Source organism: Sarcophilus harrisii, chromosome 1, assembly GCF_902635505.1.
Source record: "Sarcophilus harrisii chromosome 1, mSarHar1.11, whole genome shotgun sequence".
Lineage (NCBI taxonomy): Eukaryota > Metazoa > Chordata > Mammalia > Dasyuromorphia > Dasyuridae > Sarcophilus > Sarcophilus harrisii.
Window position 1 is genome coordinate 199249716 of NC_045426.1, and position 72089 is coordinate 199321804.

Sequence of the window (72089 nt, forward strand, 5' to 3'; positions counted from 1 at the left end):
AAACGAAGGCTGCTCCCAGAGACCTCAAGAAAAACTCAACAGAGAACATTACATTTTAGAGAGAATATTACACCACCTACCATCCATGATTTGAGGTCTAGGTAGAGCGAAGTCAGGGTAAAAGAATAATAGCTCTTGAGTGTTCACCCCAACCTATAAAACATTTTGAATTTGTGAGAAAGTAGGGACTGGGAATAAAACTCCCAGAGAGTCCCAGAGGGGACAATGTAAATGCTTTAGGCTAATGGGCTTTATGAAGTTTTATATATCTATTTAAAAGTGAGAAAAAGACACAAAATGAAGAATTTTAGCTCTCTCCCACCTCAAGAAATTCATAAGTTAATAAAATAGCTAATTATGAAGACAAATACTAGGAAATATCAATAAAAATTAAAATGTGACACAAAAAGCAGACTGATTTGCACACTACAATTTTATTTCCCCCCCCTTTTTTTATTTGAACACTACAATTTCATTCTCCCTTTTTTCTTTTCATATCATTTGCCGCCTGTATCCCTGAGAAATAACAGTGCTTTGGTATTTGGAAAGAGGAGAATGTAAAGGCATATCAGCCATTTTTACATGGGGGGAAGTTTTCTTTAAAACAGTTTCTCGATCTTCCCCATGGCAAAGTCTCTCACTGTGTTCCAGAAACAGACTTTCTTCCAAAGGACCAGCGTGGATCCCACCCAGCTGTGCATGCTGAGGAAAGAAACAACAGGTTTATACAAACGACCACTTGCTTTGTATACCAAAGATTTCTAAAAACAGATTTAGAATTGAAAGAGACCTTAAGAGATCATCTAGTAGAATCTATACTGAAGTAGGAATGCCTACTTCCAACTGATTGAATTTTTATACTTATGGTAGCCTGTTCCACTTCTGGACAAATTTAATTATGAGTAAGTTTGCCTTTTATTAAAAAGAAATCTACTTTTCATGTATCCTAGTTTCGCCCTTTAAAATCAAGCAGAACAAGTCTAATCTTTCCTTCCATATGATGGTCTTCCAAATACTTGAATATTATAGTCTTCTCCCCAAGTCTTCTCTCCTTCAGACTAAATAATTTTTCTTTACCATTTTGATTCCCAGAAGTACAACTAGCTTTTTGATGCCTGGGACAAGCTTCAAAAAAAAAGTGTCCCAGCTAAGTAACATTAAAAAACAAATCTTAAACCAACTTTTAAAGATAGTTCTAGTAAAGAGAAGTTTGGAAAAACTTTAGGACACAAAAGTTAGTAGGGAAAATATGCCTCATGGGAAAGAGGTAAAGACTATAAAACTATTAATATACCACAGGTATAATTGGAGAGAAGATCAAAAGATAGACTGGAATATTATTCTTTTTTTTCATATCATTTGTCACTTGTATCCCTTAGAAATAACAGTGCAGGAATAGAGACTAGGGCGGTTAAGAAAACTCAGTAGACATAGAGGTCTGGTACCATTATCATACCCCTGCCTTCTTTCCAACCTGTAGCAAGGTTTCTCTTACCAGTAGCTAACCATCCTCACCTTCACCTCTTTCATCATTCCCCAGTCCAACTCTTAGGATAGGGGAGCAGCAAAGTAAGTTGGACATCATTGAATAAACAATTACTATTATGTAATGGATAAGACATTCCTGCATTGTTAGTCTGTGTTTTTGTGTTTTTGTGGGACAATTGTGATAAAATGACTTGCGTGGGGTCACACAACTAGTAAGTATTAATTGTCTAAGACCATATTTCAACTTCAGGGAATGTAGCTGCCCCAATGCATTGCTATTCTGAAAGAATATGATCAGTTTTCATTTTGATTGCTTCCTAAATTTACAACTCAACAATTTAATTTAGCAAAGCAGCCTTATAGAAAATTAACTTCTAGTAAGTTTGAGATATTTAAAATTATCCAACTATAGAAAATATATTATTTTAAAAGCACAAAACTTATCTGGGTATTCTAATAATTACAATAATTTAATCTCTTTTTATATATTTAAATTAATCAATAAGCATAATATTAAGCATCTGTACTATGTGCCAGTCACCAGGCTGGAAATACAAAGACAAGTGTTGCTATACCTCTATCTCTTCTCAGCATGAAAATCTGAGCTTTTTTTTCCCATAAAAGTTCAAGTTTCAGGTACATTTATATGTGCAATATAACAATATATTTTCCATTTGTCAGATAACAGATGTACAAAGATACAGAAATCTCTGCTTCTGGGTCTTTACAGTTTTTAAAATTGTTTTTATATTTTTTAATTAATGAAAAATCTGCCCCCTTCTCTTATGTAAGAAGAAAAAATAAAATCCCTATTACAGACACAAGTCAAGCAGAATAAGTTCCATATTGTGTTTTTGCTTTTTTAAAATCACCTTTGATTAAAAAATGAAATGATAAAAAAGAATTTGCAAAATTTTTGAATAGGTTGAATTGTCAAGTTTTGCCTTAAAATACACTAACATTTTCCATCGTACTGTAACAGTATGTTCAATACAAGTTTAAAAATGTAGGTTGTGCTCTTCAACACAATGAGTTTTACTTCCATTTCCAAAAATTACCATATGTGGAGGGCTTGATTTCTCAAAGTGGAGATAAAAATAGAAATAACTTTTGTGTCCCACCTTTGTTTATACTTTTCCATTAAACATATCAATGACATCTCAAACATTTTATGTTCAAAATTATCAAAGGATCAAAGATCTAGAGCTGCAAAGGATCTCAGATAGCAGCAAGGCCAGCCCATAACAGTAAATTGGAGCCCAGGGAGATTTGAGTCCAAAATCATATAAGTGATAATTATCAGAAATGAAATTTAAACCGAGTATTGTAACCCCAGAACTAATGCTCTTTTGTCTCTTATAAAATACTTTCTCAGATCTCTTCCCTCCCTCCCCACCCATCTTTCTAATTCTCCTACATTTTTCAAGGGTACCACTATACATCCAGTCACCTAGATTCATAAACTTGATGTCATTTCCTCTCTTTCTCAGGCTACATATCCAATCAGCTGCTAAATCTTGTTTATTCTGCTGTTGAGACACCTCTTGGTAGAGAAGGAACCAGCATACCTAGAAGCAGTGGGGCAGGAACACTATTGGCTGTGGACACTTGCAGGAGGGTAGAGCTTTTGGGTTGGAGTCCCATGTCAGAGGGGAGAGCTGAAGTGAAGGTAGAGGCAAGATCCTCTCCTTCCCCAGGGTTAGAGCTTACACTAGTAGTACTCATTAAAAAAAAATACAAACCCACAAACAAGCAATGAAGAAAGAACACAATCATAAGAACCTTACTATGAGAATAAAGAAGATAAGAGGTTCATCTTCAGAGGAGGATAGTGAAGTAAAGAAAACAACCTTCTACCCAAAAAAGTAACTTTGAATAGACACATGTCCATAAATAATTTATAGAAGAACTCAAACTTTAAAAATCAGAGAGATTGAAGAAAAACTTAAGAAAAAAAATCCAAAAAACCTAAGATTATGAAAAAGTCAACCAACTTGAGAATGAGAGTTTTAAATAAGAAAATTCTTTGAAAATTGGAATTGTGCAAGAAGCCATGAGAGACCAAGAAATAAAACAAAATATAAAGAATGAAAAAATAGAACGTAATGTGAAATATTTTATAAGAAAAACAACAGATTTCAAAAACAGATGAAGAGGAAATGTAAGAATAATGGGATTACCTGAAAGCTGTGACCAAAAAAAAAAAAAAAAAAAAAAAGAACCTTGACACAATTCAAGAAATAATCAATGGCTTGGAGTGATAGAACACTTGTATGTATGTATATACACCCTGAAAGTTATAGCATCCTCCAAAATCTATAGAAGGATGTATAGATTTATGGCACTGGGATAAGTTATATAGATTAATAAAGGGATAAATGGCTCAAATAAGGTGGGGTACAAAAAGGTGTTTAGATTAATATGAGTGGGATAAGTTTTGTTGAGACACAAAGACAGTAACAAGGATCAGGAGTAGAATGTAATAGAAATTTTAAAAAGGGGGGGCTAGTAATAGTTGATCTCAGTGTAATATTGGAGAAACTGAGCAACCAGAGGTTAGAGACCAATTTAATACTTTATTAAATGGAGAGATATACTGGATCCATGGTTGGTCCCAGGGCTGAAGAGACTATCTCAAAGAATCCAGCACTGAGTATTGAGACAGCAAGATTTTTATAGGATAACAATAATAATGACATAATGGGGGAGGTACCTGGATGGGGATAACCTAATGGGGGGTGGCACTTTGACACAATGGAGGGAGATACTGGAGAGGTTACTGATATTCTAATGATGTCTAAAATGGATTGACCTTTTATCCTGTCAAACATTAAGAAGGAATGATTATAACCTAAAGATATAAAATCTTTATCTCATCAACATTAAGAGGAAAAGGTCATTATCTGAGGTAGAGTAACTAAATAAGACAATGGAGAAACTGGGTCAGGACATTAAAAGGAAACTGTGGCATAACATCAGAAAAAGCCAAATTTAAAGATATAATTACAAGAGAAATCTGCATTATATGTCAGCCATATTATTGTTTTAGATGCATATTTACATATGGTCACATGTGTTTGAATATATGTATGTGTGTATATATACATGTAGGCATATGTTTACATGTATATAGATATATGCATTGGGGGACTGTGTGTGAAAAAATATGTATATATGAATACATCCATGTTTAACTGTAGTTTCCTGGGGGAGGTAGGGAAAAAAAAGAATAAAGTAAAAAGTGCACAGCAGAGAATAAAAGAATAACCTACAAGAAAGCAAAGAAAATATTGACAGTCATGAATATATCTTCTATTATTATTTATGTTTCTTGAAATTTATTGTTACATATTTTGAATACTCCCTAATGTTCTGCTGGGTACATGGCAATGTTGTAGTTTTAAAAAAATTTTCCTTTTCTGTCTTTTTCTATTTTGTTTTTTCTTATTTTATATTTAGTTTTAAAGACACACATGTATGTACATGAGTATGTCTGTGTGTGTGTGTATTGTGTGAAAGAGAGAAAGAGAGAGAGAGAGAGAGAAAGAGAGAGAGAATTTAGCCTTCTAGAAAAAGTATTTGGTAAACTATAACACCCAATCCTAATAAGAACTAGAGAATATAGGAATAAATGGAATTTTCCTTAAAATGATAAATAGCATCTGTCTAAAACCATCAACAAGCATTATATGTAAGGGGAATTAGAAGCATTCCCATTAAGATCAGGAGTGAAACAAGGATGCTCATTATCACCACTATCATTCAGTATTGTACTAGAAATGTTAGAAAGAAATTGAAGGAATTAGAGTAGGCAATTAAGAAACAAAACTATCACTCTTTGCAGATGATTATGATGGTATATTTAGTCAACCAAGTAAAAAATTACTAGAAACAACAACTTATGCAAAATTGCAAGATATAAAATAATATAAATCATTTGCATTTCTACATGTCACCAACAAATCTAATAGCAAGAGAAAAACCCCATTTAAAATAACTATAGGCAATATAAAATATGTGGGAGTCTACCTACCAAGACAAACCTAGGAACTATATGAACACAATTTCAAAGCACTTTTCACACAAATAAAGTTAGATCTAAACATTTGGAAAGATAGCATTTGCTCCTGAGTAGGCCAAATTAATATAATAAAAATGACAATTCTACCAAAATTAGTCTACATATTCAATGCCTTATCAATCAAACTGCCAAAAAATTTACTTTAAAGAGTTAGAAAAAATAATAACAAAATTAATCTGTAAGAACAAAAGAACAATATTAGGGGAATTAGTGGGGGGAAAAATGTAAAGGAAAGTGGTCTAGCTGTACTAAACCTAAAACTATGTTATAAAGTGGCAGTCATCAAAACCATTTGGGACTGGTTAAGAAATAGAGTAGTGGATCAATGGAATAGGTTACATACATAAGATATAATAGTCAATGACTATAATAATGTACTGATTGATTTAAAGACTCCAGTTTCTGTAATAAGAACTCCTTATTTGACCACAATTTCTGGGAATATTGAAAAATAGTATGGCAGAAAATGATTGACCACCACCTCACCAAGATGAGGTCTAGGAGCTCATTATGTTGAGAGAAAAGATGGTGATATAAGCAAATTAATAGAGGAAAGGATAGTCTATTTGTCAGTCTGTGGAGAAGAGAGGAATTTATGGCTAAAAAGAGAGCTAAAGAACATTATGAAATGCAAAATAGATAATTTTGATTACATTAATTTAAAACATTTTTCAACAAGGTCAATGCAGCCAAGATCAGAAGGGAAGCAAAAAGCTGGGAAACAATTTTTATAGCCAGTGTTTCTGATGAATACTTTATTTCTAAAATATATAGAGAACTGAGTCAAATTTATAAGAATGCAAATCATTCCCCAATTGCTAAATGGTCAAAAGATATGAATAGAAAATTTTCAGATGAAGAAATTAAAGCCATTTATAATCACACAAGAAAATGTGGGGTAGCTAGGTGGTGCAGTGAATAGAGTACCGGTCTTAGAATCAGGAGATCCTGAGTTCAAATCTGGCTTCTGACACTTAACACTTCCTAGCTGTATCATCCTGGGTAAGTCACTTAACCCCAATTGCCTTGCCAAAAAAAAAAAAAAAAAAAAAAAAAACAATGGTCCTAAACCATTACTGATTAAAGAAATGCAAATTAATACTACTCTGAAGTACCACTCCATACTACTCAAGATGGGCTAAGATGATAGCAAAAGATAAAGATAAATGTTGGAGGAGATGTGGGAAAACTGTATTGTTGATGTAGTTGTGAACTGCTCCAACTATTTTGGAGAGCAATTTGGAACTATGTCCAAAGGACTATAAAATTCCATTCCTTTTGATCCAGCAGTCTCACTACTGAATCTGTGTCCCAAAGAGATCATAAAAGAAGAAAAAGGATCCACATAGGCAAAGATATTTTTAGTAGCTCTTTTTGTATTGGAAAGGAATTGGAAAATGAGTGGATGCCCATTAATTGGTAATGGCTGAATAAGTTATAATATATGTATTAATGAAATATTGTTCTATAAGAAATGATGAGCAGGCTCATTTCTGAAAAGCTTGTAAAGAATTATATGAATTGATGATTAGTGAAGCAAGCAGAACCAAGAGAACATTGTACACAGTAACAAGATTATGTGATGATCAACTATGATGGAAAAGACTTTTCTCAGCAATGCAGTGATTCAAGACAGTTCCAATTAGACTTGGGAGGGAAAATGCCATCTACATTCAGAGATGAGTCTATGGAGACTGAATATGGATTGAAGTATAGTATTTTCATTTTTTTTCTTGTGTTTTTTTTCCCCTTTTTGTCTGATTTTTCTTGTATAACATGCCAAATATGGAAATTTATTTAAAAGGAGTATACATTTTTAACCTATATCAGATTGCTTGCTGTCTTGGGGAGGGGGAAGATAAGGCAAGGACAGAGAAAACTTTGGAGCATAAAGTCTTTCAAAAATAAATGCTGAAAACATTCTTTAAGTGCATTTGAAAAAGTAAAATACTATTGAGAAAAAGAATTTAGCCTGCTGCTAATAGTGTAATAAAATCTTTGCCTCTTGAATTGGAGGTCTAAATCTACAAATTCTCTTGAGATATGATACTGGCCTGGAAACCTGTTATTTGGGGGTTCATCTTCTAAACCCCCAAATTTGCACACTATCTGTAGTCCATGGCTGGAATACTCTATCTTATCACCTCCACCTCTTGAAACTTGTAGTTGTCTTCAAATTTCAGTTTAAATGCTAATAAAACTGGGGTTTGGATTTAATCTCTGACATTGAGCATCTATGTGATCTTGAGCAAGTCTCTTAATCCCCCCCTCCCCATCTCAGTTTCCTTAAATATAAAGATTAAAAAATTAGATTAGATGGCCTCTGAAGTCCCTTTTCAGTTCAGCTCTATGATCCATTCTATATAACACCTTTCCTCATCCCCAGCTTGTTTGTGATATCTGCTTCTCTCCCTGCCCCATCAGGAGCAAGAACTTATTTTTGTCTTTGTACACCCGGTGCCTAGCAGAGGGCCTTGGTATATAATAAGTACTTAATAAATACTGTTGAGTTGAATTAAATTATTGTTCGCTCTTCCATTTACTTATACAAATTAAAACTTTTAATATACTTAACTAGGATATGAAAATACATCTTAGATCATTATAAGAGCTCAAGTATTGAAATATGGTTAAATAATTCTATGTTTACACATTCCATTTGAATATATAAACCAGCTATATAATAATTATATAACAATTAAATATATGTATACATGTTTGTGTATATGTGTATACACAAACACACTCTTATATACAAACATATAGACATATATACACATACATATACATATGTGTGTATGTTGTGTATAAATACCTTTAGATGAACTTTTCTGAATTTCATGTCTTGTTTCCAGTTCATCACATAACGCCTGGGAATTAGCCCTTGTTTCAAGGAAAATCTTGGCAAGTGGATCCTGTTAGGCCTGGAGAAGAGTGATAGAGAAAAAAGGACATCTAGAGAATTAAATACACTGAAATATAATGTCCTAAGGTTCAGTGAAACTGATGGCAAATGTCTGATCTTTGTTATGCTGAAACAACCCAGTTTGGGGTGTTTGGGGGGGGGGGGAGTAAGACACTAAAAGAAAAGAAGCTGTTTTTAGATGGTACCTTGAAAAAAAAAGACCTAACTAAAATAGATTCAATGAAACAGTTACCTGCCGCACTCTATCGCAAGGTAGAGGAGAGTGAGCTGCTCCTGTAGGATATTATCTTTTCACCTTGAAAATTGCCTTTTTTAAATCAATGTTATTTGGGGCAAAATAATGGGGGAAAAGCAGTGAATTCAGAAGGAAGTGAATGTCATAATTCCTACACTCCACATCACAAATTTAATTCCTTTAAGATAAAGAATTTTAATTACCTAAATTTAATTCCTCTCTTTTCCCAAAGGAAGCCATAACTTGTTCCCACAAAAATCCTTAATCTAGTTTCTATATAATCCATAGAATTTGGGATAATTAATTCTTGGTATTCTTTGAATATTTTCTGTCACTACTTCAGAAGTAATGTCTTTTGCGTTAGATGCCCAGAGAGTCATCAAACTGTTCCCTAATTTCTGTTTTAGATATTCTCTCTGTTCTTTTCAGGGACAATCTCATTCTAACAGTTCCCTTATTTTCTCACCATTTCTCAAATTCATCCTTTTTATCACAGGAAATGAAAGGTGTAAAAGATTCTTTATCTTCTCCTGTCGAAGCAGCATCCATCACTAGATGTCCTAACAAGCAAAGTCCCAACAGCAACTGACTAAAAAGATCTTCGCTCACTGATACATTCTCTTTATGATGAAATTGGAGTTCCTGATGGAATAATGGGATTTCTGTTTCCATGGCAATTCTTATCCAGCCCAATAGCAACAGATTTGTAGAGTTTCAAGTTTTAAGACATCTTTTCTAGAGCAAGGATGGGATAGGATTTTATAGTATAGGATGAAAAAAATAAGACATTTATATGAATTATTCTAATACAAGTTCAAACATGATAAGTACTAAAATTTGGTTGAAAAACTGTCTTTTCCTTTTCTCAGACACTCAAATCATTCTAAGACATGGTAGGGAAGGGGAATGTGCTTGATAAGAAACAAAATATTGTTTAATTGGTAACTAACTAGTGACTTGTGTACAGTTATTTTTGCTCTCTTATTTGACCTTCAATTTTTCATTTATATTAATGAGTTTTTCCCCTTGTTTTGCTTTGATTTTGTTTGGGATTCTCTGGAGCAGTGGTAAGCTAGTCACTTCATAATGCTAAGATATATTTAAGTAGTAAAGCACTGGCTTTAGGTCTTTCTTCTGTTCTAGTAAAGTGTAGAAATGATTCATTTGTTTTTTTCTATTATTTTTAGATATGTAAATTAATATATATATTTATTTAAAACAATATTGACATAAACCAGTTAACTGCTGCATTCTGATACTGTTATATTGAGTCTATACTGTTGCATTATATGAGTAAGATAGCAAAAGTGTGAATTAAAATTTTTTAATAAAAAATATTAAAAGTGCATAGTGACTTGAGAAAAGAATGAAAAAATATGAAGAAGGAAGCTATCAGTTCTAGCTGGGGAAATCCAGGAATGACTTTGTAAGAGATCTAAACAAATAGAGAAATGGGAATAATACATTAGAAAACAAATTCCATCTTGATTAGAGGAAGGTATACACACAGACACACATGTTATTATTGTCCAGGTACTATGCTATATGCTTTGATAATTTTTTCAGATATTTTCCTTTTGTCTTTGTCTCTCTGTTTCTAGCATAATATAGTGTAAGAAATAGGCATTTAAATGCTTTAAAAATTGAATCTGTGTGTCTTAAATGATTAGTCCAAAGTCACACAGCTGGTAAATGGTTCCTTGCTACCAGAGAAGTCTTCTTAAAGCATAAAACTTTCAGTGATTCCCCATTGCTTATAAGATAAAATTCAAACTCCTTATCCTGGCATTCAAAGCTATCTGATTCTAATCAATCAACCTTTTCAGCTTTATTTCCCATGCCCTTTTTGGTGTAAATTAGAATTTCCAACAGAAGTAGCTGGTGGTATAGTGAGCTAGAAAGTCCTGAATTTATCATCTAACCTCTTCCTCAACTGTAAAATGGGGATAAAATTAGCATCTATTTCCCAGGGTTGTCATGGGAATCAAATGAGAAAAAAATTATTCACATTTTTGCTGTTATCTAAGAATAATATATATAAACAATTTGTCCATATTTAAACAGGTTGTCCATGTTTAAGTTCCTTAAAATTGACCTTTCATACTGACTCTTATATGTTAGTTCATTAAATGTTCATTTTTTTTCTCATTCAAAATTATAGATAATTTTGCTAGATATAATATTTTTGGTCATATGCCTAATTCTTTTGATTGTTGGTTGATATGATTCCAAGATCTGAAGTCTTTTATTACAGCTGTTGATAAGTCTTGTATAATTCTAATTGTAGCTCCAGCATATTTGAATTTTTTTTTCTTGTTTCTTGCAAAATTTTCTCTTTGATTTGGGGGTTTTGAAATTTGACAATAATATTCCTTTGTGTTTTCCATAAAGAATCTCTTTGAGAGATGTCTTTTTTTAAAAAGATGTTTCATATTCTATTCTATTTTCTTATTCTTTATAATCTTGTATTGTTGTTTCTTGGTCTCTCATAGCTTCACTGGCTTCCCCTTGCTCAATTCTAATTTTCTTTTTAAAAATTTTTTCATAAAATTTTTTTCCCAAAATTTTTATTTTCAAAACATATGCATGGATAATTTGACATTAACCCTTGCATAGCCCTGTGTTTCAGATTTTCTCCTCTTTCCCCCCAGCCTCTCCCCTAGATGGCAGGAAATCTAGTATATGATAAACATGTTAAAATATATGTTAAATCCAATATGTGTAAACATATTTATACAATTCTCTTGCTGCACAAGAAAAATGAGATAAAAAAAAGAAAGTAAATGAGTAAGAAACCAAAAATACAAGGAAACAACAACAAAAAGAATGAGAATGTTATGTTGTGACCCACATCCAGTTCCCACAGTCCTTTCTTTAGGTGTAGATGGCTCTCTTCATCACAAGATCATTGGAACTGGCCTGAATCCATCTCATTGTTGGAAAGAGTCATGTGCATCAAAATTGATCATCGTATAATAGTGATATTGCCATGTACAATGATTTCCCGGTTCTGCTCATTTCACTTAGTAGCAATTCATATAAGTCTCTCCAGGCCTCTTTAAAATCATCGTGTTGGTCATTTCTTATGGAACAATAATATTCCATAACATTCATATACCATAACCTATTCAGCCATTCTCCACCTGATAGGCATCCACTCAGTTTCTAGTTTCTTGCCACTATGAAGAGGACTGCCACAAACATTTTTGCACATGTGGGTCCCTTTTCCTCCTTTAAGATCTCTTTGGGATATAGGCCCAATAGAAACACTGCTGGATCAAAGAGTATGTACAGTTTGATAACTTTTTGAACATAGTTCCAAATTGCTCTCCAGAATGGCTGGAACCATTCGCAGTTCAACAATGTATTAGTGTCCCAGTTTTCCCACATTCCCTCCAATATTTGTCCTTGTCTTTTCCTGTCATCTTAGTCAATTTGAGAGGTGTATAGTGATATCTCAGAGTTGTCTTAATTTGCATTTCTCTGATGAATAGTGAATTAGAGCACCTTTTCATATGATTAGAAATAGTTTTAATTTCATCTGAAAATTGTCTGTTCATATCTTTTGACCATTTATCAATTGGAGAATGGCTTGTCAATTCTAATTTTCAAAGAATTATTTTCATCTTTGAGATTCTGTATCTCCTTTTCTAGTTGGTTAACTTTTTTTCTATAAGCTTCTTGTTTTTCTTGGATGGTTTTTATTTTATTTTATTTTTTTAGTTTTTCTTCTAAAATTTTAGTTTAGTATTTCTTTAGTTTCTTCTCATTTGATATTTAAATTCTTTTTTGAGTTCCTCTATAAATTCTCTCTGGGCAGGGAGTCAATTCATATTCATCATCGTCCCAGAATTCTTCCATTTCTAATTTTTTTTACTACCTTAAATAAACTTAAAGTTTTTGTCTAATTGTTTTGCTAAAAGAAATGTGCTTTTGCTTACAATCTTCATTCCATATAGTAAAAGATACTCCACTTCTTTTTTTTTTGTTGTTGTTCTGTTATGATGATTTAAAAAAAATTTTTTTATTATAGCTTTTTATTTACAAGTTATATGCATGGGTAATTTTACAGCATTGACAATTGCCAAACCTTTTGTTCCAATTTTTCTCCTCCTTCCCCCCATCTCCTCTCCCAGATGGCAGGTTGACCAATACATATTAAATATTTTAAAGAGATACCACTTCTAACACTATAACATTTCTGTGCCTTGTGGTTGATTGCAAATAACATGGAACTGATGTAACTTGGCTTTTTTCTTTTATTTCAACTGTCTTGTAACATTTCATATAATAGATTCAGGATCCTGATGCATCTTAGAGTTTCCACGGCCTCATTCACATCAATTATATCAAATTTTTATTTTAATATAGTAATAATCATCTTTTTTGTGAGTTGGCAATTTTTATACTTACCAGCTGTGTGACCCTGAGCAAGTCGTGCACCTCTATTTGCCTCAGTTTCTTCATCTGTAAAATAGGGATAATAATAGCACCTTACTTCTAGGGTTGTTGTGAGGATCAAATAAGATAACACTTGCAGAGCATTTAGCATAGTGCCTGGAACATAGTAGGAACTATATAAATGCTAGCTATTATTGTTAGTAATATTTTCATTTTTATCTTAAGTATTTTCCTTTTATCCATTTTGTTAAGGGTTCCTTTTAAAAAAAAATTGATACAACTGTTGGTAATAATATGGTATCCATCAGATGCACAGCACATCTACATTCAAGGAATGATAGGTAAGTGCAGACTGAAATCCTTGACCAGTCTTCCAGACTGCATTAAATGAATTTTGGCATGTCTTAAGTGAGAAATTGTATCATTTTATAATTTATACTGGGCTCTGGGGTAGCAGAGGAATGTTGTACCTCTTGGCACCAGCTAACTTGAAGTAATACATGTATTACATGTAATGCAAAGTAATAATGACTAGCAGAGAACAGGTATCCAGAACAAAGTAACAAATATTTTACATTGCAGATTCAGAATTGTACTATCTTCAAGGGTCCCAGAGGGACTTGAGTAAGACAGTCAGAGAAACTTGGTGTAGTTCTGTTATTAAAAAAAAAATTATAGAGGAAAGAAAAGGAAAGGGAAAAAAATATGCTCAGAGACAATAAGGACAAGTTGGAAGAACTTATTATTTCTAATTTGGGGTGAATGAGAAGAAAAAGTTAAAAGGGTTCACTTACTGAAATGAGCAAAATGAAGATAGCAGACAAATACAAATAGTCTGGTGTAGAAATATTAAACTTAACATAGAAAAAATGAGTACAAAGGAGTTTAAAAGGAAACCTTCTGATAAAGAGTAATGGACTCAGAATGCAGATGGAGACTTTTTTTTTTTTTTTTGATATGGCCAATGCAAAAATTTGTTTTGCTTGATCATACATATTTATTTATAACAGATTTTTCATTGATAGGGAAAGGAAAAGAGGATTTTCATGAAAATATTTTTTTAATCAAAAAGAGGAAATTTCTGGGGGTAGAGCCAAAATGGCTTTCTTAATATTACTTTCCAAACAATTTTAAAATAATGCTTCAAATCAAAATCAAAGTGTAGAGCCAACAAGAGTTCAAAATAAGACATTTTTCCAGCCTGATGGCATGGGAGGTCAGAAAGGTAGATTAATGACATGAAGGAGGAAATATCCTACATGGAAGAAACACCAGTGGTGGGACTAAGTGATGCTGATAGAAGCAGCAAAATCTCTGGGAGATTTAAGGCAGAGATAGGAAAGAGACTTGGCGATTGATCAGGAAGAAATTCCTGAGGCAGAACTAGATGAAGGAACAGACACTGTTTGGCAACTCCATTGTTTTTACCCATTTCTGGATCATAGTTCAATTAAGAGGGAGTGAATGAAAGCTCTGAGGGGTAGTAGTAGCACTTCAAGTTTTTGCTAGAGTAGTTACATGGAAGCTCAGCTGTCTACTTGCTATTCAGGAACTGATTTGGCCAGAAGTCCTCCTTGCAGTTGTTTATGTAGTTTCCATGCCCTGGCATAAAGCTCTAAGTAGATGAGAAATATGCACAGCTAATGACCAAAGATATAACTTTTCTGAAATTCTAATCAACTCTTTAGCTTCTTTCTGTTTATATTTTTCTTATATTTGTGTAGCTCTAATAGGAAACTCTTGAAGCCCTTAACAATGAAAAAGTTTTTTTTTCCTTTTTCCTTTTTTATTTTCCCTTTAACTACATTGAACTTTTCCTTTAAATATTTAGATGTAACACCATTCAATGTTACTGATGTTATTTCATTGTTTATACCTCTTTAAGCAAAATATAGTTTTCCAATCTTGTCCCTTTTGATCATGATCATTTTTACTATTATGTGAGATATTTGCTTTATAGAAGTTGCCAGAAGCATAGCAGAAAGGACTTCTTATCTACATGTGGCTTCTTTATTAAAAACTGACCTTGTTCTAGGGTATAAAAACCACACAAACAACTGTAGGGAGGACGTACTTCTGGCCAAGTCAGTTGCTTCAATGGGAAATAGACAGCTGAACTTCCACTCAACTATTCTAACAAAAACTTGAAATACTTACCAGACAAAATGATTTTTAAAATTCTGGTCAGAGACTGTAATGATTTCTTCAATTCTGCATAAGAGGCCAATTATAAGCCTGAGGACAATATAAAAATAGACTGCCAGCAAAATCAGCTCCAGCAGCTTTGCAACCAGTGTTAGACCAAAGTTATATACAGCCTCATGAATTTGAACAGACTTTGAGAGAAAGTGGAATATAGAACTTGTGCTATGGTCTATGGGGTCACAAAGAACCCAACACAAATGAATGACTGAAAAACAACAACATGGGGTTAGATCTTGAAGTCAAAATGTTGAGCTCTTTGAGAACAGACACTCTTTTCCCTTTCTTTTAGGGCCTGGCATATTGCAGATGTTCAATAAATATTTAATTAGCTATTGTTTATTTTTTGTTCAGTCTTTCAGCCTACTCTTTGTGACTCAATCAATTGTATTGTCTATGGGATTTTCTTGGCAAAAATGCTGGTTTGCCATTTCCTTCTCCAGTGGATTAAGGCAAAAATTAAGTGATCTACTCAGGGTCACAGAGCTAAGGACTTTCCAAATTGGGAGGGGGTGAGTGAACATGTATAATTCCCTGAATTCAGGAATAGAAGTGTCCCATTTCCCCCAAGTATCTAAACAATCAAAGAAGCATAGAAACAATAATTGCTTGGCACCAGTTATCAGGAAAGACATATGGATTGCTTGAGAATATAATTGTGAGAAAACTTGCATCAGTCTTTGGATCTGACTGGGTTTTTGATCAGCATAACCTAGGTCCTTAGTTAAGGGTCTCTAAAGAGTAGGCTGAGGTGGTCCACCTTCCCAGCCATACAGCACACAACAGTGCAATAAGGTTTTGTCCCAGTTTCCACAACTGAATAAAGTTTTTTCATAAGACAGAAGTAGGACAAGTTCCAAAATTAAATATAAAGGGAATTGAGTTAGCTCTAGAATTGAGTCATACAATGAAGTCAGTGTGGTTCACCTAATACCTACCACTATTTACTACTCCAATTCCCCCAGTTCCTTCACCTTTAATAACTGATTGGACACAGAGGAAAAAAAAGTTAAAAGTTCAACTTTTAAGAAACCTATTATGTACAAAAGATGTTTTCAATGTTATACTATTTTGTTATAGTTGTGATTTTTTTTAATTAGTGTTAACAAAGCAATAATTATACTACACTCCCAAATGGTAAATAGTGAAATTTGCTGTGTGAGATGAAGACCTTTGACTATAATTTTAACATGAGCTTAATTTATTTTCTGGTAAAGTGTTTTTATAATCCACTATAAAGGGGAAATGCTAACAACGGCCAACATGAAATGACAGAGATTACTAGGAAGATTGAGAGGAGGACTTTATGAAGGATATTCTCAACCCAGTTTTTCCATTTAAATGATTCTACTTAAAGAAAGGAAAGCCTTCCACCCATGAGATGTTGGACCCAGATCTTATATGTTGTGAGCAATATGAAAGTTAAGTGGAATTAACTATTACAAATTAAAGCTTTTATTTCAGCCCTTTAATTCTATGTGTATTTCTAGGGTTTGATTTTTATTTATTTATTTATTTTTAGTACTTCTTCCCTCCACAATTACATATAATTATAGTTTTCAACATTCATTTTAAAATTATATTTTGAATTTAAAAATTATCACCTTCCTTCTCTTCCATCTCCCTTCCTCCAAAAGACAAGTAATCTGATATAGGTTATATATATACAATCACCTCTTGGGAAAGAAGAAACAGAAAAGGGAAAAGCCCTTCCTCTCTTCTCCCCAACCCCCATACACACATGCAAAAATACTATACCTTTTCATCTCCATTCAGACTTCATCAGTTCTTTCTCTGGATATGTATTTTCCACCACTAGTCTTTTAGAATTGTCTTGGAACGCTGTCCTGTTGCTAGTTAAGTTAATTGTTGCTAGAAGTTAATTCCAGTTGATCATTACACAATGTTGCTATTACTATGTTCCGGTTTTGGTCACTTTACTCAGTATTAGTTCATGTAAGTCTGTCCAGGTTTTTCTAAAATCTGACTGCTTCATCATTTCTTATAGCACAATAGTATTCCATAACATTAATATACCACAACTTGTTCAACCATTCCCCACTTGATGGGCATTCCCTCAGTTTCAAATTCTTTGCCACTAAAAAAAGAGATATTATAAATATATTTACACATGTAGGTCTTTCCCCCAATTCATGATCTCTTTGGAATATAAACTTTAGTGGTATTGTTGGATCAAAAGATATGCACAATTTGATTGTTCTTTGGGCATAGTTCCAAATTGTTCTTCATAATGGCTGGATTAGTTCACCACTCCATCAACAAAGCATTAGTGTCCTAATTTTCCCATATATTTTTCATCATTTATCATTTTCCTTTTCTGTCATCTTAGCCAATCTGAGAGATATGAGGTGCCATCTCAGAGTTGTTTTAATGTGCATTTCTTCTTTAATCAATAGTGATTTAGATCAATTTTATATGACTATAGATAGCTTTGATTACTTCATCTGAGAGCTGTCTTTTCATATCCTTTGACCATTTATCAATAGGGAAATGATTTGTATTTTCAGAAATTTGATTCTCTATATATTTAAGAAATCAGTCTTTTATCAGAGACACTTACTGTTAAAATTGTTTCCTAGCTTTATGCTTTTCATTTAATCTTGGCGGTGTTGTTTTTGTTTATGCAAAATCTTTTTAATGAAATTTAAATTATCCACTTTGCATTTCATAATGTTCTAGTTCTTCTTTGGAAATAAATTCTTCCCTTCTCCCTAGATAGAATAGGTAACCTGTTCCTTGCTCTCCTAATTTGCTTATAGTATCATTCTTTATGACTAAAATGACATACCCATTATCTTGGTATATGATGTGAGATGTTGTTCTATACATAGTTTCTCCCACATTATTTTCCAGTTTTCCCAGTAGTTTTTGTCAGATGTGAGTTCATATCCCAGAAGTTGGAGTCTTTGAGTTTATTAAATAGATTATTATAGTCATTTACCACTCTGTTTTGTATACCTAATCTATTCCACTGATCCACTACTCTATTTATTACCAGCACCAAACAGTTTTGATGTTTGCTGCTTTATAATATAGTTTTAGATCTAGTATAGCTAGGCCACCTTCCTTTGAATTTTTTTCCATTGATTTCCTTACTGATCTTGGCTTTTTGTTCCTCCAGATGAATTTTGATATTATTTTGTTAGCTCTATAAAATAATTTTGACAGTGTGATTGGAATGATGCTGATACAGTAAATAGATTTAGGAGAATTGTCATTTTTATCACATTAATTTGACCTATCCATGACTCACTGATATTTTTCCAATTATTTATATCTAACTTTATTTGTGTGAAAAGCATTTTGTAATTATATTCATATAGTTCCTGGGTTTGTCTTGACAAATAGATTCCCAAATATTTTATATTGTCCAGTTATTTTAAAAGGAAATTCTCTTTCTATCTCTTCTTGCTTAGGCTTATTGGTAATATGTAGAAATGCTGATGATTTATATGAGTATTTTATATCTTGTAACTTTGCTAAAGTTGTTAATTATTTTAAGTCATGTTTAATTTGATTCTCTAGGATTCTCTCTATCATTATATCATGTACAAAAAAAAGATAGTTTTGTTTTTTCATTGCACAGTCTAATTCCTTCAATTTCTTTTTTTTCTCTTATTGCTAAATTTAACATTTCTAGCACAATAATAATAGTGGGGACAATGGGCATCTTTGTTTCACCCTTGATCTTATTGGGAATACTTCTAGTTTATCTCCATTACAGAAAATGCTTGCTGATGTTTTAGATAGATACTACTTATAATTTTAAAAATAATTTATTCCTATATTTTCTAGTGTTTTTTAATAGAAATGGGCACAGCTTTTTCTGTATCTGTTGAGATAATCATATGATTTCTATTGGTTTTTTCATTGATATGATCAATTATGCTCATAGTTTTAACTAGCCCTGAATTTCTGGTAGAAATCCCATCCAGTATATACTCAAGATAAATTGTGATAATCCCTTTACTAACATTTTATTTAAAATTTTTGCATCAATATTCATTAGGAATTTGATCTATAATTATCTCTCTCTGCCTTGGCACTTTCTGGTTTGGATATCGCCACCATATTTGTGTCATAAAAATTGTTTTGTAGAACTCTTTCTTCCAAATGATTTACATAGTATTAGAATTAATTGTTCTTTAAAGATTTTGTAGAATTAATTTGTAAATCCATCTGGTCCTAGAGTTTTTTTCTTAGGGACTACATTGATGGCTTATTCAATTTCTTTTTCTAAAATGGAATAAAATATTTTGTTTTTTCTTTTATTCTGGGTAATTTATACTTTAGAAAATATTCATTCATTTTACTTAGATTGTCAGATTTATTGGCATACAGTTGGGCAAAATAGCTCCTAATTATTGTTTTAACTTCTTTATTGGTGATGAATTCACCCTTTTCATTTTTGTATTGGTAATTCGATTTTTTCTTTCTCTTTTTAAATCAAATTAAATAAAGTTTTAAGTTTATTTATTCAATAGTTTTCTTATTTTCAATTTTATTAATCTTTCCTTTGATTTTCAGAATTTCTAATTTGCATTTAATTGAGGTTTTTTAATTTGTTCTGTTTCTAGCTTTTAAAATTGCATGCCCAATTCATTGATCTGCTCATTCTCTATTTTATTTATGTAAGCATTTAGAGATATAAAGTTTTCCCTAAATACTGCTTTTGTTTGATCCCATAAATTTTGGTATGTTGTCATACCATTGTCATATTCTTTGATGAAACTATTGATTGTTCCTATGATTTGTTATTTGGCCCACTCATTCTTTAGGATTAGATTTAGTTTCCAATTATTTTTTAATCTATCTTTCCATGGCCTTTTATTATATTTAAATTTTATTGTATCATTATCTGAAAAGAATGCAATTAATATTTCTGCTTTTCTGTACTTGATTGTGAGGTTTTTAATGCCAATTTTTAACTGACATGGCCAATTTTGGGGTAGTTGCCATGCACCACTGAGAAAAAGGCATATTCCTTTATATACCCAAGCAATTTTCTCCTGCTCCCTTTGTCTTACTTCTGTAATCACCATGAAGCTCTTGGGGAGTTTTGAATCACTGAACTGTTGGACCATCACTCCAGACAACCCTATGTTAGTAGCTCAGATGATTTATATAATGATATTGGAGTTCCCAGTTCCTTTCTATGTTATCAAACTGTATTTTCTTTTTGGGAAATTCTGGACTCATCAATTGTTGGTCAGTAAAATACTGAAAAAAATGTCAAGGGGAGCTGGGACATTCCAGGGTGAACCCCCTGAGTGGCTTAGCACCTCCGTGTTGTGTGATATAGCCCATGTGTTGGACATATGTAGGTCACCACATGACTATAAGTACTCCTTGAAAATATTAAAAGGCCTTGAGTACCTTCTGGTGGAAATATATTCTGTCAGGTTGAAGTACAGAGGTAAAACAGGTGGTGGCTGATTTAAGTCATTTCTTATGATGGTTAGGGAAACCACCAGAAGGTATTTTGACTTAGACAGAAAAAAAAACAAAGGATAACAGAGATGATGTAGTTGGAATGAGACATGCAGAAAACTACAGCCCTAGTAATTGTGGACTTGATGAACAAGACAGATAAGAAGAAAAAATTCTGGCTTATTGGTTAGTCTGGATGAAGGGATAAAACACGTAGTCAGGAAGGTGATAAGGTATGTGATTGTGAGAGAAGAATGAGATCCCCCAAACCTGGGCTCCCAAAGGAAGAGAAGGGTAGTGAGTAATAAGATGGAGAAGAAAAAGAGCCTTTCTCTCCTCTCCTTCTCTGACTGCAGCAGACTCAGTGGGGTGGGTGAATGGGATGGGGAAAGAGTGAAAGAGGAGGAGCAGGAGAAAGAGAGAGAGACAGAGACAGAGAGAGAAAGAGACAGACAGAAGAGAGACAGAGAAAGACAGAGAGAGACAAAGAGAGGTAGACAGAGAAAGACAGAGGTAGACATAGAGACAGAGAGAGACAAAGGGAGACAGAGACAGAGAGAGAAAAGAAACCAAGAGGTAGAGACAGAGACAGATAAAGAGACACAGAGAAAGAGAAAGACAGAGACAGAGAAAGACAAAGAAAGATGGAGACAGAGACAGAGACAGAGAGACAAAGAGAGAGGTGAAGATCAGTAAAAGCAAGTAGAAGAAAATAAGAAAAGTGTTAGATCAGAATAAAAAAGAAATAAGACATGCTGTTTTAAAGAGGCTTTAATCAGAGTCCACTAGAGGCATACATATATAGAAGCAAAAGTGACAGATTTTAAGCATGTAGAAGATGAGCATGGGCAGAAAGTCATAATCTTTTGGCACTGACTGTGAACATAGGATGTGAGAATCTGGAAACTTTTGAAAACAATAAAGTTTATTGTCACTTTAAAGCTCTAGCAGTGAACTACCTGTATTTGCATAATTATCAAGGGCAGATTTGGGTTTTATATCAATGAAAGTTTCAAGGTGAAGAAAAAGGCTTACATTTTGGTATTCCAAAATGGAAAAGGATGAGGGGGCAACTGGTAATTACTGTATGGGAAAAGTTACTGAAATAAAAAAAGACCTTTTATAGTTCTCACAATTTGTAAACTTGTCAGGTTTCTTGAAACCATCTTATGAGCAAGGTTATTAGATCTGAAAAGGAGCATATTATGGGTAATGAAATTTCCAAACAAGGAATGGGTTTATTGAGAATTTTCAAGTCTCTTTATTATATAGAAGTGATTTATAATGATTGATCTTTATATCAGGATGAGTTTAAACTAAAGAAGAAAAGAAAAACAAATGAAAAATGTTAAGTGAAATCTCTTATGTGTAATTCCTGGCAAATTTTTATTGTTTATTGCAAATCCTTGAGAGTAAAAATAACTATCTAACTATAAACTGTGATTAGTAAAAATCTCTTGGGATTATAACTGATATTGTTTTAAGTTTGGAATTCATTGTTTGATATAACTATTATCGTACTCACAGCTACTTGCTGTGCTACTGACCTGCTGATTCAGAACTGTAGGGCATTGGTTCCCTTGGGATCACTTATCATTTGCATGAGATAATTGCTCTTTTTTTTTTTTACCTTTATTTAATCAGTTTTATTGTTTTTTATTTTTATTTTTAATTTTTATCATTTAGAATCAATTATCTTACTCAACTCATCCCAAGCTTTTCTTTCAAACTACCCAATGATGACAGTTCTTTTGCTCTTCAAAATATGGTTCCAAGAACTAGTTTTTTGTTTTTTTTTTAAACATAGAAGCTATTAGGTTTTGTGTGATCCTGATTAAACTATAATAACTATAGTTTTGTGGTATTTAAATTGTTGTTGATGATGCTTAAAGTATTTGCTCCTTAACCTGAGAATTTTGAAGCTTGACTGTGATTTTCTTGTAAGTTTTCTTCTTGGAATCTCTTTCATGAAGTGGTCAATGCATTTTTCTCTATTTCTACTTTATCCTCTTGTTTGAAAACTTCAGGGCAATTTTCCTTCATAATTCTTTGTAATATTGTATCAAGATTCTTTTTTTTTTTTGGTTGTAACTTTCAGTTAGTTGAACATATTCTTATATTGTTTCTCCTTAAGCTGTTCTCCAGATCAGTTGTTTTTCTAATGATTTTTCACATTCTAGTTTTTCATTCTTTTTATTTTATTTCTTGGTGTTTTAATATGTCATTAGCTTTCCTTTGCCCAATTCTAGTTTTCAAAGAATTATTAAGTTTTTATATCTTCTTTTTCCAATTAGTAAACTTTCTTTTCATAATTTTCTTGGGATTACTCTTATTTTTTCCCCTAATTTTTCTTCAATCTCTGTCTGTGTGTCTTTGTCTCTCTTAACTTTTGAAGTCCTTTTTAAATACTTCCAAGAATTCTTTTTTGACTTGTGACCATTTGGTATTTTTCTTCAAAAACTGAATGGCTTTTTCACTATATTCCTCTGAATACAAATCCAAATTATCTGTGTCCATAAAGTAGCTGTTTATGGTTTGTTTTTCTCCTTTGCTTATTCATTTTAGTTGTATTTTAACTGTATTTTTTATTAAAGCTTTTTATTTTCAAAACATATGCATAGACAATTTTCCACATTCACCTTGAAAAATCTTTTGTTTCAAATTTTTTCCTTCTCTTCCTCCATCCCTTCCCCTAGACGGCAAGTAATCCAATAAATATTAAACATGTGCAATTCTTCTATACATATTTCCATAATTATCATGCTGCACAAGAAAAATCAGATTGAAAGGAAAAAAATGAGAAAGAAAATAAAATGTAAGCAAACAACAACAAAAAGAGTGAAAATGCTATGTTATGAACTACACTCAGTTCCCACAGTGGGTATAGATGACTTTCTCCATCACAAGATCATATGAACTGGCCTGAATTATCTCATTGTTGGAAAGAGCCAAGTCCATCAGAATTAATCATCATATAATCTTGCTGTTGCCATGTATGCCATCTCTCCAAGCCTCTGTGAAATCATCCTGATTGTTTCTTATAGAACGTTAGTTGTATTTTTAACAGATTAATATTGTAATTGGCTCTGGGTGTGGGGAATGATGTCCTAGAGCCCAGTTCTTCTTACTGTTATTTTCTGACATCTGCCTAGGGTCACAGGAAGGGGATCCCACTGTCTTCTCTCTACTCTCAAGTTGGGACTTACTGCTGGGACCCCAAGCCATACATACTGGGACCCACAAACTTCAGCTCTGCCCAGGAATAGAAACTAGGGACTCCTGTCTCCTGGAAGTGCCCACAGTCAGCAGGGACCCCTGCTACTGGGCTCACTGGGTATGTGTACACTACTCCTCCACTCTGCAGCCCAGACTGATTCTGGCTAGCATGGTTGGGACGGGTTTCTCTATGTAGTCAATGAAGAGTCATTCCCTTCTTCTCTAGTTCAATTGCAAGAGGTTTCTGAGTCCAACCCAGTTGTCTCTGGGGCTTGTTTTTTATTTCAGGGTATCTGCCTGGAGGTGTTTTTGAGTTCACAAGACAAAACTTCATCCCTAGAAGTCCCATCTTTCCTGAGGTCCTTGTAAGTTGTCTCAGGACAACTGCTTCACACTTTATTTCTGTCTCTCCAAGTTTACTTTGGGGTGGATGTTGTTAATAGGAGAAATTTGTAGGGCCTGGAATTTTTTGATCTACTCCACTATCTTCCTAGAATCCTTTTATTAACTTAAAAAAAATTTTTTTTTACAAATTTATTTTATTTAAAGAAACAGAATAAAAATAAGTAAAAAAAAAAACAGAAAAAGAATACAAAACAAAATGAAACAAAAGAGAATATTGTCATGGGTGAGGTGGTGACGGGTGGATTTTTCCTATTTCTACTTTCCCCTCATGTTCTATCACTCCAGGATAATTTTCTTGGGTTATTTCTTACATTATTGTGTCAAAGTCCTTTATTTTGGTCACAACTTTCAGACAGTGCAATAGTCTTACATTTTCTCTTCTTGATCTGTTCTCCAGATCTGTTGTTTTTCTTATGTTTCACATTCTGTTCTATTTTTTCATTTTTTATAATGTTTTGTTATTTCTTCTCTCTCATTGGCTTCCCCTTGCCCACTTCTAATTTTTTTTTTCTGTTTTGTTTTTTTTGTTTTTTAGTTACAGATGGTATTTTTTTTATTTATTTTTTTAAATTTTTATTAAATAACTTTTTATTGACAGAACCCATGCCAGGGTAATTTTTTACAACATTATCCCTTGCACTCACTTCTGTTCCAATTTTTCTGCTCCCTCCCTCCACCCTCTCCCCAAGATGGCAAGCAGTCCTATACATGTTAAATAGATTACAGTAGATCTTGGATACAATACATATGTGCAGAACCAAACAGTTTTCTTGTTGCTCAGGGAGAATTGGATTTAGAAGGTATAAATAACCTGGGAAGAAGAACAAAAATGCAAGCAGTTTACATTCATTTCCTAGTGTTTTTTCTTTGGGCGTAGTTTCGCTCAGCATCAGTTCATGTAAGTCTTGCCAATCCGCTCTGTATTCGTCCTCCTGGTCATTTCTTTCAGAACAATAATATTCCATAACATTCATATACCACAATTTACTCAACCATTCTCCAATTGATGGGCATCCATTCATTTTCCAGCTTCTGGCCACTACAAACAGGGCTGCCACAAACATTTTGGCACATACAGGTCCCTTTCCCTTTTTTAGTATCTCTTTGGGGTATAAGCCCAGTAGAGACACTGCTGGATCAAAGGGTATGCACAGTTTGATAACTTTTTGGGCATAGTTCCAAACTGCTCTCCAGAATGGCTGGATGTATTCACAATTCCACCAACAATGTATTAGTGTCCCTGTTTTCCCACATCCCCTCCAACATTCTGCATTATCTTTCCCTGTCATTCTGGCCAATCTGAGAGGCGTATAGTGGTATCTCAGAGTTAACTTAATTTGCATTTCTCTGATCAATAGTGATTTGGAACACTCTTTCATATGAGTAGTAATAGTTTTAATTTCATCATCTGAAAATTGTCTGTTCATATCCTTTGACCATTTATCAATTGGAGAATGGCTTGATTTCTTATAAATTAGAGTCAATTCTCTATATATTTTGGAAATGAGTCCTTTATCAGAACCTTTAACTGTAAAAATGTTTTCCCAGTTTATTGCTTCCCTTCTAATCTTGTCTGCATTAGTTTTGTTTGTACAAAAACTTTTCAGTTTGGTATAATCGAAATTTTCTATTTTGTGATCAGTAATGATCTCTAGTTCTGCTTTGGTCATAAAGACCTTCCCCTTCCACAGGTCTGAGAGGTAAACTATCCTATGTTCCTCTAATTTATTAATAATTTCATTCTTTATGCCTAGGTCATGAACCCATTTTGACCTTATCTTGGTGTACGGTGTTAAGTGTGGATCAATGCCTAGTTTCTGCCATATTAGTTTCCAATTTTCCCAGCAATTTTTATCAAACAGTAAGTTCTTATCCCAAAAGCTGGGATCTTTGGGTTTGTCAAAGACTAGGTTGCTATATTTGTTGACTGTTTTGTCCCTTGAACCTAATCTATTCCACTGATCAACTAATCTATTCCTTAGCCAATACCAAATAGTTTTGGTAACTGCTGCTCTATAATATAATTTTAGATCTGGTACAGCTAAGCCACCATCATTTGATTTTTTTTTCATTAATTCCCTTGAAATTCTTGACCTTTTGTTTTTCCATATGAACTTTGTTGTTATTTTTTCTAGGTCATTAAAATAGTTTTTTGGGAGTCTGATTGGTATAGCGCTAAATAAATAGATTAGTTTAGGTAATATTGTCATCTTTATTATATTTGCTCACCCAATCCAAGAGCATTTAATATTTTTCCAGTTGGTTAGATCAGACTTAATTTGTGTGGAAAGTGTTTTGTAGTTTTGCTCATAAAGTTTCTGATTTTCCCTTGGCAGATAGATTCCTAAATATTTTATACTATCAGTAGTTACTTTAAATGGGATTTCTCTTTGTAACTCTAACTGTTGGATTTTGTTAGTGATATATAAGAATGCTGATGACTTATGTGGGTTTATTTTATAACCAGCAACTTTGCTAAAATTGTGGATTATTTCTAATAACGTTTTAGTAGAATCTCTGGGGCTCTCTAAGTATACCATCATATCATCAGCAAAGAGTGATAATTTGGTTTCCTCATTGCCTATTCTTATTCCTTTCATCTCTTTCTCAGCTCTTATTGCCAAAGCTAGCATTTCTAATACAATATTAAATAGTAACAGTGATAGTGGTCAACCTTATTTTACTCCTGATCTTACTGGGAATGGTTGCAGTTTGTCCCCATTACATATGATGCTTACTGCTGCTTTTAAATAAATGCTACTGATTATTTTAAGGAAAAGTCCATTTATTCCTATACTCTCAAGTGTTTTTAATAGGAATGGATGTTGGATTTTATCAAATGCTTTTTCTGCATCTATTGAGATGATCATATGGCTTTTGTTAGTTTGGTTATTAATATGGCCAATTATGCTGATAGTTTTCCTAATATTGAACCAGCCCTGCATTCCTGGTATAAATCCTACTTGATCATGGTGAATTATCCTGGGGATGATTTTCTGTAGTCTTTTTGCTAATATTTTATTTAAAATTTTAGCATCGATATTCATTAGGGAGACTGGTCTATAGTTTTCTTTCGGTTTTCAACCTACTTGGTTTAGGTATCAGTACCATGTCTATGTCATAAAAGGAATTTGGTAGGACTCCTTCATTCCCTACTTTTTCAAATAGTTTATAAAGCATTGGGACTAATTGTTCTTTGAATGTTTGGTAGAATTCACATGTAAATCCATCTGGTCCTGGGGATTTTTTTTAGGGAGTTGATTAATAGCTTGTTCTATTTCTTTTTCTGAAATGGGACTATTTAAGCAATTTACTTCCTCCTCTGATAATCTGGGAAGCCTATATTTTTGGAGGTAGTCATTCATTTCGTTTAGGTTATCAAATTTATTGGCGTAAAGTTATTTTTGTCTTTGAGATTTTTTTATCTCATTTTCTAAATGGTTAACTTTTTTTTTTTCATGATTTTCTTGGATTTTCTTTCTTTCTTTTTTTTTAAGTTTTTCTTCAATGTCTCTTATTTGATTTTTAAATTCTTTTTTTGAGTTCCTCTATAAATTCTCTCTGGGCAGAGAGCCATTTTACATTACTCTTTGGGGTAGAAATTTTTTTTGTGTGTATTGGACTACCTGACATTGAATGGAGGGGAATGGAACGGAAGGTTTTGCAAGGGTCAAAACTACCCATGCATGTTTTGTAAATTAAAAAAAAAAAAAAAAAAAAGAGGTATAAGTGCCTCTAATCCTGGGGTGGAGGGGTTGGCGTCTCTGGCTTCACTTTATCTCCCCTCTGATCAGGAACCCCAAACCAAAAGCTTCACCCTCCAGTAAGTGCTCACTACCTATTCCTGTGTCTCTGCACTCCCCGATTTGCTGGTTCTTTCTCCTCCAGGGCAGAGCTGTTCCCCACAGAACAGCTGGACTTGGTGTTCCTAATCAGATGAGGTTCCCTCAATTTTTCCAGACTCAAACCCAGATTCTATAAACAGTTCTGGAGGTAAAAGTCTCTGTAGTTCCTACTGAGGCTCCAGTCACACCCAGCTAAACGCAGGGCTCCCCACTTGGTGTTTCTGCAGAGCTAGGCCAGAAGTGCTTGCATTTCAGATGGTCTTCTGATCTTCTCTGGGTTGTAGCTGGAGGACCTTGTTCTACCCCAATCTTGATTTTTCAGGAGACTACGTTTGCCCTGGGGTGCACATTTATTGTGTTTGTGGGGGAAATTGGGAGTTGAAATTTACCAACCTACTGTGCCATCTTCCCAGGATTCTTATTAATAATTGGGATGGATTGGTTTTCTTTGTAAGGAAACATATAATACAAGACTTTATAGGAACTTAGTCCATGTTTTGTATACCCTTGTATTATTAATAAAAGTAGCACCATCTTTCAAGAGCAAGTTCTAAAAATAATTGCAAGATTTTGCAATCTGAATAGCACTCATTGCTGATCCCAATCTTAGCTTGAAAGGGCAGTGGAATGCGAAAACATAATTCTTACAAATAATATAGCTATGATATGTACTTACTATTACTTCTCCTATCACTTTTACACACATTGAGAACATTTTTAACCCTTATGACTCATAACCCCCAAACAAACAGGTATCCAATTAAGATTGTGCTGTGGTCAGGTGATTAATGAAATTTATTAAACTGTTCATCAATCATTGTTGGAAGTTTGTTCTGGGTCACTTGGTAACACATCACAACTTCCAGAGAATTGGGTCCATTGGTACAAAAAACACCCTTTAACTCACTGAAGGAAATCTATTGCAAGTCCTATGGAATATCAAAATTACTGTACACCATCAGAGCCTCTGAAATGGATTCAATCCATACTATAAAAGACACCTGTAAAGGAATATGAGAATACTTTTCCTCTGACATCTTGGAAGATGTCAGAGGAAAAGTATTCTCATACACAAAAACATGTATTTAATAGTTTTAATAAAGGAACTAGAAATATGTCAATCATAAGGGGAATGGCTAAATAAATTATGGCTTATGAATGTGATGGATAGTTTTGAAAGTTTAAGGGATGCCAAAAGGGAATGATACAGAAAAACCTGAGGACTTATATAACCTAATATACATTGAAGTAAGCAGAAACAGAAGAAATTTTTTTACAATTGTAATCTTGATTGTTTAACACACCAGTTGATATTTCCCTCCTCTGGGCAGACAGCTGGAATATAAGTGTGGAATGAAACCAACTTTCAGATACATGTGTAGATTTATCTTGTTTACACATATTTAATACAAATGGCATGGTGGTGAAAAGGTTTTAGAAGGTCACTAGATAATGATAGTTGTATTACCCAAAAAGAAGTCTCTTCATGTGAAGAGATAATCATGTTGATGGATGATGGTCAAGTTAATAAAATTAATTTTTTAAAATGTACAAAATCATTTGAAGCTCAGAAAAAACTACCAGGAATCAAATTTTATTTTTGTCTTTACAAATCAAAAGGAAATGTGTGAAAATCCTATTCCCATTTAGCTCCAACTTTAAAACACTAAAATATTTCAAGAAATATTTTATAAAATGAAAAGTTGTATAGCATTTTCTCTTGCACATTTTTGTAGTTTTTATATTCTTAAATGGGATTTGCAAGTAAAAATCACAATTCCAGTTTACTTTGTTTTAGGGGTTTGAAATTCAGATTTAAAAATTTTTTGAATATGTCCTACAGGTATGGATTCAACTTAGTGATTACTATTTGACCCTATTTAGAATAAAGTGAGTAATGAAGTAACACAGTAAACCAAAACTTTATTGAAAAGTTTGTCTTCCTTTTCAGCCAATCAGTTTTAAAGAAGTTCTAAAAGTAGCTTATTGAATTTTTAAAAGAGAAAATTAAAAAAAAAGATATTCTTTTAAATTACTAGTCATGCTCAAGTTATCTGTGTATTTTTGTCTATAGTTTATCCCATGTAAATAGACTGATAAAAGAAATATGAGTTCAACACACTTAAGCTTTTTATTTAGCAAGACAAGACAGGTTTCTTAAAAACAATAGATAACACTTCTATTATGTTCATGTCTCACATACAGAATTCTTCAAAACAGAAACAAATGCTTTTTATTTAAAATCAGGTAACATGTGCAAAAGGAAACAAACGAAGTAGTCAAAGTGTAATAAAAAGGTTAATTTCAAAGTTTTTTTTTTTTTTTTTAGGAAAAATTTAATCTCCTAGATGTTTAAGACGTTATTAAAAGATCTCCACATCAAGAGAATGATCAATCTCAAAGGTTTCTTCTGAATCTAATTTTCTTTCTCCTTGTCCTTCCTGGGAATCATCCAGAGAAGCCAACGCCTCATTTGTGTCACTTGCAAAAGTTTCTCGAGATGCATCATCATATTCTTGAAGATTAAGACCTTTAATAGCCTGCTTCATCTTTTTCCCCAAGACCTGTATTCTCCTTTTCTTAGCAGCTTTTTTATTTTCATATTCCTTTTGGTTTTCAACAAAGAAAATTTCCTTTGAAAAAGACACATGAATTTATTAAAATACATTATTTCTTTGGTTGCAATAGATTTCTAACTAGAAAAATAAAAGGGGAAAGCAACATTGAATTTTAAAGACAACTAATCTTGAGGAAAAAGAGCTTATTTCAAGTATTATCAATCACCTGAAATGAAAGCATAGGGGCTATCTATAGGTTTGATTATTTAGAAATTCCTCCAATATATAACAGACACATAACAATGCCATTCTGAAATTTCATTTCAATTATGTAGAGGGCCTGAACTTTGGAGAAGTATACTTGAAACAAAGTGTTATCTCAGTGGAATTGATGAGATAATGGTTCTCTAGTTCATATATATCTAATATGATATGATATAATCACTCTAGATTAGCTTATACTCAGTATACTGTAATGATGTAATTGTAATAGGGTATTTAAACTGAAGGCAAAGTCAGACTCAGATTGGATCAGACTATGACAGACAGACTGCATAAGAGACAATAAAGACTTTGGATTCTATTCTTGTCCATTCTTGTGAAGTCTATCCTGTTGAGACCAAGGCCCTTCAGGAGGACCTCCAGAAAGCTGGCCCGAATGTTACACACAATTATATCTTGGATGAAATCTTTGGCAATGATCAATAATATAAATACTTATTATAGGGAAAAATTTCAGTGCTTTGGAAAATCATGAGAATATACCTGCATGAATATGGGAGATATGTATATATATGTGTGTGTGTACACACACACACATAGACACAAACACACATTCCAGTGAGAATTCAATGTAAAAAAAATTACTTGAAGTTATTACAAAAACATTAGAAACATAGAATGAACTGAAAACAACAAAAATACTCATTAAAACCTTTTAAGCTATGCTAAAGGTAAGAATAAGATCACAACTGAGAGCATCATTACTTTTTAATGTGCTTTCCCTTCCCCCTCATCTCTCATTCAGAGACTATTTTTAGAACTAGAAAGCTTATCTTCTAGTTGAAATACAAACTAAATGAGGAAGATAGAAAAAGAGCAACACAATGCCCCCAATTATTTTAAGTCACCAAACCCAGAACTAATCTAAGGTACTTAGAACTGGATGTATGAGAGCCACTGTGAATGATCACTGAAGATATATACTGTAAAATCTGGGATGTGTAAAAACATGGACAATGGAGTCCTCAAACTGGTAAGGATGACTTAAGACTCCTAGAAAATTTTTACAATGTATTATATTAAAGATATAGTGTGAACATTTAAAAAAGGAAATAAATAATCACTAAGAACTAAATGGTTTCATCAAGAACAAGCTATGCCTAACTTGCCTATTTTCCTTTTTTTGTGAGATGACAAATTAAGAATATAAAAATCCCATATGAAAATTACAGGTCAATTAAAAGCTAAAATTTAAAATGTATAAATGTGAAATCTTATATGTAGGTCTTAAAAAAATAAAAAAAGGCAATGAGAACTGTGTGTCTCTAAGTAAGTCACCTAACCTTTCAGTGTCCCAGTCAATTTCTTTGAGATTATAAAGTTGTAGAACCGGTACATTAGTAGAACTATCTTAACTTCAGAGCTCCCTGTATCAATGTCCAAAAAAGACATTACAGAAATAAACAATATAAAATGGGGAGACACCAATAGACAAGAATTTACATGAAAGACTGGGGATTCAGTAAGTTTCACAGTCAAAGAGTCAATAATGTGACACGGCAGCTAAACAAAGATAAAATAATCTGAGGTTTCATTAAGGATGACACCATTTTTTTTTTTTTTTTTTAAACAATAAGGGAGGCAATAGTTCCATTGTGTCCTAGCCTGGTCAGATCATATCTGGAGTATTGACAGTTTGGGGGCCACATTATAAGAAGATCATTAAGTATTCAGAGAATGATGTAGATGATAAGGGACCATACTATGTAAAGATCAGTTGCAGGAACTGAGGATGTTTAGTCTATAGAGGAGATTAGGAGCTATGTGTAAGAAAAATGCAAGGGGATAAATTTTGGCTCAGTGTAAAGAAAAAGTTCCAAACAGATTTGTCCAAAATGGGATTCCCTAAAGGTTGGTTCAATGAAGTCTTTCAAACAAAGCCAACTATCAGGGAGATTATTATTCAAAGAAAGGTTGGATTATCCGATGACTTCTGAAGACTTTTCAATTTCAAAATTTTCATAATGTACCTCAAAATATATAAGTTAAGAGGAGTTGAGTAGAAAAATGGGAAATATTGAAAGTTTAGCATGGATTTGAGAGAGTTGAACAATTACTTCAAACAATCCAGTGTAGTAAATAAAATCTACACTCTCAAGTCACCCAAAATAATAAAACTACTCTGATTCAGGAACAAAGAGAATTAAAAAAAAAAAAAAAATTCCCCCCACTATACTATCCTGTCTGGTCTAAAAAAAAAGGATGACTTTGGAAGTATATGAAAAAAGGAACGAGATCCCCTAACATCAATGATCAATTTGAAGAAACAAAACTAGCACTGAAGAAACAAGAAAATAATTCAGGATATTTCAGGATAAGATAAAATATTGAAGAAAGTTTTAGTCAGATGTGAGCTACACTTTAGAAGACTGCTAGACTGAAAGAGTCTTTTTTCCATAAGCGAGAAAAAACTAATGGCAGAAAAGAATAGATTTGAAGCAGTAGTGGGAATTAAATTTGGAAGGGGAAATAGGGCCAAGAAAACAGTAGAGAAACTTGAAATTCATACAGAAAATTATAATCTTTACCTTAATTTGTTCCTCAGTGATACTTGGTGTGTTTTTCAGAAGATTCAGATAAACTCCACCTGGTGTTCTTCTTCTGCTACCATTCTACAAAAAGGAATATGAAAAACGTAATGTACTATGTGGTGATCCAATGGATACAGCACTGGGTCAGGAAGACCCAGGTTTAGATCTGGTTTTAGATATTCCTGGATGTGTGACCATAGCCACTTAACCTGTTTCTTTAGCTATAAAATCGGAATAACAATATCATCTATGAGGAGTGGAAGTAATGAGATAGTAAGTGCTTATCACAGTGCCTGTCACAGGTTACTACATGAATGCTTATTCCTTTCCCCTGCTGCTGACAGAATATTTCTTCACTGTTAATTTGATCAACAGTAATTCCTAGTGGTCAATCAGACCTTAATCAGTAGATTAAGTATATACTATATGCCAGGAACTGTGCAAAAAGCTTGCTAAAAGCAATAAACTGGGAAAACATTTTTACAGTCAAAGGTTCTGATAAAGGCCTCATTTCCAAAATATATAGAGAATTGACTCTATAAGAAATCAAGCCATTTTCCAATTGACAAATGGTCAAAGGATATGAACAGACAATTCTCAGATGAAGAAATTGAAACTATTTCCAGTCATATGAAAAGATGCTCCAAGTCATTATTAATCAGAGAAATGCAAATTAAGACAACTCTGAGATAGCACTACACACCTGTCAGACTGGCTAGAATGACAGGGAAAGATAATGCGGAATGTTGGAAGGGGTGTGGGAAAACAGGGATCTAATATATTGTTGGTGGAATTGTGAATACATCCAACCATTCTGGAGAGTGATTTTGAACTATGCTCAAAAAGTTATCAAACTGCATATGCTCTGATCCAGTAGTGTTACTACTGGGCTTATATCCCAAAGAGATCTTAAAGAAAGGAAAGGGACCTGTATGTGTAGGAATGTTTGTGGCAGCCCTCTTTGTAGTGGCCAGAAACTGGAAACTGAGTAGATGCCCATCAATTGGAGAATGGCTGAATAAATTGTGGTATATGAATATTATGGAATATTATTGTTTGGTAGAAAATGACCAACAGGATGATTTCAGAAAGGCCTGGAGAGACTTACACGAACTGATGCAGAGTGAAACTGAGCAGGGCCAGGAGATCATTATATACTTCAACAGCAGGACTATATGATGATCAATTCTGATGGATGTGGCCATCTTCAGCAATGAGATGAACCAAATCAGTTCCAATAGAGCAGTAATGAACTGAACCAGCTACATACACCCAGCTAAAGAACTCTGGGAGATGACTAAGAACCATTACATTGAATTCCCAATCCCTATATTTTTGCCTGCCTGCATTTTTGATTTCCTTCACAGGCTAATTGTACAATAATTCAGAGTCCGATTCTTTTTGTACAGCAAAATAACGGTTTGGACATGTATACTTATTGTGTATTTAATTTATATTTCAACATATTTAACATGTATTGGTCATCCTGCCATCTAGGGAAGGGGGTGGGGGGAAGGAGGGAAAAAAACTGAAACAAAAGGTTTGGCAATTGTCAATTCTGTAAAAGTACCCATGCATATAATTTGTAAATAAAAAGCTATTAAAAATGAAAAAAAAAAAAAAGCTTGCTAATACAAAGAAAAATAAAAGACTACTGTCCCTGCTCACAAAGATCTCAGAAGTCTAACAATGAAGAACAATGAAGTCCAACAAACTACATAGAAACTAGATCTATAAAGATAAATTCAGAATAGTCACAGAGGAAAGATACTAAGATTAAAGATGAGAGGGAAAAGTTTCTTTTAGCACTTGAACTAATTTTATTTTTTATTTTTTGCTGAGGCAATTGGAGTTAAGTGATTTGCCCAAGGTCACACAGCTAGGACATATTAATTGAGATCAAATTTGAATTAAGGTCCTCCTGACTTTAGAGTTGGTGATCTATCCATTGAGTCACCTAGCTGCCCCACTTGAGCTAAAATTTGAGGGAAATCGGGGAAAGTAGGAGGCTAGCATTCTGGTAACTTAATTGCCAATCCAATGATGTTTTCTCAATTCTCAATCTTCTTGACCTCGGCAGCCCCAGATACTGCCAATTACCTTTTCTCTGATACTTTCTCTCTGGTTTTGGAGCACTTATCTCTCCTGGTTTACCTCTTATCTGTATGACCATCCTCTTCAGTCTCCCTAATATTATTAGATCATCATTCATGTCATGCCCTCAAACCATGGGAGTCCCTCAAAATCTTGTTTTTGTTTTTTCTACTGCTTTTATACTATTTCTAACTTCTCTATTAGAGTCTTAATATTTTCTTAACTTCTCTATCACTGTTGAAGGTACCACCTCCCAGTCAACCAGGGAGGCAATCTAGATGTTATTCTTGATTCCTCTTTCATTTTCCATAGCCAATCTGTTGCCAAGGTCTACTGATTTTAGCTTTGTAAATTCTTTCACATCTAATCTTTTCTCAGATGTGACCACTACCATAGTACAGGCCCTCATTCCCTCACAGCTAGATTATTGTAATTTTCTGCTGATTGGCTTACCTGCCATAAATTTCTTCTCTCAAAGACCTATTTTCTACTCAGTTGCCAAGGTGATTTTTCCTAAGTACAGGTCTGACTATCAAATCGCTGTTTGCTCTACCCCCAATTCAATAAACTCCAGTGACTCACCACTGTTTCTAAGATCTAATATAAAATCCTGTCTGGCATTCAAAGCCCATTATGACCTGCTTCCACCCCTGTACCTCCCAGTCTTCTAACATCTTATTTACTCACCACTTACTCCTCAAGCCAGTGATACTGGCCTTTTTCACAAGACATTCTTCTAACTCCAAACATTTGCTATCTTCCATGCCTAGAATTTTCTCTTTGTTTCCTCCTCATTTCTGTTTTCCTCAAGTGTTGGCTAAAATCCCACCTTCAAAGAAAACTTTGCCAATTCCCCTTAATTATGGTGATTTCCCTCTTTTATCTCCAATTTATCTTACATATTACTTGTTTGTAGAACTGTTTTCATGTTTTTTTTTTTTTTTTTACCCAATCAGATTTGAGTTCCTTGAGAGAGGATTGTCTTTCAACTTTCTTTATGCCCCCAGTGCTATACAGCGTTGGACACTAAGCAGGCACTTAATAAATTTTTATTGGCTGACAAGAGCAGCTTGAACCAAAAGCACACAAATCCAGTCCAGATATTCCCTTTAGAATGCAGAGCCCAGTCTTAACAAAACAAGAATGCACCCTACCATAAAGAGTAATAACGATAGGGCAACTAGGGGGTGCAGTGAATAGAGGACAAGTCCTGAAATTAGGAGGGCCTGAGTTCAAATTTGGCCTCAGACACTTAACACTTCCTAGCTGTTCGACCCTGCGTAAGTCACTTAGCCCCAATTGCCTCAGCCAAAAAAAAAAAAAAAAAAAAAAAAAAAGAGGAGTTAATGATGACAGATGCATAAGACATGCTGAAGACTCCAAATCACCTACAAGCAAAACCTCAAAGAAAAACATATCATGAGTTCAAGTTAAATTAAAACTCCTAGAACAGATGAAGGAAAAGTTTGGAAAAAATTAAAGATCTTATAAAGCAAATGAGCTATAGTAGAAAAAAAATTAGAAAAGAAATTAAAATAGGACTAGTATGAAGAGAAGTATAGATCAACTATGATAGACTTGGTTCTTTTCAGTAGTTCAGTGATCCAAGGCAGTCCCAATAAATTTTGGATAGAAGGCACCATTCTCATCCAGAAAGTGAACTATGGAGACTGACTGTAAATCAACACATGTTATGTTCACGTTTTTTCCCTGTTGTTCTGACTTTTCCCTTTCAACACGACTCATGAAAATATGCAAAAAGCGAATGTACATGGGTAACAAAAACCAAAAAAAGATGCTTTACATGTAAATGGGGAAAAAAAAAGGAAAAAAGTATAGACTAATACTAGCAGCACACTTCCTCCAGAAATAAAAACAAACCAAAAAACAAACCAAAACAAAAAACCCAACAACAATAAACCCCCACACACAACAGACTAAGGACTGATCCAGAAATTCAAGGGGAAAAAAAATCATAGTAAGTCATTTTTTTTCAGTCCAGGTTGGCTTAATGAGACAGGAGTCTTAATAAAAAAGTGGAGACAGAGTCTGGGGTAAAAATGGAACACTCTTGAGACAGAAACTGAAAGAGGAGATATCTCAGGGTATCATAGCCTTATACAGAGTATGGAACAAGTGCTGACTGATAACCTTTTCATTTAATACCTAGTTCTAGGTCACTGATCCAGGGCAGACTAGGGAGAACATCTGTGCCAAAGGGTAAGGACTGTTTTCAGATACTGGGTGATGTACTGAATGAGGAACATGTTTAGAAATAAGCAGTTACTATGTGGCTGACACCAGGAACAGTCTTAGTTACAGCCTCTAGCCCAGTTTGAAGCCTGCACTGGAATAATCAGGGCAGAAATCCCAGACTAAAAGAGAACTTATAGTTCTATAGCTCTGAATCTGAAAAGAAGATTTTAAGAATCACTTTACAACTGTAAAGCCATTACCACCCCCACCCGACCCCAAAGTAACAAAACAAAACAGACCCTCGGCATCCACTCCTCTCCCCCAACTCAAAACAAAACAAGATAGCAACAACAAGAAACCTTTTTGAACTCTACTATCCCTGATAGAAATAGTCCTTTCTTCTCTTCCAAACTTCCAGAAAAAGCCATCTATACTCATTGTCTCCACTACTTACTCATCTTTTCAACATCTTGATATGTGAATTCTTACTTCATACTCAATTGAAAACTGCCCTCTCAAAACTATGTGATCTTGTTTTTCAATCCATAAAAATGCAACCTTTTTCTCAATCCACAAATTCAATCTGCAACATCTGACACTTTGACCAGTTTTTAATTTCACATTTTTGTCTAAGTTGATCAATGCTTAACTAATCACCTAATACTAATTCTAAAATGAATTCCAAATCAATGGTAAATAAATAATTGGAGGCAAAGTTTGTCCAAACAACACAAAGACAAATAGAGCAAACTGTTTATCTTACCATTATTAAAAGTCCACCGTTTTGTTCAACTTCTGCAGTTTCCATCAGAAGTTCAATTGCTTTTTTGTTCCCAATTATTTTTACTACTCGGGTTATCAGATCTTTCTTTGGTTCCTGAAGCCTACAAAAGGAGCAAATAAAGTAATATTAGCCTATTTGTTTTATAATGGTTGAAAAAGAATTCTCCTATATGTGAATTAACAGAAAATTACCTTGCATATTATCTTTTAAATTGTTTTTTTTTTTCAATTATCAAGCATTTATTTTTTTTTCTCTCTCCCACACCACCCCCTTAACAGTGGAAAGAAAGAAAAAGTAACTTGTAACAAATAAGTCAAACAAAACACATCCTCATATTGGCCACGTCCAATAATGTATGTTTCATTTTGCATTTTAGTCCATCACCTATGTCAGGAGGTGGGTAGCATTCTTCATCAGCAGTTTTCTAGAATCATCTTGCATATTATCTTAAAAGTATTTAAAAATAAACACAAATATTAGCTTCTTTTCAAACAAAATGTGGAAAGAAACTGAAATATTTCTAAAATCTCAATAACAAAGCCTCTTGGGGTGGCTATAAAATGATGAAACAATAACATATAACCTTTATTTCTAAAATTTTATGTTCATCTACTATAAATTTCTTCCCAATATTCTAGTTTTTTTTTCCCTAATATTACCACTGAAAACTGACAAATGATTTTTTGAATAGAAGAAAAGCATTACTAAAGAGCAAAAATTAGAATTATGACAAATGAAAATATAACAGTTTCCATGGATATGTTTTGAAAATAAAATGCTTTAATTAAAAAAATAGATAAACATGCTTCTGGATAATTATTAATCAATCATGACTAGCAAATAATAAAATTAGGTTAGTGGTCTTTTCAGAAGTCAAAGACTAACCTTGGAGGCCACACTAAATGCTTAAATATTATTGGAGAAAGAGTTGCTCTTGATGGGTGATTAATAATGAGAGCATGAATTTTGTAACAAGGTAGGCTTATTTATTTGGGGGGCTAGGGACACAGAAGAAATGTGGTTTTTTTTGGCAGAAGAAAGCATACAAGTTGAGTCATAAAGCAAGTCAGGAAAAGTAGAAGGAAGAGATTTAGACATAATAGACAAATACAAAAGCCCAGAGAGAGTGTGAGGAGCAGCATGTAGATTAACATAACATGGAAGTACATGGAAAGAAGAAGAATAATGATGGTGAAAGTACAAAGTGGATAAATTATGAAAAATTTTATTAGATAGTTTAGATTCTGGAGGTAATGGAATCAATAATGACTATGAAGGTCTTATGGACAAACTTGTGCTTTAGAAAAATCACTTTGGCAGTTGAACAGACTTAGAAAGCTATTGAATTAGTTTTTTATTATATTATATTATCTTTAATATAGCTGTGTGAACAGGGCATGAAAGAGGGCAGTAGTTGTAAGTAGGGCACGTACACTAGAGATGTGGTGAAGGTAGAAATGACAAGATATATTAACAGAATGGCTATGTGAAATGTGAGTGAGTTAAGGATGACATGAAGTTTTTCAGCTGAGTGAATAGGATGGTGGTAACAACAATAATAAGGAAATTAATAAGAAATTAAAAAGTAACAAGGAAAGATGAGAGAAAAATTCCATTTTGGACCATATTAAATTTGAGATTCTTAGATTTTATCCAGTTCACAATGTCCAAAAGGCACCAAAAGCACTTTAATGAGACTAGTATGAAAGAAAGACTTGGGACTATATATATATGCTTGTGCACATTTATGTCTGTTCAGAGACGTGGCAAAAATCTATAAAGAGATGAAAATTGAACTGAAGGAGTGATGAGACAAGCAAATAAGATAGTATAGAAGGAAAAGAGAAGAGGTCTCAGGGTACAAGAGATAAAAACTTAAATCCAATTACCTTCATTAACCTTTTGTTGTACATTAGATCAGCAAATAAGTATATGACCAAATTCACTGAATTCATAAAATATCTGACAAATGTCTGTTCAAAATTTTTTCCTGCTATGCCTTCCCTTAACATCGAGTTAAAAAAAAATAATCACACAATCATGTTCTTAAAAGGAAAATAATCACAATTCGCTTATTTAACATAAAGTCCCTTAAAATTCTAGACCAAAAAGGTAATTATACACACATCTGAATAGCTGGATGGCACAGTGGACAGAATGTTAACCTTGAAGTCTGGCAGACCAGAGTTCAAATTGGATCTTTGTTACTTACTATCTAGATGACCTAGGTAAGTCTTAGAACTATTTGAATTTTCTCATCAGTAAAATAAGCTAGAGAAGGAAATGGAAAACTACTCTTGTATCTTTACAACCCCAAATAGAGTCCTAAAGAGTTTGGCATAATTGAACAATACATATGCTTCTATTAGGCACATTTTTCTAGAGAAAAAAATCTAGGGATGGGATGACTGATTAGACTAATGTGAAGGAGTGATAACTAGTTAAGGACTTACCTGAAAGAAATTTCATCTGCTACTTTTTCTTCAGTATCCTCTTCTGTAATCTCATATCGACCTTTATAATTCATTTCTACTCTGTTCCCTAGTCTGTCTTTGATGGGTCGTTTCCGTTTCATATGACCTTGTCCATTTTCTTCTTCTTTTGGACTAGCTTTTTTATCCTCATGCATATATTCATCTAACTCTTTGTCCAATTTTCCAGTTTGTGATTCCCTCATTAACTTCTTAGCCAGCAAGTAATTATAAGTCTCTGACTGTCTGCTTTTGTCAATGTTGCCCTCCATTCCCAGTATACAGAGTTCATTAGCCACCGCATCTTGACTCTGTTCTTGTAGAACCGCACCCCATATATTGTTGATCTTCCTCCCTCCCAGAATATGCTGTTTCTGATGGTTCTGCACAAACTGAAATGGCTCTGGTTTGGGAAGAGCATTAAAACATTTCTGTCTCTTTCGTTTCCAAAGACAGTTGTCATCGTCTGAATCAGAAAAGCTTTCCTCACTCGATTCTACACCCTTAATAGTTCGATAATGTGATACTGGAGAGACTGCAATGCTGCTCTGGAAAGGCCTGAATGAAATATTGCCATCTGGTACTTTCTGTTAATAAATAAAACACAATCAATTTCATAAAATGTTAAAAAAAAAACACCCAACCCCAAATATAAAACAATATTGCTAAAGCAACATGTTTCCTCCCTAAGAAAAACCACCACAGCCTAGAATTATAAGGTGGGCTTGTCAGCTCTAATGAGAATTCTTGGTATATATTTTTAAAAACTGATGATGGCCTATTTGAAAATGAAAGGCTAACCAACGGCCATATGAACTAACCTATCCCTTGGAAATCCTCTTTTGTGTTTAAAAATTCTTTTTAGGCTAGTCTGTGTTAGACGAAAAATACTAAGTGAGCAGCATTCCTGGCTTTATTATATTTAATGCTATGCATCCATGAGAGCATTATTAGCTTTAAAAAAAAAAAATCACTGGTTAAGCTTAAATTTCCTGACCCTCTTGTATTAACTTAAAAAACCCCCCAAACCAAACTAGACCCACATTAAAACTTTACTATTTTGTAAGCCATTTATATCCCAGCTGGCAAAATATCTGATAAGATAGTATTATGTTACTGATAAGTAACATAAAGAAATCATTTTTTAAATAATAGCTTCTAGTTTCTGAAATACATGCAAAAATAAGTTTTCAACATTACCCTGAAAACCTTGCGTTCCAAATTTTTCTCCCTACCTCCTCCCCTAGATACTAAGTAATCCAACCTAAAACACAATGTATTTAACAAGCAAAAGCGAGCGTACAGAATTTCTTCGGGCAAGTCATCTGCTTGAGTTGCAGAAGTACAAGCTTCTCTCCACTCTCAAGAACCTTAAAACATACTTAGTTCAGTTATTAAGACTTCAAACAGTACAAATTAAGGGCCGAAAAGTGCGGTGTAGAAAGAAAAAAATCGATCCTGCCAAACAAACTCCGTAAAGCCTAAGGAGCGGATCTGCTTTAGAGAACTACGCAGAAGTGAATCTGTTATTTCGACAACGGAGGTAACTCAAACAAGGGGAGTCACGGAATAGATGCAGTTTGGCATCTTTCCTGAAAGCAATCAGCCTAACGGTGGTCTATGGTCCTAGGAGGTTAAAGGGGCTTCCACCCAGCCCTGGAAATAACATCTTCCCGACTTGAAGACGCCACTCGTTATACATAACGCTGCTCGTCTCCTAGAACGTGCAGAATCAACGCTACTTGATTGACTGGCGCGCAGATTCTGCAGGGCCCGGCTCTCCCCTCCCCCGAGCCTGGCAGAGAGGCGGAGGTAACAAGGTGACGCACCCCCCTCCCTCTCATTCCTCACCAGCTGCGGGGGCTGCAAGGGCTGGTCGCCATTCGTTACCGTGTCCGTCATGTCAGAATCCGAGTCGGAGAGCTCTCCGTCTTCCATCCCCCGAACTTCAAGCGCCATTTTTCCCTCGTAAGAGAAACAGTATCAGCGAGCACTTCCGGAAGTCCGGCAGGAAGTAGTTCCGCCGCGTCCAGTTCCTTTTCCTCCTTTCTTACTGCGGGGGATGCGGAGCGAAGGGGCTGGGTTGGCGCCCATTCTTCGCTCCTCCCCTCTCCGCCCCGCCCCCGCCCCGCCCCCGTCCCGCCCCCGTCCCGCCCCGCCCCCGTCCCTTTCAGGCCACACCCCACGCTTTGGGTAACAGTTCTGGCTGCCCCGAGATGTTCCAGACTATCCTGTGAAATTTGTGATCTTTGTAGTAAAACGCGACGTGCGTTTCTTTTTTTCTTTTTTTTTTTGGAAGGACTCTTTATTTTTTAATAATTATTATTATTATTATAGTAACTTTTTATCGACAGAACCCATGCCAGGGTAATTTTTTACAACATTATCCCTTGCACTCACTTCTGTTCCGATTTTTCCCTCCCACCCTCCAGCCCCTTCCCTAGATGGCAAGCAGTCCTATATATGTTAAATAGATTACAGTAGATCCTGGCTACAATATATGTGTGTAGAACCGAACAGTTCTCTTGTTGCACAGGAAAAATTGGATTCAGAAGATAAAAATAACCCGGGAAGAAAAACAAAAATGCAAACAGTTTACATTCATTTCCCAGTGTTTTTTTCTTTGGGTGTAGCTGCTTCTGTCCATCATTGATCAATTGAAACTGAATTAGATCTCTTTATCAAAGAAATCCACTTCCATCAGATTACATCTTCATACAGTATCATTGCTGAAGTATATAATGATCTCCTGGTTCTGCTCATTTCACTTAGCATCAGTTCATGTAATTCTCTCCAAGCCTCTCTGTATTCATCCTGCTGGTCATTTCTTACAGAACAATAATATTCCATAACATTCATATACCACAATTTACCCAACCATTCTCCAATTGATGGGCATCCATTCATTTTCCAGTTTCAAGCCACTACAAACAGGGCTGCCACAAACATTTTGGCACATACAGGTCCCTTTCCCTTCTTTAGTATCTCCTTGGGGTATAAGCCCAGTAGAAAGAAACACTCATGCTTTTCTTTTTAAACAAAGCCCACCACGGCGTACTTTTTAGCAGAGCTGGCCAGTGCTAAATTCGCCTGATAATTCCCCGCCACCACGCACATTTTACTGCAGAGGAAAACTCTTCCTTAATGTTTGAGTAACTATTCCCAAAGACAGGTTAGTTAAGGAAAGTGCCAGGACCCAATTCTATATAAAAAATATGGACTAATAAATGATGAGTGAGCTAGATTTGTCATTGTATCATAGGGTGATAAGTTTTTGAGACCAAAATGAGACTTTGAAGTGCGTTCTCCCTTCCTGTCCTTTTGCAGATTATTTACTTGAAAGAGATGAGGTGAGATCTTTCAAGACAGTTGTGAAAATCGAGTAAGGCTTCCATCTATTTCAAAGTTTGAGTAGGCCTGAAGGACTTTAAACATCAAGTCAAGGGCATACTTAAGTTCCCTCCCTGCTATCCCCTAAGGGCATACTTAAATCCCCTTGTTATCCTCCTATGACATCAGTGTTAGGTCAAATATGGGCAACTATGTACTTATTGGTCAAGTTCAATTTCTTGGGTAGTTCCCGAGTTTAGAATGTAAGATCCTCAGCCAATAAGGATGAGGGTCAGTGGTGGGAGGGGGTATTTGCGTTAGGGATAAAAAGTGTTGACCCTGCCCCCTACAGTGCTTCCTCCCTTCAATTGTCTGCCCTATGGGTGGGACTCCCGATTCTCGAGAACGTATAATAAACTTGGCTTTGCTTCTAGATATCTCTCCAGCTTTTTTTTTTTACTAAATGCTGTACCACACATACTCAAGATCATCCAAGTAGTGTCTGTTTATGGACTTCTTATCTTACTTGGCTCTCTTTGTCTCGCCCATCCCCATGATTTTAGTTATTACTTTTGTGTAGATGAATTCGAAAATCTATATCCGCTACTCTAACCTCCCATTTCCAATTGCCTACTTTCATACATTGGATTTCACGCTGCCTAGCAACCAATTAATCATTCATTAAAACATTTTTTTTTAATGTGCCAAGAACTGTGTTAGGCACTGGGGATTCAAATAGAATAAATTAAATACTCCCTACTCGCAAAGGGGAATACAAAGATATGTGTGTGTGTGTGTGTGTGTGTGTGTGTGTGTGTGTGTGTGTATGTACAGATAACTAAATTGCAGATCCTGCAATTAGGAAATAATTTTTCTGTGCACAAATCTGACCTCAGATATCTTGGGCATGTCACTTAATCTAGTTTACTTCAGTTTTCTCAACTATAAAATGAACTGGAGAAGGAAATGGCAAGCCATTCCAGTATTTCTGTCAAGAAAACTCCAAATGCAGACATAATTCAACAACAAAGTGTGTACAGAATTAATACAAAGAAAATAAGTAAAAATTTTAAAAAGTAAATATAAGGTAGTAGAAGAAGCAGGGCACTAGAAATTGATGGAAGGCCTTTTTTCTTCTTCAGGATCTTCCTTTGAAGATGAACCTCTGTCTTACCTATTCCTATATTATCTTTTTATTATCTTTTTCCATCGCTGGCTCTTTTTTTTTTTTTTTTTTTTTTTTTTTTTTTTAGCAAATTGTTGGTGCAATGACCTCTAAGTGTGGGGGTGCCTCTGCCCTCAGGTCTTTCAGTTCTTCTCTCTGGCCAGGAACTGAAAAGTAATGCTTGAGTTTTGTTTTTGAAGGAAGAGATTGGTTCCCTTTCTTATATATTTGAATACTTATTCAATTTGAATACTTATACATTTGAATACTTATTCAAGGAGGGCATGGAGGGTAGCAAGAGCAAAAAGCAAAGAAGCTGAGAGATGGAAAGTTGTGTGAAAGGAACAAAGAAAAGATCAGTTTGGCCAAATAGAAGAGTGAGAAAAGAAAGCCATAAAGTGAACTCCTTTTTTCTCCTACATCTGTTTCTTTCTCAAAGTTCAGTACTTTCTCCCAGTCTCCTAATTATTTTTGATTCTGTTTTCTCTTATCCCATACATTTTTTCTGTAACAAGTCCTGCCATTTCTCTCTCTACAGTTTTTCTCACTTAATCCCAACCTATTTCCAGCTCTATTAGGTAGGGAAAAAAACAAAGGTCTGTTCCTCTTATTTCACTCCCTACCCCAAGTTCACTCCAAGTTAAAAGTGGCTAAAATTTCTTTATATTTTTTACATTTTAGTCAGATTTTTTGCCAATCCCATTATCAAGTGTGACTGAGAAATTCTTGGCTGGTTTAATTATTGACAGAGGTGGGTAGAAATTTGAGCAGAACTAGTGAACCTTTTAAATCAATGTTATCAAAGTCAAAGAGAAATGATTTTGACAGATTGCATGTTCACTTAGAAAACCTAAAATTATGGGCTTCCCAGAGTTTGACACTGTTTTAGATTGTAGAGGTTCCTAATCTTTTAGCTGTTGTGGACCTCTGGCGGTCTGATGAAGCCTTTAGTATCCTAAGAATATTTTAAAATACATAAAATAAAATACATAGTACTATAGAAGAAATCCATTACACTGAAATAAAAGTGATTTGTTGTTTTTTCACCATATAAGACATCCTGAAATTTATACATACAATCCTCTCAGGCAAAAATAAGTGCCCCCAAAATAAGAGAGCCTAAATGCACAGAGATAAATTTATGTATTCTCTAGCTTTAAAATAAATCCTTGAGGCAAATGCCAGTGGAGTACAGAAAGGATCAGGCTCTGTTGGGGTGCTCATACTCAACAGACCATTACAGTCACAAATAAAATTCTCATCAATCCATTAGATTTAGAAGCCAGATCTTTCACCCTCCCCCTACAATGTCCTCTACTCCATATCAACACTATAGGTGGATCTTCACCTCTATTTTTGCACAAGCAAAACCAGTATAGTTAAAATTAGAAGAGAAGCAGGTAAATGGGGAACTGGTAGAAGTCTCTTCTTAGATGGGGAATGATGAGGTTTAGATTTGGGAAACCCAAATGAAATTAGGGTTTCTGGTGGTCAGGGAGTTAAATGACGTCTAGTGGCAGATTTGGGGTTCAGGGAATCAAATAGAGCTCCCCTACAACTCCTTGGGATTCAGCACAAGGGTAGGGAGTTTTGGGAACTCCCTTCTGGTGGTGCAGAAGTTCTCTGTAAAGGAATTTACAGACCCGAAAACCTAGATTGATAAAAGAGGTTTATTATGGGGATTGGAAGCATAAAGTCTGGTTAGGGAAATAGGTGAGGATAAAGAGAGGATGGCACTGGAAAAGAATATTATTCCAGTGGGCAGATCTATGGAAAATGGAACTTTGCAGTGAGAATGCAGTTCTCATTGGAGAGAAAGTGGGCAGTAGTAGTAAAGGGAACTACCAAGGCCCATCTGTCAAGACCTTAATTGATGGAAGCTCATTATATTGCTTGTTGTGGTGGGGATTTGTTGGAATCTTTACTAAAGTGTTAAGACATTTCTTTACAAAGTGTTAAAGACATTGGAGTTAATTTAATCTTAGAGTTATTTTGGGTCAGAACTTGAAACAAGAAAGTGGAACTGATTGAACAATGCTTGTGTTCACACCTTTAGAGAGCTCATAAGTATCTAAGTACTCAGTGGAGTTCACACAAGAATTCAGGGCTGGCTTAGTCTGAATTCACATCTCCCTTAGAACCAGAGAGCACTCTGGGAGATAACCCAGAATCCCTCTCCCTCCAGAAAGCGGAGTTACCCTTTGGGAGATGATATATATGGAGGGAGCTCTTGGAGCTAGGAAGAATTTCTTTGGAACATCAACAGGGCTCTGAGACAGAACACTCTGGAAGAAAAGACTACTCGCCACAGACTGGAGATTGAGAAGGCAAGAGTTGGAGCTGGCTGGAGGCTGAAGAAAGCAGAGGAAGAAGCCAAGGAAAAAGCTGCAAGATCTCTTGGAGCCAGGCAGAGAGTAGGCCTCAACTAACCAGGGTAATTTGGAAGGAGAAATAAACGTTTGCATTTTTACCAGCTGGCTGCAATTTTGGAGTAATTATTTATTTCAACTGATACTAAGGCTGACTCCAGGAAAAAAGGCTGACTCCAGGAAAACCTCCGCAGGGATTGGGAAACCCGAGCAGATCATCAGATTGGGGGCTGGGACAGCTGGAGCAGAGCAGAAACGGTGGGCCTGGGAGAGCCTAAATTGGCTCAGATCCAGTGGGGGCTGGGACAATCCCAGATCTCCTATTGGAATTCAAAGGGGTGCTTTTGACCAGGATTTATGAATCAAAGGCCCTGGCTTCCTGAATTTATAAGGTATCAGCCAGGAGGGGTTGGGAATCTGAAAGGAATCACAAATCAATAGGAAATACACTTTCTTAAAGGGACCACAACCTACTTTAGGGAACTGATTCAAATGTATAAGAACCTTCAGAGGATTCTGAGAAGATGGCAGAGTAGGTCAGAAAATTCCAAGCTCTGGAGATTCCAATCCTCCCCCCTCCCAAATAAGACAATATTATACCTCAGAGTGAAAGTAGAATTGTAAAAACAGGTAAGAGTTGGGGCAAAAGAGTGGTGTTCTTAGAACAATAGGAGAAGATCTGTAGAAAGATACCAGGTTGGAGGTTTCCCTCCTTTACTCCCAAAGTATAAACACCTCCAGGCTAGTGCTTCTGAAAAGTAAGCATTGAGCCCTGAGTTTAGCTGAGTTGGGAAATAGCCTACGCTGCAGACATAGGAATTTCTTCCTCCCAAATAGTATGGTGAGTTGGGTGTCTAAGTAGGGAAATATTGAGGGAACCTCTGTTGATAAGGAATGCCAGGCCCAGCTGTACTGCTGAGACCTGGGTAAGAAGGAAGTAGCACAAACCCAGTGAGCACAGAAGCCTTGGGGCAGTCACTACTGGGTGTGGGTACTTAAGGAAGGGTAAAGTTTTTGTTTTCAGTTTCTGGACAGAGGGGAGAGCTGAAAGAAGACATGAAGCCACAGGCACCCCCATACCCCAGGACTAAAACTGATTACACCTACAATTTGCTACAAATAAAAAAAAGAGAGAGAAGGCAATGGAAAAAGAACTGAACCATAGAAACTTACTATAGGAAGAGGGAAAACAGGAGTTCATCTTTAGAGGAAGATACTAAAGAAGACAAAGCCTCTCTTATCCCAATGAGTAACATTAAATGGTCATCTGGTGAAAATGAATTCATAGGAGAACTCAAAAAATACTTTAAAAATCAAATGGGATTGAGAAAAAATAAAAAAAAACTAAGATTAATTTAAGAAAAACAAGATTATGGAAAGAAAGTCAGCTAAATAGAAAAGAAGCTCCAGAATCTTAAGGAAGAATATGACTCCTTGAAAACTAGAATTGGGCAAGAGAAAGCTAGCAAAATTATAAAAGAGCAAGAAATAATAAAACAAAATATAAAGAATAAAAAAAAGAAGAGAATGTGAGGTATTTCATAAGAAAAAAAAAAACACCTGGAGAACAGATCAAGAAGAAAAAAGACTAATTTAAAAATACTCAATAATGACAAACTGTCTATATTTTTATACGTGGAAAAGTAAACTATTACGTCCAAGATTCTCATTAGCAATTGTGTAATTTGAAGGAAAGACTGGGGTGGAGTTGAGAATGACGTGATCCTAAAAAGCAAAACAACACAGTAAAAGGTAAAAAAAAGTAATGATGTTATAGGAATGAGGTACAAGAGCAATAACTGACTCAGGAATTGAATGGGGGAAGGAAAGCTGATAGTTATGTAATCCTATTTATACTGGGAATAGATTAAAGAAAGAATAATATATATATATGCCTAGAAGGGTATCAATGTCTTCTAAATTTATAAAGAAACAAGAGAATAGGATAAAGGAATGGGTATAGAAGGATGTGTTGTTGATTAATGTGAAAAGGATAATAAGAGAGGGAAAGAATGGGGAGAGGATAAGGGAGGCATTCTTGAAGGGATTTAATAGCAATAGTAATAGTGAGGCTATATACTGGTAGTAGTAAAGGAGGGGAGTCATCAGGGATAGGACATGAATATAATAATGATCAAGAGTGGAATTTGTTAGGAAAAAAAAACAGGGATTTTTAAAAAGTTAAAACTAAAATAGATTTAATCAAAAGAGAAAAATAGGGAAACTACACTAAATTCTGATAGCAGTGTTATCAAAATTGTTTTAGATTAAAATAATTCGGTAGTATAAGGTTGGAATATTGCTGTGATGTAGGAAATGATGAGCTGGTAAATTTAAAAAAATGTGCAAAGATTTAGATTCATGAATGATGTTATTTACCTTCAGAGAAACAGAGGTGTACTAAGTTAAGTGCACAATAGGTAGAATGGTAGGACTAAAGTTTAAATATGGGCTTTATATGCTTACTAACTATGTGATGCTGGACAAGTCATTTAACCCTATGCATCTCTGTTTCATCTGTAAAATGAGCTGGAGAAGGAAAATGGCAAACTAATCCAGTATCTTTATCAAGAAAACCCCAATGTGTTCTAACAAAGAGTTGTATATGACTGAAAAAGCAATAATATCATTACAGGACTGCCAGAATAAAGTACATAAGAGTTTAAAGGTTATTAATATTAATTTACTTATTTTACATATTTTAAAAATATTCAATCCAAGCTTTTAATTGCTCACTATGTATAGGACATTGTGGTAAATGCTAGGAATTCAAAGGCAAAAACTGATTATCTCTGTCCTCAGCTTATTGGGGGAATGTAAAGGTTATACAAATAAATAAATAGAGGCATACCATGTTACATAAAATGGCTTTACGAGGGAGAAAAGACTGAGGAAGTAAATGGGGGATAAGGAAGATCTCCTATAGGATATGGAAATTAAGAAGCTCGAAATTCTAGAAGGTAAAGATGACAATCTGGTGGATACTATGAAAAGGTCCACAGAAGAGAGAGAGAATTCTGTTTATTGGGAACACCTACGATTTGGTGTGAGTAGAATGGAGAATGTCTGTAACTCTATACAGATCTTGGATAAATTTTCTCAATGACTACTATTAAACTAAAGAGGAATCTCTTAAGTATTATATTGGAAAAAGTCATGCCACTGGGTGTTTCAACGGTTATATTGAATTTCCATTTTCAAGTGTCTTGTTATGCAAGGACTATATGCAGAAGCTTGTGACTAGTACTGAGGCGAGAATGTTTTAGAAATACTTCATTTTATGGCTTGAAAATTTCTGATTCCCAATTTCTGGGAATGTCAAGACTGGGATACCTATTATCTACACCTCCTTCTGAACCTTTCTTCTTCATTATCTTCCTTCTGAAGCTCAAAGAAGTAGAGAAGGAATAGAGATATTGTGATTCGAGTTGAAAAGGAGAATCATTATGTGCTTAACCATAAATTGAGAGTAAAGGAATGATTCTTGTCTGTGTTAATGTTACAGTTAAATAAAATTTAAAAACAAAGTATTACAATCAAGAAAAAAAGAATCCAACCCTTTTGGAAACTACTAGTGGCTTCCTAGCTTTGACAAAATTCCACTTCATGTGAGCTATACTCTTGAAGTCTTGGTCATGGACTATTGCTGTATAGCTGTGGCCCACTCTTTGTGACCATAGATCAGAGTGGTTTGCCATTTCCTTCTCCATTTGTTAAGACAAACAGGATAAAGTGACTTGCCCAGAGACACACAGTAAGTATCTGAGGTTAAATTTGAATTCACGACTTCCTTACTCCAGACCCAGCACTCTATTTGCTTTCTGGTCATAGATACCTATGTAGAACTAAAAGACTACTACCAAAACACTACTACCCAGCAGCTACCATGAACTACTTGCTGCCATTACTATTCTTTATTTTAATTTTTGCTCTAATATGTCTGTAATGTGACTCAATTCATAGCCTTGATTTAGAAATGACTAATCAGTAATGACCATCTTATTTTCATTTTTGTGATATTCAGTGTGTGCCATGTATTCATGCAATAACTAATTTCTGTTCCCAAAGAACAGATGATAGATTTATTTAGAATTAAATTAGTCTAAGACTGTTATTTTACAGACCAGCATAGGTCTAATACTTCTTCCATGTGATAGCATTTTAAATATTTGAATGTAGCTATCATGTTCCCACTGAATTTTCTCTCCTGAAAATGAAATACTCTTAATTTCTAGATATGATAGAGATTCAAGAGCCTTTCTATTCTCACTGTTCTCTACCTTATCAATAATTTTTCTAAAAGACAGTATGGTATAGAGGGGCAGAGCCAAGATGGTGGAGAGGACATGGTTCTTTCTGACTTCTTCCCACAACTCCCAGACTAATTACCAAATCCAGCCTCTGAATTAGTTCTGGACTGGCAAATCCATGAATATTGAAAGTGCAACAAATTACTAGCAGAAGATAATTTCAAAGATCGCCAGAAAAGGTCTGTTTCAGTCAGGGAGGGAGGTAGCAGGCCAAGCACAGACACTAGTGCAGGTTGTGCAGACCCAGGGTGGTGGGAAGTCTGAGCTGTGGTTGGCAACCAGTTGCTCAGCAGAGAAGTTATAAAACATCCAAGACAAATACAGAAGGTCAGTAATGTACCCCTAAACACCAGAATCTCACAGGACCTGGCCACCTACCACCAGGAGTGAGGCAGCATGGACTTAATGCAGTTGCTGCCACTTGTTGAGGAAGCTTGAACAATCTCCCTTGCCATAAAAGCAGACCTAAACTTTTTTTTTAATGAGTAAAAAAGCAAAAAGAGTGCTGAACTTAGATAGTTTTTATGGTGAAAGAGAACAGATTTCAAACCCTGAGGAGACTAAAAGCAGACTGTCTCCAGATGAAGCCCCAAAAGATGATATAAATTGGTCTCCATCACACAAGGCTCTCCTAGAAGAAATTTAAAAATTCTTAAAAGAGAGTTAGAAGAAAAATGGGGAAAGGTAATGAGAACTTTATAAGAGGATTTGGAAAAAGCAACACAAATTATCTGAAGAAAGCTCACTACAAAATAGATTTAGTGAAATGGAAAAAGCATACAAAATCTTAAAAGATAGCTTTGACAAAATGGAAAAAGAAAACAACTCCCTGAAAAACAGAATTTGTGAAATGGAAAAACAATCCATAGAACAAAACAATTTATTTGGGAGTTCAATTGGACAAATGCAAAAATAAGTAAAAAAAAAAAAAAAAAGTAAATAAAATGGTTCACTGAGAATCAGAACTGAACAAATGGAAATGAATGACTTAATAAGACATCAAGAATCAGTCAAGCAAAAGAAAAAAAAAAATGAAAAAATAGGAAAAAATGTAAAATACCGACTTGGGAAAACAACTGATCTAGAAAACAGATCTAGGAGAGACAATCTAAGGATTGGTGGATTTCCTGAAACCATGATGAAAAAAAGAGCCTTGACACTATTTTTGAGGAAATCATCAAAGAGAACTGACCTGATATTTTAGAATCAGAAGATAAAATAACCATTGAAGGAATTCACCAAACACGTCCTGAAAGGGACCCCAAAATTAAAACTCCAAGGAATATCATGGCTAAATTTCAGAACTATCAGACCAAGGAAAAAATATTACAAGCAGCCAGAAAAAAAAACACATTCAAATATTGAGGAGTCAAAATAGGGATTGCCCAGGACCTAGCAGCTTACACCTTGAAGGACTGAAGGGCCTGAAGTCTGATGTTCCTAAAAGCAAAGTAATTTGGAATGCAGCCAAAAATAAACTACCCTGCTGGACTGAGCATTTTCTTTCGGGAAAGAAGATGGATGTCAAGGAAATAGGTGAATTCTATTTATTTCTGATGAAAAGACCAGAGCTAAACAAAAATTTTGACCTCCAAATATAGAACTCAAGAGCAGCATGGTAAATATTGGACCCTGAATCTCCAGATTCCATGACACCTGGCCACACCCACCCAGCACCTGAAGTGTGTCAGCACAGTTGCTGCTGATTGTCTAGAGAAAGCTTGGACAATCTCTCTTGCCCTAAAAGCAGACCTTAACTTTTAAAAAGAGTAAAAAAGCAAAAAGAACTCTGACCAAAGATAGTTTTTATAGTGAAAGAGAAGAACAGATTTCAAACCCTCAGGAGACCAAAAGCAGATCATTTCCAAATGAAACCCCAAAGGGTAATATAAATTGATCTCCATCACACAAGGCTCTCCTAGAAGAAATTATAAAAGATCTTTAAAGAGAGCTGGAAGAAAAATGGGGAAAGGGATCAAAAACTTTACAAGAGGGTTTGGAAAAGGAAACAAAAATTATCTGAAGAAAACTCATTTCAAAATACATTTAGTAAAATAGAAAAAAGCATATAATTCCTTAAAAAATAGAGCTGACAAAATGGAAAAAGAAAACAACTTCTTGAAAAACAGAATTTGTAAAATGGAAAAAAATTCATAGAACAAAACAACTCATGTAAAAATTCGATTGGACAAATACCAAAAAAACTAAAAAAGTAAATGAAGAAAACAATTCACTAAAATCAGAACTGAACAGATAGAAATGAATGACTCAATGAGACATCAAGAATCAGTCAAGCAAAACCAAAAAATGAAAAAATAGAAGAAAATGTACAATACCTACTTGGGAAAACAACTGATCTGGAAAATACATCTAGGAGAAACAATCTAAGGTTTATTGGATTTCCTGAAAACCATTATGAAAAAAAAGAGCCTAGACATTATTTTCAGGAAATCATCAAGAGAACTGCCCTGATGTGATAGAATCAGAAGGTAAAATAAATTCATGAACACCTCCTGAAATAGATCCCAAAATTAAAACTCCAAGGAATATCATGGCTAAATTTCAGAACTATCAGACCAAGGAAAAAATATTGTAAGCAGCTAGAAAACAACAACAACAACAACAACAACAAACAATTCAAATACCAAGAAGTCACAATAAATTCCAACTTAAAAGATCAAAGGCCTGAATTTTGACATTCCAAAAGGCAAAGGAACTTGGAATGCAGCCAAGAATAAACTATCCCACTAAACTGAGCTTTTTTTTTTTTTTCAGGGTAAAAGATGGATATTCAATGAATCTGGTGAATTCCATTTATTTCTGATGAAAAGACCAAAAAGCATTTGATAAAATGCAACATCTATTGCTATAAAAAGCACTAGAAAATATAGGAATAGATGGACTTTTCCTTAAAATAGTCAGTAGCACTATTTAAAACCATCAGCAAGCATCATATGTAATGAGGATAAACTGGAACCATTCCCAATAAGATCAAGGATGAAACAAGGTTGCCCACTATCACCATTACTATTCAACATTGTAGTAGAAATGTTAACTTTGGCAATAAGAGAAGAAAAAGAGATTAAAGGAATCAGAGTAAGTAATGAGGAAATCAAATTATCCTCTTTGCAAATGATATAATGATATCATTAGAGAACCCCAGAGAGTCTACTAAAAAGCAACTTTAGCAAAGTTGCAGGATACAAAATAAATCCATCTAAAACATCAGCATTTTTATACCTCATTAACAAAATCCAAAAGCAAGATATACAAAGAAAAAATCCATTTAAAATAACTGCCAATAGTATAAAATATTTGGGAATCTATCTGCCAAGGGAAAGTCAGAAACTATATGAGCAAAACTACAAAAAAATTTCCACACAAAGTCAAATCTAAACAATTGAAAAAAATATCAAGTACTCTTGGATAGGTCAAGTAAATATAATAAAGATGACAATACTACCTAAACTAACCTATTTAGTGCTATACCAAACTTCCAAGAAACTATTTTATTGATCTAGAAAAAATAACAAAATGCATCTGGAAGAACAAAAGGACAAGAATTTCAAGTGAATTAATGAAAAAAAAAAAAAAGCAAATGAAGGTGGCCTCGCTATACCAGATTTAAAGCTATATTACAAAGCAATGGTCATCAAAACCATTTGGTACTGGCTAAGAAATAGAGTAGTTGATTAGTGGAATAGGTTAGATTCACAGGACAAAATAGTCAATGAGTATAGTAATCCAGTGTTTGACAAACCAAAAGACCCCAGCTTTGGGGATAAGAACTCATTATTTGACAAAAACTGCTGGGAAAACTGGAAACTAGTATGGGAGAACTAGGCATTGACCCACACCTAACACCCTAATACCAAGATAAGATCGAAATGGGTTTATTATCTAGACATATAGAATGATATTATAAATAAATTAGAAGAACATAGGATAGTTTATTTCTCAGATCTGTGGAGAAGGAAGGAATTTGTGACAAAGAAGAACTGGAACTCATTATTGAACACTAAACAGGTAAATTTGATTATATTAAGTTAAAAAGTTTTTGTACAAACAAAACTAATGCAGACAAGAGTAGAAGGGAAACAATAAATTGGGAAAACATTTTTACATTTAAGGATTCTGATAAAGGCCTCATTTCTAAAATATATAGAGAATTTGCTCAAATATATAAGAATTCAAGTCATTCTCCACTTTATAAATGTCCAAAGCATATTAATAGATAATTTTCAGATGAAGAAATTAAAATCATTTCTAGGCAAATGAAAAGGTGCTCTAAATCACTATTGATCAGAGAAATGCAAATTAAGACAACTCTGAGATACCACTATACACCTCTCAGATTGACTAAGATGACAGAAAAATATAATGACAATTTTGGAAGGGATGTGGGAAAGCTAGGACACTGATACATTGATGGTGGAATTGTGAACAGATCCAACCATTCTGGAGTGCAATTTGGAACTATGCTCAAAAAGTTATCAAATTGTCCCTACCCTTTGATTTAGCAGTTTTTCTACTGCTTGAATAGATCTTAAAGGAGGGAAAGGGACCCACATGTGCAAAAATGTTTGTGGCAGCCTTTTCTGATGTGGCAAGAAACTGGAAACTGAGTAGATGCCCATCAGTTGGAAAGTGGCTGAATAAGTTATGGTATATAAATGTTATGGAATATTATTGTTCTATTAGAAACAATCAGCAAGATGATTTTAGAGGGGCCTGGAGAGACTTATATGAACTGATGCTAAATGAAATAAGCAGAACCAGGAGATCATTGTATATGGCAACAACAATATTATATTTTGATGGTCATGGCTCTCTTCAAAAATGAGATGATTCATACCAGTTCTAATTGTTCAGTGATGAAGAGAGCCATCTACATCCAGAGAAAGGACTGAGGGAACTGAGTGTGGACCACAACACAGCATTTTTAGTCTTTGTGGTGTTGTTTGTTTACATTTTGTTTTCTTTCTCAGTTTTTTTCCTTCTTGATCTGATTTTTCCTGTGCGCCAAGATAACTGTATAAATATTATACACATATGTTGGATTTCACATATATAAACATATTTAACATTTATTGAACTACCTGCCACCTAGGGGAGGGGGTGAGGGGAAGAAGGGGATAATTTGGAACAAAAATTGACCCTTTGCAAGGGTCAATGTTGAAAATTTACTCATGCATATGTTTTGTAAATAAAAAGCTTTAATAAATAAAAAAGACTATAGTGTAATGAAAAGATCACTGACTTGGTTCAATTCACACCTTTAATATTTATAACCTGCTTCACTTTAAGCAAGTCACTTACTCTTGCTAGATCTTAATTACTTCATCTACAAATTAATGATATTGTACTAGGTCCCCTCTGAAGTTCCTTCCAGCTCTAAATTTATGATTCTAAAAATATAATACTACAGCTTTGGTTTGACCAGAGCAAACTAGAATGACTACTGCTTCATTATTCCTGGAAGCTGGTTCTTTCTCATTGAAGCCATCAACATTTTTGGGGTTGTCACATCATTTTCCTAATTTACAATGAATTTGTACTTCACTAAAATCTCTAGATCATATTCTGACAAATTGATGTCTAATCATAACTCTTCTATTTTGTACTTAGAGAGTTGATTTTTTGAATTTAAGTATGATCAGTAGAGATTGGCACAGAAAGGGAGAAGGGGAGTAAGGGAGAGGAAAGGATGGAGATGTCATGAGTGAGATTGTCTAAATCAGTAGTGTCAGATTCAAATAGAAAAGAATCTTTGCTGGTTGCATTTTGACTTATAATACCACTAAATAACATTATGTATGTTGTTTTATATATTTATTTATTTTATTAAACATTTTCCACTTATATTTTAATATGGTTCATGCTTCACTGGTGTTTTTTGCCTGACTCATGTAGCCTGCTGTCTTGAATTTGACACCTCTGGAAAACCATCCTAGAGAATAATATAATATATATTACCACACACTTCTGTGGAATAGTATGTGTCAAGTTATCAAGAGATTCCTACCAATTTTTTGGAAATCAGAGCCAATGGCACCAAATATTTTGAGGTAAAATAAGAGAACAAATAGAATGAATATCTGAGTGGTGCTTCAGTGATAATTGTTGAATTTTGGTTGGAGGCAGATATACTTTAAAATGCAATGTGATTTATACATAAGTATATAAAATATATGGTTAGTTAAAGGGGGAAAGGACACCGATTCACTAAGAGTCCTTAGATCACAGAGATGGAGTTCATTCCTTTGAAAAGTCTGGCTCTAAAGATATGGGAACCATAATCTTTTTTTCCCCTTTATATTTTTTTTTCTCATTATGCCAAGACCCCTGAGTGTAGGAAAGTCTTGGGTCTCTCCAACCTATTTTTGAGTCTTATAAGTTTCTACCTTTACAACATCTCATATGTGTGTTCTTTTATAAACTCATAAGGCTACCACTCTAATACAAGCCCTCATCATTTCTTACCTGGACATTTCCCTTCCCCAAATCTCTCCTACTCAGTTTCTTTCTTGTTTTTTAAAGTAAAGCTTTTTGTTTTCAAAACATATGCATGGATAATTTTTCAACATTGACCCTTACAAAACCTTGTGTTCCAAATTTCCCCCTCTTTCCCCCCACTCTCTCCTTTAGATGGCAAGTAATCCAGCATAGGTTATATATATTAAAATGTATGTTAAATCCAATTTTTGTAAACATATTTATACAATTATCTTGTTGCACAAGAAAAATCAGACCAAAAAGGAAAGAAAATGAGTAAGAAAACAAAATGCAAGTGAACAACAAAAAGAATGAAAATGCTATGTTGTGATCCACATTCAGTTCCTGCAGTCTAACTCTGGGTGTAGATAGTTCTCTTCATCACAAGATCATTGGAACTGGTCTGAATCATCTCATTACTGGAAAGAGTCTCGTCCATCAGAATTGATAGTCTTACAATATTGCTGTTGCTGTGTACAATGATCTCCTGGTTCTGCTCATTTCACTTAGCATCAGTTCATGTAAGTCTCTCCAGGCCTCTCTAAAATCATCCTGTTTATTGTTTCTTATAGAACAATAATATTCCATAACATTCATATACCATAACTTATTTAGCTATTCTGTAGTGATGGGCATCCCATCAATTTCCAGTTTCTTGCCACTACAAAAAGGGTTGCCATAAACATTTTTGCACATGTCTCACTCAATATCTGAACTGATTTTCCTAAAACACAGGTCTATGTCATTACCCCAATCATAAATTCCATTGGCTCCCTATTACCTCCGGTGTCAAATATAAAATTCCATTTGACATTTCACAATTTGCCCCCTTCCTACTTTTTCTGTTTTCTTAGACTTTACTCCTGTTTGCCTACTCTAAGATCCAGCAACATAGTCCTATCTGCTTTTTCTTGAACATGACACTCCCCTGTCTGCTTCTGCAGTAATTTTGCTTCCTGCCTGGAATACTTTGCTTTTTCCAAGTCAGCCTCTTGGCCTCTTAGTTTCCTTCAGGATTCAGTTTAAATCTTACCTTCTGCAGGAGGTCCTTGGTCCTCACCCTCCCTCAGGCAGAGCCTGTTATCTTAGATTACTTTCCATTTACTTTGTATATATCTCGTATATTTCCAGTTACTCACATGTCTTCCCCATTACAAATGCCAATTCTTTGAGGGAAGGAGATGTTTTTGCCTTTCTTTGTATTCAAAGTTTAACACGGATACACAGTAGGCACTTAATAAATAAATGCTTGTTTATTGACAGCAAAAATTTAGTGGAGGGGAGTTAAAAATCGGTTTTGAAACATTTATTTTTTTTAAACAATAGAGGGCAGTAACGAATTTATTTATTTATTTATTTTTGGGTATCTCGCAGTTTTTCCCTCGGGGAGGAGCTCAGATCTCAGCAAGAACAATCTTTTAGCAAAGCTGGGTCAGAAAAAGCTTACTTGGCCAGATGTGCAAGGAAGGCGGGACTCTGAACTGACCAATCACAACCTTGGGGAACAGGGGTGGGTTTCTGTTTTAATAGCTTCCTTGGGTAAAAGACTCAAGTGTGCTCGTTATGCTTCCCTTAACCTTTTCTCTTTCTCGGCAAATCATTCTAGGAAGGAGGAAGATTTTAAGATACTGCCACAAACCTGCTGCCTTTATGTCTACTTTACTGATCAATCAGCCTCAGTATTCCTGGTTGAAAGATCTGGGACTCAAAGAAGAAAATGAAGGCGTGTATAATGGGACTTGGGGTGGAAGAGGAGAGGTAAGCATGGAGCTCATGGAAATCTGATCTTAGCTGGTCCGGAAGCCATAACTCTTCTCTGTTTTGCAAAAATCATTGCCCTTTTAGGTTGTAGTTGCATTATAAATAGCATTTTAATTTTTTAAACAATAATTAATTGCTTGATTTTAATGATTATACTTTTAAAACCCCTTTAAATGTTAGATTCTTGAATCCAGAGAAAGAAATGCAAATATTTATTTAAAGTTAGTGCAAACTCAAGTTACTTTGCAGTGGTATCTTGGGCAATACTTTTACTCGGGGAAATAACACTTTGCACTATAGAGAATTTTTATGTCTCCTTTCCTAAGTGCTTAACGCTAATTTCCCCCCAGTTTAGTGATTCTCAAATGTTAAAAAATAAATAAATAAATAAATAAATAAGACGGAAGTGAGGATAGTTAATCACCTTTTTAAAGGATTAGTTGTAAGGTTGCAAAATTTTCCTAAATTGTTGCAGCTGTTGTGAGCAGCTGGATTCAAAATTCTATTCTGTTGCTTAAAGGTTATTTTGGCCCTGGGCATGTTATGATTTACCAAGGACTTAAGTTTTCTTCTCTGTAAAATGATGAGGTTAGTCTAGATGATGCCTCTTGCATAATTAGGATTAAATATTAAAAGGGAAAGTAAGAGGCATGTTGAGAGCATGTGTATTTTAAAAGTGAACTTTTAAAAGCCAGCTACTGTGTTTGAAACCCATTAGAAAAAAATTATCAGATAATCAGTGCTTTCAATAAACAATGGCAGATAAGTTCGGGAAAATTTTGTTGTTCTCTCTCAAAGTCTTGGATTTGCCCTTTCTCTTCCCCCTTTTATAATATACTCTAAAAAGACTTTTTTTTTTTTTAAAAGGTTGTTACAAGCTACTGCCCAGCTAACAATGAGCCTATAGCAAGAGTCCGCCAGGTAAGTGTGCTATTATTTTATAGTTTTTGGGGTGTGTGTGTCTGACCTTATGCAGAGCATGTAGTAATTAATAATGAAAATGCCTAAAGTTGGGAATGATACTTTTTAAAATTTGGCATTTATTAAGAAGTATAAATTCTGTCTTTTATTGGGCAAAAAAGAGATACTAGATATTCCAAATGATGCAAACAAAGAATAAGTATTTTAATTAAACCCCAGAGAACATAAAAGTGAGAGAAAGGATTTATTATGAAACAAATATATTTGGAGAAGATTGGGGTGGAAAAAAGATTTGAACTCATCACAAGTGGTTCTTGCTTAATGTTGAAAAATGCAACAAAATGGAAAAAATTGAAGGAAAATTAATTTATCTCATACTTTTGTTTATGTTAAATTGAATAAGATGTGACTTGCTTTAATAGAAAGAAAATAAACATTATTAAGCATTACTCTTACAAATATTTTCTTATTCAGGTCTTACAACAATCCCAAGAGGTACAATTAATGAAACTGAGTTAACAAACTTTAAATTATATTTCTATATGTATAGAAGAATTGCATATGTTTAACATATATTGGATTATTTGCTATGTTGGGGAGGGGTTCGGGAAGGGAAGGGAGGGAGAAAAATTAGGAACACAAGGTTTTGCAAAGGTAAATGTTGAAAACTAGCTTTGCATAAAATTTGAAAATAAAACTAGTATTAAAAAATTATATTTCTAGAGTCACACAGCTAAGTGTGTGTCTAAGACCACATTTGCATATTCTGCTGCACTCCTTAGCTACCTTTAGGTAACTAAAAAAAATAAAACAGTTTTGTACATGTCAGCATAAATGATATTTTTGAAATATTGACAAATGTAAAAACTATATCCCAAATATGTAACAACTCTAAAAAATTTGTAAAGATAACTAAAATAGCTAAATGGTGAAAATATATGTGAATGTCAATTTTCAAATGGTAAAATGCAAATTAACAATAACTTTGAAAACTTGCCAACCTTATATTACTTTGTATTGATTAATGTAAATTAAGTAATTGAGGTATTCATTGGTAAAAAGAATTAAAATTGTAAAATCTTCTTGGAGAGCAATTCACAACACAGTAAAAGTTATAAAACTTATCTTACTCTTAGTAACCCAGTAATTCCATCATTGGAAATATTCACTAATAGTACTAAGAAAAATAGGACAGAGTTTTAAAAAAAATTTCTTAGTTGTAAGTGCAAAAAACTGAAATTAACTTAACTGGCACAAGAAGAGGGAGTGGTTAAATTATGGTAATGATAATAATAGTAATAATGATAATAAATAATAATAGCTAGCATTTATGCTTTAAGCATTTAGCTTTAAGATTTACAAAGTGCTTTACATACACTCACATACTCATACATGTATATATGTTATCTTATTTGATAGAATAATGTAACAGAATCTGAATCATTGCTTTGGATTCTGATCTTTTTGATCTTCGGTCCCCTTTATACTTTTTAAAATTACTGGGGGCCTCCCAAAGAACTTTTATTTCTGTTTACTGATAATTGCTCTAATAGAACTTTAAAAAGTACTTTTGACATTTATAACATCTCTCATATATACCCCCTTCACTCTAATACTATCATTAGCTTGGCACATGATCTCATCACTTCATACCCGGACTGTTAAAATAACATGCTAGTTGACTTCCTTGTCACAAATCTTTCCCTAGTCCATCTTCTACTCAGCTGTCAAAATGATCTTCCTAAGGCACAGATTTGATACTTATCTTCAATAAAATCCATTGGAGCCCCCCTTATCATTTCTAACATAAAATAAAATCCTCTTTTTGGTGTTCAAAACACTTTATAACCTGACCGTTCTTACCTTTTCAACCTTCTTGTGTCTCCTAGGTAATTCTATGTTCCTGTGACTCTGGGTTCCTTGTGATTTCTTGAACAAAATATTCCATCCCCAGCTTTGGGAATTTTCACTGAATGCTTCATCTCTGTTTTTCTTTCTTTCCTCATCCCTGCTGCCTGGCTTTCTTGGCCTCTTTCAGAACCCAGCTAAAATTTCATCTTCTTCTACAAGGAAGCCTTGTCCAATCTCCCTTAATTTTAATGCTTTCCATTTGTTGATTATTTCCAGTTTATCATGTATATAGGTTGTCTGTACATAATAATTGTTTGCAAATTCCTCCTCCCCTCCCTTTTGACTATGAGTTCCTTTAGAGCAGGAGGTATCTTTTGTCTTTTTTTTTTTTTTTTTTTTTTTTTTTTTTGCAACCTTTGTATCTATGAATTAGCACCATGGCTGAAACATAATAAGCATTAATATGATTGTTAGTCATTAAACCCCCTGAAAGCATCTGGGAGAACCATAGAGGGTCTCTGAAATGTATTTTTTTTTTTTGAAATGTGTTAAAGCAAGTAAGACCAACTATTGTGAGGAATATAAAGAAATGAGGAAATACTTAAAATTATTTTTAAAACTGGAAAAAAAGAGCAAAATTAAAGTACTTACCAAGTACAGCCTCATAAGAGAAAAAGTGAATAGGAATGGACAATTTTGAGAAATGACTCAAGAGTAATGAAATTTCATGTATTGGAATTCATTTATTTGATTGTAAATAATTGTAAAGCAAATTAGATAATAGTGATGTTTAGATTTGTAGTAAGTTAATAAAAAAAGAAAAGAAATAAATGGTTTTTTTTTTTGGCTGTAATCTGATATGAAGCCTTCCCTAATAGCCTTCCCATCTTCCAGCTAAAAATGAACTTTTCTATTCTTTTCTTTTTTTCTTTTTCTTTTTTGTTGAGACAGTTGGGATTAAGTGACTTGCCCAGGGTCCCACAGCGAGGTAGTGTTAAAGTGTCTTAGGCCAGATGTTAACTCGGGTCCTCCTGACTTCAGGGCTGGTGCTTAACTTTTTCTTTAAAATTAAATACTTTATGTGTCTGCTATGTATTTACCATGTGTATTGATATTTTTCATTTCATCTATATATTTTTTGGATATTTCCATGTGTATTGGTATTTTTCATTTCATCTATATATTTTTTGGATATTCCCTTTAATACTTTTAATATAGTAGACACCAAATAAATGTTTGTTAAATGAATTTTATTTAATAAATAGTAGGAGATAGCCTCTTCTTTTGATAGTCCATGTAAGAATTAGATATGTTAGTGAGTACTTGGTTATATTCTATGAATATAATTGTATAATACACATACACACACACATACATATATAACATATAATTGTGATTTGGTTTATTTTGGACAAGGAAAGTAGATTAAGACCACATATGGGGAAATGGAAGTTATTTTATTTAAAAAAAAAAAAAAACGACCATTTCAGTATATATCTTTGGGGTTTGTAAAATTGCTTGTTCTGCAGAGATGGGGAATATTACCTAAAACATCCTACATGAGAATACAGATGTATTTTACATATATGTATGCATACATGTAAACGTATACACATATAAATATGTATACAGATATACTCAAGCATGTAGAAAATATATGTATGTAAAATACATCCATATTGTCATCTTTTTAAGATTTTAGGTAGTGTTACACACAAACACACACACACAATACACATATTTATGTATATATATAAAAATATATCTGTATAGTCTGAGTGGTTATTAATAACCTTTTCTTTTGCTTTTCTTCCTGTTTTTCTCTTCCCCCATTATTCCTTCCATAAGGCTAACCTGGCAGACTATGAAGAAACATTAAAGAAAGCCAAAGAAGCTTGGAAAATATGGGCAGATGTAAGTAATTTTACTCAATTAACAATTCATTTGCTTCTATTTTTATTTTTGGAATGTATTGTGGGGGCAAAGGGGTTCACTAGTGTGAAATGTTCAAATAAATGAAATTAAGAATTTTGACAACCAGTGATTAAAAAGCCTCTATGTTGGTGTGATGCTATCTTAAATTAATTTCAGAGGAAATGAAATATACCTTTTTAGATAGGGAAGAATCACAGATTTACTTCTAAAGATATTGTGTTAAGCTGCCTAATCATATCTGCTCAGCCCTGGTGAATCATCTGACTAGAATGTGGCCCAAGGCAAGTATTTATTAATGTTCTCGATAGTATTTGGAGGCTGTTTTGCTGGCCCAGACAAATCAACTTGACTTTTTCAAAGGGAGATGTTGCATAATATGGTAGAAGAAGCACTGTCTATAAGTAGCTGAAGATTTGGGTTCACATTCTGCCTTTGGTGTTTACTATCTTTGTGATCTTTGCTAAGTCACAATCTTCCTGGGTTTTAGTTTCCTCATCTTTAAAATAGTTTGGATGGCTTCTCTTAGACTCCTTCCAGTACTAGACTTGATGCCATGATATTATGGCATAAGAAAGATTAAAAAAAAAAGAGACTCTGAAATAATTGATATTTTGCATATCTTTTGTTTTCTGCTCCCAAGAAATAGTTTGGATCCCCTTTATCAGACTAGAGAATCTTGTAAGAGAAGGTGTCATGGTGGAAGATTGTTCAGATGCTGGAGAGATTCTACTGTTAATAAAAAAATAAGATGCAAGAACAGTTATAATGTATGAAAATTTTGTACTGAAATTTTTTTTTTTTTTTTTTTTTGCTTATGTAAAGCTTTACTTAGGGTACATGTGTAGACCAGAAAAAAGAATACTACTTTATTTGATAAGGTATTTGGCCTTAAATTTGCATGCCCTCTCCTCCAAAAATTACCTATGGAATCATTGCTAAATTGTAAATATTTAGCCTAGAGATCAAGAAACTTATGGAGACACACTTGGTAGTTCTGTTTATATATTTCTAGATTTTTTTTATGTGGAAGAGGGACTATTTTTTCTGTGAAGACAGATTGAAGAACAGTATGTTGAAATTACAAAGATGAAAATTTGGGATCATTTTCAGGATAATGTTTTCCTAAAGTGTTATAGGCTCCCTTCATTGTAAGGTGGGTGATATTATATAGCAAATGTCCCCTCACAAAAGGTGTTCAGAAAAAAGCTGAATATCGGGTGTATTTTAGAAAAAATACTCATTCAGAAATAGTTGAATTAAAGGTCATCGGGTTTAGGATCTTTCTGGGCTTAGGGCTAAAAGGATCTTAAAGTCTAGTAAAATTCTTTCATTTTATAGACCAGGAAACTGACCCAGTCTGTTGACTTTCCTTAAGGTTACACAGACAGTAAGTAGAATTTGAATCTAGGTATTCTTTCCTTATCACTACTGGGGTCCTTTCAGAATCTTTGGTTTCTGCTTCTCTTCTAAGAATAATGACTGATAGCTAAAGTTATATTTTCACCATCTTGCTTCATTGTGTTGCTACCATTACCAATTCTTTTAACTCTCTTAAATAGATGGGAAATGGTAGTTGGAAAATGTGGCAATTTGGAAAAGGAAGTAGGCAAAACGCAAAAGTAAAGTAATTCTTTAGTAGCTTGAATATTATGATAAAAATTAAATTTTCATTTTCAATATGTTGATTCTGCCTAGCCAAGGATAATGAATATTTTTCTTTCAACTTAGATCTGCCTATATTTCCATAAAGTGTTTTGTGGATTGACTTTTTTTTTTTTTTTTTTTTTTTTTTTTTTTTTACTCTAAACAAGATGTATATTTGCCATTATGTAAATAAGGCTTCAAAAGTATTTTAAGTTGATGAATATTTTGATGGCACAATTCTTAATTACTTGTAAAACAGTACTGGAACTCTACACAGATTGTGATCAGGTCATATAAATACTTTCTTTTGCCTGACAGTGGGGGTAGGGAATGGTTAGCATTCCTTTGAAAAGCTTTCAGATCAGTGATGCTTTGGATTTTACTGTCATAACAGCAACTTCATCTTGAAAATACATAAGGAACAGATTAAAATTAATGAATGAATGAATACATAAATGGTCAAGGAATATGATCAGGAAATTTTCATAGACATCCAAACTAAAGCCATGTGAAAAATGTTGCAAATCACTAACTAAAATTATGTTGCTCAATTCTAAGTGCTTTTATCTTTAAAACTGATCAATGGAGTTTCATTCTTTACTTAGATTCCAGCCCCTAAACGAGGAGAAATAGTAAGACAAATTGGTGAAGCCTTGCGACAGAAGATCCAGATATTAGGAAACTTGGTAAGATATTTTAAAAGTAAATGTGCCTTTAAAAAAATCCAACAATTAACCTACAAGTGCTCTGTGTTCTTATTTTATGGAAGATTGATTTTGAAAATTGATTTTACAGAAATAAAACTTGATTTTTTACGTACTTATACACTCTATAAATAAGAAAAAGGGCATTTAAATTGGAACATTCTAGAACTTTTTGTAGTACTTATTAGCTATAACACAAGATGTTATAACAAAGGCCTGTTTTGAATTTCATTAAAGATAATTTTAAAAAACTGAAAAACTGCATCTACCTCATTAAAGGACTTTGTTATTTTAAAACAATTCAGTAGCATGAATCTAGAAGAAATCAGAAGTTCATTTAATTTTTTTTTTTGCCTTTCAGACTTCTCGTCTTATATGTTGCACTTCTATATTTATTATCTGTATTATTTTATCTTATAGTTATCTTTATATATATATATATATATATATATATATATATATATATATATATATATATATATATATATCTTCTCCTTACTAGATTGTGTGGCCCATGAGAGTAGAAATTAGACCCTGACATTTATTTATAAGTAGTAGACCTTAACATGTATATATCCCTAATCCCTAATGCTATACTTTCCACATAATAGGTGCATAATAATTGTTTGGTAAGCTTTCCTTAGTCTTGTTCTTCAAATCTTTGATTGAGTCTTGCAATAATGTTTCTTAATCTTAGCTTTCTTGTTCTTCTTTTTCTACTTCATAATGTCTTTGCCCAATATGTGAATTCTTTTTTCTAGGTGCTTTTTTTTTTTTCATGTTTACTTAAGAAGTTTGAAAGATTCATTCATGTTTAAATGTTTTTTAAATTAGTATATAATTTTTTTTTTATTTTCAGGTATCTTTAGAGATGGGAAAAATCTTCGTGGAAGGTGTTGGAGAAGTTCAGGAGTATGTGGATATCTGTGATTATGCTGTTGGCTTATCGCGAATGATTGGAGGACCCATTTTGCCTTCAGAAAGTAAGCAAGTAAAAAATTTGTGATGAAATCTGCTAATTACAATTATACATCTTTCTAGTAAAATCTGCAGGTTACCAAATAAATTGAAGGAAGAAACAGAGTAACCAAAAAATTTCTAGATACATCATATTTGAATTTTTAATTAATCTGCTTTTTGAAAAGGATGGAGAAAACTCATCATCTGTAGTTGGTATATGCTTGACCATGTCAGCTGGATTTTGTTACTTAATAGTTAATTAATTTTCTTCTTTTAAGAACATATTTATTTAAAAGTTTTGATCTGGAAAATTAGAAAGTACATCTTCTGTTGATATGATGTCCCACCAAAAAGCAAATAATTTAGATTATTACCTCTAGAATTTTAAGAAAATACCTGGTTAGCAGAAAGGTTTTTATTTTTTTCAGTCAAAAAATGTTGACTTTGTGTTAGGCAGAAGGGATACAATGCTGAAACAATTTTTGCTTTCAATAAGGTTACATTTATTGGGAAGACATGTACATATTATGTATATATAATAAATACAATGTAGTATTAAATTTTTTTTAATACTTTTATTTTTCATTTTAAACATCTGAGAAACATATAAGTATTGTTTCTCTTGGAATGAGAAATGCTAATTTGCTCATGTTTTAACATGGCATCTGACACAACACATTTTTGAAACCACGTTTATTTGAATCTTTAATAGACTATAATTCATATTTTTGTATAAAATAGTTAAGATTAGTAAATTTTTATCTACAAGACAGTAATCATTAAAATCTTTCATCCCCCTAAAGTAACTCTTTTTTTGACCATTCCCTTCAAAATCTCTCCCTTAACTGGCTGTGTGCCTTTCTCAGGGTTATCAAAGAGACTTCCTCTCACTTATCAGTACTTTAATCCTTTAGGAAAAGGGGAAAGAGTGTACTATTTTCAGATGGATTATTACTCTGATGCTTTCAGAGGAAAGCAATGATCTAAAGTAAAGAGAAGATATTTCTTGGTCCATGTCTGATTACCACTTGTTATTTTACTTAGACGTTAGCTTTTCTTCCAGAACTTTTGTAACTTTCCTAAAAGAAAGAAATTAGATCTAAGAAAAAAGGATGGGGACATTGCTTCCTGAGTTTAAGTACTCATAAGATTTCCTTCATTATTTAGAATGGAGAAATATTTCTTTTTTTTTTTTTAAGTTTGCTAAGTCTTTTAAAAATATTTTAATGTTTTTATTTTCTTTAATTACATGTAAAACAATTTTTAATAATACTTGTTTTTCAAATTTGAATTCCAAATTCTCTCCCTTCCTTCTCATACCCTCTCCCCCGATTGAGAAGGCCCATGTGAAGTTGTGCAAAATAAGAAATATTTATTAATATTTCACTTAATCTAAAAAAATAGTATTATGCTTCCACAATAGTTGGGGAGGTTATTAGAGGGAATATTGCAAAGTTTTTTTTTTTTTTTTTTTTTTTTTTTTAAAGAACAGTGGTTTTCAATTTGGGGCCAATCAACATTATTTAAAGTTTTTTAATAATATATCCAGTTGCCATTAATGCCCTCCAATCTTTTTTTCTTAGGAAAGTTACAAAAGGACTGGAAAGAAAACTAAAGTTCTAAGAAAATGAATTACAGGTGGTAACCAGTAACCTTTCTTATGGATTTTATTTTGTGCCTCTAAAAAGACCTCTAAAAAGAGGTCTGAAGACTTCACTATATTTCCAAAGGAGGCAATGACACAGAAAAGTTAAAAGCCTCTGCATTCAAAGGTCTTTAACTGAGTCTTGAAAGTAAGGTATTCTATGAGGTTAGAAATGAGGAGGGAATTCCGGGCATAAGGGTGGTCTCTGTATTCAGAGGTGATGAATTCTGACCATGTTAAGCATATTTAATGATGAGAAATAAAAATTAAGACATTTGTAGCAATAATCAGTATTAAAGGGTCCTGTTGTTTGACTATAGCTATCTACTTCTTTTTCTTAGAATGCAAAATGACTTCTCATAAAATGAGAAGCTTTGTCTCTGAATGATCTGCCAAATTGGCTTGTCAGCTTATTGGCATTCCACATCAATGCCCCATAATAATTGCTTTATATTTATTTGCTGATTGCTTTTTTTATCACTGCCAATCCAACTCTTACTAATCCCATCCAAAAACGTCTAAAGGAATCTCTTTTTCTCTTTCTTTCCCCCCATGTGTATGTATATGTTTCTGTATGTGTGAAGCTTAATGAATCAAACAAAGATAATGTAAATTCTATTTCTTCTCATTCAGGACCTGGTCATGCCCTTATTGAACAGTGGAATCCTTTGGGCTTAGTTGGAATCATCACTGCATTCAATTTCCCAGTGGCTGTGTATGGTTGGAATAATGCTATTGCTCTGATTTGTGGGAATGTCTGCCTTTGGTAAGACTCAGTTTCTTTTTCCTTTTTTTTTTTTTTTAAACTATTTCAAATATGCAAGTTATAACATTGCTTTTCATACACATTTGTGCTTCACTTTGTTTATATTTATAAATTTAAACATTTTAGTTTATTCATACTTGATTTCACCCCTACTGATTTCACCCTAAAATTCCTTTTTGTATTCTATATTGCTGCATCACATTTGGTATCACAGTTGTGAAGCTGTTGAGAGATCAATGTAAAAGGTAACTTAGGGAGAGGAAGATACTAAAGGTTTAACAAAAAAGCTTTACTTTTATTAATCCTGAAAAAGGTGGCCTAGAACACCAATTACCAACCTATATGCTTATTGTCTAGTTTCTATAAAATCTCTGATATTCATCTATACACAAATCAAGGACAACTTCTTTGATTAGTAGGAAAGAGGTAGCTCTGTAAGCAGTATTCAAAAGTCGAAAACATTCTTGAATATTAGATAACATATTTACCATTTTGTAGTTTTAAAAGATAGAGAGAATATAAAATAATACTGTGTCTGCTGTTTGGTGCTCTCAAGGCACTTGATGGCAGAGTGATAGGAAGCACTATAGCCGATCTTTCCCCCAATAGAACTTCAAATAGCTCTAGAACCTGTTTCAGAATGAATCCTGATAGGGAATTCCAAAAAGAGCCACAATGAATCTTTTATCTGGCCCCACTCAGCATGGAGAATCAGACAGAGAAGTCTGTAGACACTGGGGATAGATTCTGGCCAGGAGAACATGTGCAAGCACTCCAGTGCTTAGGGACAGGCTGTGTATCAGGGCAAGAGGAAGTTCTAGATTCATACTGGGTACCCCTTTACACATACCTGGGCACTGCTATAGGGACAAGTGTGAACTGGTACCCTGGTTGAGAACTACTCTGTTCCAGGTAACAGATCTCGGGCGGATTGAGAAAAGAAACAATGTCTAGTGGTAGAAGGCCCTAGGAAGTATACCAAGAAAGGAGAAAGTTCAGAAGCCAGTAGTGACAGTGTGGCTTAGACTCTAGCTAAACTAAGCTAGACCCTAAGTGCAGTGCAGTTT

The 72089-nt window shown here is 34.0% G+C and overlaps 3 protein-coding genes and 1 long non-coding RNA gene across 5 annotated transcripts in view; 2 read left to right on the forward strand and 2 right to left on the reverse strand.

Annotated features, from left to right (window-relative positions):
- Positions 1-418: 418 nt before the first annotated feature.
- On the reverse strand, positions 419-9417 carry TEX43 (testis expressed 43). Its single transcript, XM_003759502.3, has 3 exons — positions 9197-9417; positions 8385-8493; positions 419-702 (listed from the first exon to the last, which is right to left on the reverse strand). Exons 1-3 carry the CDS (start codon positions 9400-9402, stop codon positions 493-495), a joined length of 525 nt encoding a protein of 174 aa, XP_003759550.2. The 5' UTR covers positions 9403-9417; the 3' UTR covers positions 419-492.
- A 31-nt stretch (positions 9418-9448) lies between these two features.
- On the forward strand, positions 9449-16755 carry LOC116423578. The gene is made up of 3 exons (XR_004234185.1): positions 9449-9797; positions 13384-13472; positions 16574-16755. It is a non-coding gene; the product is annotated as an uncharacterized LOC116423578 (long non-coding RNA).
- A 13601-nt stretch (positions 16756-30356) lies between these two features.
- Positions 30357-43210, reverse strand: PHAX (phosphorylated adaptor for RNA export). 2 transcript variants are annotated; one of them, XM_003759503.3, is made up of 5 exons: positions 43018-43210; positions 41149-41753; positions 38675-38795; positions 33619-33702; positions 30357-30883 (listed from the first exon to the last, which is right to left on the reverse strand). In XM_003759503.3, the coding sequence occupies exons 1-5, from the start codon at positions 43123-43125 to the stop codon at positions 30614-30616; spliced, it is 1188 nt and encodes a 395-aa protein (XP_003759551.1). In that variant the 5' UTR covers positions 43126-43210; the 3' UTR covers positions 30357-30613. The 2 variants fall into 2 exon arrangements, with proteins under 2 accessions (XP_003759551.1, XP_012396591.1); XM_012541137.3 differs by having other exon boundaries at positions 43057-43187.
- A 17015-nt stretch (positions 43211-60225) lies between these two features.
- ALDH7A1 (aldehyde dehydrogenase 7 family member A1) overlaps positions 60226-72089 on the forward strand; it is a 33210-nt gene continuing 21346 nt past the window's right edge. The window contains exons 1-6 of the mRNA XM_003759505.3: positions 60226-60593; positions 61464-61517; positions 65217-65282; positions 67553-67633; positions 68511-68634; positions 70890-71022. Of these exons, the coding sequence (XP_003759553.1) occupies positions 60399-60593; positions 61464-61517; positions 65217-65282; positions 67553-67633; positions 68511-68634; positions 70890-71022 (653 nt within the window). The 5' untranslated portion in view covers positions 60226-60398. The remainder of the gene's footprint in view (positions 60594-61463; positions 61518-65216; positions 65283-67552; positions 67634-68510; positions 68635-70889; positions 71023-72089) is intronic.

What these genes read in the sequence shown, in the direction of transcription:
- PHAX (XM_003759503.3), bottom strand. Translation starts at nt 43,125, where the DNA reads ATGGCGCTTGAAGTTCGGGGGATGGAAGACGGAGAGCTCTCCGACTCG. An exon ending in CCTTGCAGCCCCCGCAGCTG is followed by an intron (nt 41,754 to 43,017) that starts GTGAGGAATGAG and finishes ATTTATTAACAG; the next exon opens with AAAGTACCAGATGGCAATAT. An exon ending in GCAGATGAAATTTCTTTCAG is followed by an intron (nt 38,796 to 41,148) that starts GTAAGTCCTTAA and finishes CTCCTTTTGTAG; the next exon opens with GCTTCAGGAACCAAAGAAAG.
- TEX43 (XM_003759502.3), bottom strand. Translation starts at nt 9,402, where the DNA reads ATGGAAACAGAAATCCCATTATTCCATCAGGAACTCCAATTTCATCAT. An exon ending in AAGGATGAATTTGAGAAATG is followed by an intron (nt 8,494 to 9,196) that starts GTGAGAAAATAA and finishes ACTCTTCTCCAG; the next exon opens with GCCTAACAGGATCCACTTGC. An exon ending in TCAGAAAAGTTCATCTAAAG is followed by an intron (nt 703 to 8,384) that starts GTATTTATACAC and finishes TTCTTTCCTCAG; the next exon opens with CATGCACAGCTGGGTGGGAT.